This window comes from Xylaria bambusicola (assembly GCF_022495145.1).
Source record: "Xylaria bambusicola strain CBS 139988 unplaced genomic scaffold F5B22scaffold_2, whole genome shotgun sequence".
NCBI lineage: Eukaryota > Fungi > Ascomycota > Sordariomycetes > Xylariales > Xylariaceae > Xylaria > Xylaria bambusicola.
The window spans coordinates 2,062,318-2,129,240 of record NW_025953555.1 but is presented as its reverse complement, the minus strand read 5'-3'; the positions used below and the strand labels follow the sequence as shown (position 1 = coordinate 2,129,240).

The window sequence follows — 66,923 nt, the reverse complement described above, 5'->3', positions numbered from 1 at the left end:
TCGACATATGCGTCTCGAACGCCGGAATTTGCGCCTTCGCAGACTTCCTCACGCTGACCCCCGACCTGTTCTCGCGCACCGTGCGCACGAACCTCGACGGCGCATTCTACATAGTGCAAGCCGCGGCGCGGCACATGTCGTCCCAATCGCCGCCGGGGGGCTCTATAATCGGGATAAGCAGTATATCGGCCCTCGTCGGCGGCGGGCAGCAGACGCACTACACGCCCACGAAGGCCGGGGTCACAAGTCTCATGCAATCCTGCGCCGTGGCGTTGGGGAAGCACGGGATACGGTGTAATGCGCTCTTACCGGGGACTATTAAGACGCAGTTGAACGAGGAGGACTTGAATGATGACGGCAAGAGGGCGTATATGGAAGGGAGGATCCCGCTGGGCAGGACGGGGGTCCCGGGGGATCTGGCGGGCCCTGCGGTGTTTCTTGCGTGCGAGGAGTTGAGTGGCTATGTCACTGGTGCGCAGTTGCTTGTTGATGGGGGTTTGTTTGTGAATTTGCAGTGAAAGGGGGATTGCAATTGGGCCAAGAAAACCGCATATATCTAAGCAAGGCGTTCGCGAATCAATTGATCACAGCCAATTAATGATATGCTATGACACATGCCAGACAAAAAAGATACGAAAACGTAGATCTAATTTGAAAATTTATTTTATTCATCTATTTGCACATCCAAATATTCTATTAAAAAGAAATCCCGCGTCAAACGCGGTACAGTATTCCCAGTAAAATCCTCAACATGCCTATTCCATAATTTATAACTCCAACTGACTTTGAGAATCCCGTAGTGGTGAAAAAGGCAAGAGTGATATCCTTCACCATGCTAATAAATGACTGAATCGATAACATGCAAGTATGGTAAGAGGTCGGTAGATAGGGAGATAGATAGAGAGAAAGGTAGAGAGGTAGGTAGTGAGGTAGTTTAGGTTGGCGATTGATGATGAAAATCCCCGATCAAGATCCCCGTTTATAACATAGTCTATGTCTATTGGGGTCTAAGGAAAGTTGTGAAGTAAAACTCGAGTGGTATCATATTAAAAATGAAGGATGGAAGAAAGGAATGATGTCGTGATCTCGTCAGAAGATTATGTAAATGGATGGGTGTTTATTTGAATGGATAGAGCGAATGAACGAACGGGTGACTTAAGCCTCAAACTCAAACTCACGCTCAATGGCAGGGCTGAGAATGTGAACATCATTCATTTTGCCATCGTCGAGAGAAAGCGTGGGCATGTTCGTCAACGAAAGCTTTCGCTGTTTCCGGCGGGTCATTTCCCGCTCGATACCATGGTTCACGGCATCTAGGACGGTGTCGACTGTCACACGGGGTTTGTAAGCCGGTTCGGTACCATCTTGATACACGCCCGTCTTGACGAGGATGCTGTACCAATCGTTCTCGGCACGTTCATTGAATCGGTTAGTGCCTCGGATATCACTCTCGGGCGTGTCGCCCACGAAGTAGACCGTGTTGGGAGGAGAGTTGAGGTTATGCTCGTTCTTGCGCCATCGCTTCAAGAGACGCGTAGCAAACTCAAACGTGCCGACCTGGGGTTTTCCAAAGGCGTGTGTTGTGAGCGTCTTGCCCTTGGTGACCTCCTTAAAGGTGTACTCGACAATACCGCGCAGGGCACCCATGCCAAGACGGACGTTTTCGTGGGCGGCTGACCAAACAACGTCGTTGTGGGAGAAGTAGATTGGTGGACCCTCGTCGAAGGTCTCTGAAAGAGTGCCGACTCGGCCGCCTTTAGACATGGCGAGGTCGATGATGATCTGCAGATCACCAGCCCAATCGCGTGAGTCGGCGAACACGAATATGGCTTCAATGACAACATCGCTGAAGTCACGCTCCTTGGAGTTCTTCAGCTCCTCGGATGTCAACTTGCGGAACGGGGTGGTAGCGGCATTGGCCTTGATGATATCGCCAGGGGTGACAACATCCTTAAATCCGTAGCTCTGGGCAACGGTACGGCACTTTTCACCTTCACCGCCCACTACAAGAACGGTGTTATGCTTGCTGGCCATTTCTGACATGGGAGTATGACCACAGATAAATTGTGCTGGTGAAATTTCTACTTCAAGTTGGCGTGATAGGTCCCCGCATCGTTCGGCTTCGGATTTACCACCACCGTTGGTCAAGAAGATATAGGGGCTGCGAACATGGTGAGCCAAGAGTTCGGGGTAACCAATCAAAATACATTCAGGTCCTACTTACATCTTGACACCATATTTGTTCTTGCCGTTGAGGACCTTCATAGCCTCAATAGCCTCGGGAATTGGACGACCACCTCGGACAAGGACGCCATCGATATCAAAGGCGAAGGCGAAACTATCAGCCACAAGGGGTTCTTTGCCGCCAACAACATGGCCGTTAGCGTCGGGAGGTGTGATAGGAGATTCAACAGCATCGATATCTGGAGATGACGGTGCTGAGGTGCTGGCAGGACTCAATGACGGGGCTGCTTCTGTAACAGAAGGTGATTCCGTATCCGAGTCGCCGAGTACCAACTTCGCCGATAGATCGGTCCGGGCATTTGCAATCTCGTCGGTAAATGTTCCTCGGTGGAAAGAGGGGCCCTTCTGGGACTGGTCCAGTGGGGAAGACATGATGGAAGTGGATTTTGTTATGGGTAAGGAACGAACTCAACACGCGATATAAAAGCAAGAAGATGGAGTTGATGGGTCGGAGTGGGTGTCAGTGGAGGAAGAGTGAACTAGAGAAGAAAAGAAGAGGATCAAGCTGGGGACGGAAAGCTGGGGAAAGCAGATATTTATAATCCAAACGCGCGTAAATTGTCTGTGCCAGGTACGGTACTGTCCGGACTATCGACAATTACCTACGTTCAACGACGTCGATGGTTAGACACATGGGAATGTCTGACTAGTGCGGCGATGCCAAACCCGTCTGTAGCCACCCAGATGGCTACGTGCGAACGGGAATGAAGGTATGGGTGAGAGTGGATTTGGGGATGTGGATAGGTATGGAGGTGGATGTGGATGTGGATGTGGATGTGGATGTGGATGTGGATAATACAGGTGGATATAGTCACCCACTCGATGTAGATCCTACCTCGAGCGACAACAGGTATATGTGTACTTGTACGTAGTAGAATATGTAGGGAGGGAGTGTAAATAGATACCTTTTTGATACTTGTGGCGATGCTGTAGCTTTGCGGTAAGATCTGGTAGAGAGGTTGAATACCGACCTGTCCCATCTACCTGTCGAGCCTATACACCTATGTGTATAACCCGACAAAACAGTCACATTCGGTCTGCAGCAGCATCAATCCCAACCCCGTTATTCTTTTCTTGCTGCCGTGCCTCTGAATTTGGCCGAAGGTGATGTCAGGATACAGGAGGCCAACTGGTATCTTCGATGAAGAGAATTCCACCTCAGCACTAGTGAAACTACTGTAGGTGAGGTAAGTTTGCGTCCCTGTCTTTGGGACTACTATAATGTACTGTAGGTTTAGGCAGGCATGGGCCAACCATAAGAGAGGGTAACCAAGCAAAGAGAGAGCTAACATTCTCTAGTTCGGATTGACGTCCCCGTCATAGACTCATAACCATTAAGCTGATGCGAGCCACTCTCTTAGTCTCTAAATCCAGCATATTTGTCAAGTTGTTGGTTGTGTTGCATTTTCTGCTAGATGCTAGATGGTGCGATGAAGTCAGTGTGGATGAGTGAACAAAGTTCTGAACTCAACTCTCAACAGTATCCAGATCCCTCAGCAGAGAATGTCAGAGCATCGATGATGCACACCAGCCGCCAAGTGAGGGTCCTTCCAGTGTATGTAGAATGATGCCACATCGATACCAGGGCGTGTGGATCAGGGACCATGAACTATACTAATATTGGCTTCGAGAAGACGGGCATAGAGTTTACTGTCGACCGGGGGCATGTTACGATGCTGCCGTGGGCAGTAGAGGTAAGCCTCGGGAAGCCATGTCAGGTACCTATTCGCTGCTATATGGCTATAAGCCGTGCGTTACACAGATCAACAAGAGAAGCAGCCGTGGCCAGATTACTCAGCGGAAGCAACAGAAACGATACACAGGTTTGCGCGCGGGTTGCCGATGCGGTTGATGAAGTGGTGGGACGAGGCGTACCCGAAGGAGTGGTGATCGGGGGCAGCCTGGCGCCGATTGGTCATCGCATTGTCTTGGTCCTGCATGGCGTGTTCCACTCCCCAACGACTGAGCAAGGGCGGCGAGGGCAGTCTGGGCAGACAACGGCGGTAGACGCCGCCAAAAGATGAGATAATCACATGTCGTCTAGGTACACTGTAAGTTCTTGTCTCTTGCCTTTCTGCCTTTAGTTTTTCCTGCTGAGTTACTACCTATGATCCGTTAGAGTGTAGTACAGCAGCCCTACCTATGTAAGTACCTAGGTAGGTACCTACAGTAGTAGCACCAGCCATAACGTAAAAGAGTACCGCATCAGCCACGATCGGGATATCTCCACCATCATTCACGGGAATAGTATCATCTCCATTGTTTTTGTTTTTATTTTTCGTTGTCTGTCCCTTTCCCATACCCGTAATTGACCGCTCGTTTGCTATCACGCTCGTCATACATCTGAACGATAGCTGATGAAGCTGGTAGAGGGTGATGAAGAGGTGACCATGACGACACACTACCCACGTCATCACGCAGGCACATGTCAAAGGGGAGTGGTATAGTAGCGCGTCTATGGTAGCGTGAAGAAAGGCCCTTTCATGTGGAATTCAATAAGCGATAGGCATGGGTGCTAACCTGGTATAGGTGTAGGTATGGGCGGGTACGGCGTACTGTACGTATGTTGTACAGTACGGTGCCCTCTCGAGCCTCTCTCTCGAAGTTTCAGGATTGCCGTGATATGTGCCACGCCAAGATCCTGGCCAGGGTGTCTCGGTTAGGTAGGTATGCTAGGTAGGTGTCCAGTCACACACGAAGGCATATTGGTGGTCGGATAAAGTACCAAAGACAATGGTGATTTCGGGTTGTCGATAGCTGTGTAGAGACTACTGATGGTGTCAGACTACAGATTAACGCGGAATGACGATCCAAGCTCAGGCAGAACCCAGGGACAGACGAAGACGGGATTTGCTGTATCATACCGTACCATGCTACAGTAGATGATACTATACTTGCCTACATGATTCACCGACCGGTTGACCGTAACTGTACAGATACGTCGACGTACAGGTACGTGATGTAGGCAGGCAGGCAGGCGTCGGTGAAGATGTAGACAGCCGCCATACGCCGGCTATTCCTAGACATCTCGAGAACAAGCCGGAACGATGGTGGAGACAAACGACGACAACGGCGCCGCAGCAGTGATACCTAGTCGCTCGGCAGTGTCCCCTGATAGTGCGTGGCAGCCGCAAAAAAATGCACAAGAAAAAAAGTGGCTGCAAGAGTGGCCGCAGAATGACGTCAAATCTACCCCACCCACGGGTTAGTGGGACTTCCCTGATATGTGCTGGCGGCAGTACTGATCATAACAACGGTGGCATAGGTATTGACTGATCGAGTTCGCTATCATGGCTAGGTACTTCATAGGTTGATGGAGGCTGACACTCCCCATGTTCTCTACTGTTTCTGATATGTACAGTACTGTAGGTAGGTGGGAGGTAGGCATTCCTTGGCGTACAGTCTGTGCCACCACTTGGAAGGATATCTGAAAGGATCAAGAGCCCGCGCGAACGGATGAGCTTACTTAGACTGGCTTGGATTATCGGGGACTATCATTTACGCCCTCTGGATTAGGTAACCTCGATCAGACTCGATATATCACCAGTATCTGACCAGTGGTTAGATGGCTGTTATCGAGTGGTAGATCAGGCCAGGAACCTACCAAAATAAAGCTGTCAATAAAGCTGGCAGTGGTCGATCTTAGGTAACACTTTACAAAAAGAGACCTAGGGGCGTGTAGTGAAGATGACCCCTCCTCTGCCCTCCAGAGCCCCTCCCCGTAATGCCTGTAAAGGATGCTAACCCCTCCCTATAACCCCTCCAAACCCCTCCAACACCAAGTCTGACCAAGCCTACCCAAGCCTGCCCAAGCCACTGCGTATACCTGAAGTAGGCATCCGAGATTGTTCAAGCCTCGTCTCCCGGCCCGACATTTTAAGCCTCCATCGCTGTCCCTGAATATCCAACCGACCGCCTCTTGTCTAGGATAAACGGGATCAGCGCAAGCCTCTCATTTTTTGGAATTTTTTTTGTCTTCGTTTTCCTGCCTATCGTTCATCCCGGCTTCTTCTTCTTACAGGCACCCGACTTTTCCTTCGGCCGCATTTCGTTTTCCCATCGGGGCCATTTCGGTCCCCACCTGAACTGCGATGGAGGTATGATAATTCGATGCCTGTCGACCTGTGCTACCATTATGGGTAATAATTATGGATACTCGAATTCCCTAGCTATGCAGTATCGGTATAATAGTAGGCGATGGTGAAATGATCGGCATTATCGTGCCGACTGGTGTTTTGGGGGTGGAGCGAGACGTTGCTTCTATCATAGTACATGACTTTACCTACATAGGTCATGGAATGATGCTATCCATATTTGACTCCCGCAACATCACACCCTACCCGTCTTGCCTAGAGCCAATCAGTTGATTATCGACATACCCTCAATCGCTGTCTAGGGGAGGGGTGGGTGATATTCAGGGCAGCGTTCTCAGGGTCGTGTTCAGGGGAGGCCACAGCGAGGCAGTCTTGGTTGTCCCTTGTTGTCTTGGTGTGGTTCTCGGTGGTTGCGCTTGCAGACGCCCAGACAGCCCGAGGGACAGCCAGCCAAGTCGGCTACGATTTAGCGCAATATCCGTCGGGCAACTCAGGTACATAATGCGAGATCTTTTACCCTAATTGCATCGTGACGGCGTGGTTTTGGTGTGGATTCGCTGCACGTTGACGTCGGTGGTGCCAGGATGAGCTGCACCCTGTAAAAACGATCTTCTCCCACCCTCTCACAACTTGAAATCTGGGCATTCCTCTCGAGCCACATATTTTCTCGCATATCAATATGTCACAGATGGCCTGTGACGAGATAGATAAAGAGAGGGTTTTTCAAAGCAAGAATTTTTACAGAAGACTCTATCTGCTGGATGTTGTCATACTTACATATAATAGACAGACATTTCTCACACTCCCAGTCAGGTATTACTAACACGCTCCGATCGCTCACCCAGAGGAAGTCTCCTAGCGTATGAATGGCAAAAAATAACAAAAATTCGGTTCAAGATCTCTCCCCAGACCGCCCCTAGTATCAATACTAGTGCTGTGCCTTAACCAGGTCAGACCAAGTCAAAGGCTATACACGAATTAGAGCTAAGCAGTTAACGAAAAAGAGGGTCAATATCACGGAAGGCATTGGGCCGTTGATTGAATACCAATCGTCCTGTTGGTCCTCGTTGCAGATACTATTACTTATTTGGTGATGAATACTTTCACAATAGCATCCCTGGCAGCGTAACGTGTCACTGAAACGTTTCATGGACTTACAGTACAATGAATGAATATCTGTAACTATCGAGACTATGTATTCGAACCTCAATGTCGGAGATTTTGCCACATGGGTATTAATCTATTCTTACACTAAATCCACTAAACCCTCTACTTACCAATAGTAATTTCATGTACAGTATGGAGAGTCGAGAGTATCTTCTTCCTCCAAGTGTACTGCCTCAACCGATACATCTCCAATTCACCGGCTACAAGGATTCGTGCATGTTAGTATAGCATCGGCTGACGGTAGACCTCATATCCATGTAGCTAGTAATGCACGACATGCACGTAAGCATGGTTTCTTCGCTACGACTGGCTGCATCTGTCCACCGACAAGACTCTTATCTCCATGCAATACTCAGGCTCGTCAGGTTAATGAAACGTCCGGCTGTGCGGCTGATGTGGCAGGGCTCGGAACCAGCGCTTGGGAACATATGTAGAGACGGAATCATTTGAAAGGGTGTGTGAATACGTCTATCCTACGTAGATATTATGCAGAACATCAGCCCATGCGTGATGATTGCCTTACACCGCTATATGCCCTCTCCGAACAGACAGACGACTCTGGAAGGCATTATCATATGATATTAGTATAGCACGAATGCCGCGATGCTATCAAAAGACGGAACGTTATCTGGACACACATACTCACCATTTACGATACCTTACTGCGACAGGTACGGAATGTACAACCGTTGGGATACATATACATCGATCTAACCAGGACTACGACCCGCTTAAGTGCAGCATCCTCATCCATAGCGTACTGCTTCTCCGGAATCTATTCGAGTGCTCCAACGCTGGATCACCGTGCCGCCGGAACTATGGCAACGTCGAAGGAGAGTGACAGCGCACTGCCCCAGCCGATACTCTAGCTTGTCGTACCGGTGCCATGGCGATTATCTCGTCAAACTATTGTAAATAGTATGCACTGTCCAGCATAGACGGCCGACTTGTCCACTGCCTTGCATTTACTTTCCATGTTAGTAGATAGCGCATCTTTCCAATCCAGTCTGGTTGCTGCACTATCCACAGTCCCCAGATGGAGAAAAAGGAGGCAGCTGGGTCTCTGATCTGGGGTAGAGATTTAGTCTTTACTAGATAATTGGGGCCCCTCGTGTGGTAATGGGGTTCCTTTCGCCCATACGCGATACTTTACTCTCCTGAGCAGATGCATCGAGGACCTGAGATTGGAATCACTATCTAGGGCCCTCACTATACGGTCCGAGTACATTCGTCTGTCGCCGATGTCCGTGTTAGCTCGCGTAATTTGAACGAAATAGAACCGGAGCATTGTGCTCCTACACTACTGAAGGTAGAATATCAAGGCTGTGGGCACTTGGGGTCATAATATTCACCATGGGTTTTTCAAATGTTTCATAATAATTAGCTAGCTTGGAGATTTTGGACGTATGGTGGGAGGTGCAGCTTGAACCATCACTAAGCCTGCTGTTGCCTGGCTACTGTCATTGACTACTATGCTCATTTCAGGGGACCAACTAAGTGGGAATATAAAAGCGCCTGTCCAAATGACTCTTTGATCATTACCGAGCTCTCCAAGAGCAGTGGCCCTGATAGTGAGTTCGAACACGAGTCCGAAAGATTAACCGGCACCCCGGGTAGCGTATAGTAAGTCCGACTCATCATTCTCTGTGACTGATGATATTCCCAGTTTCATCAATCATGCGAGCTGCCAGATTTGGTCCGACCCATATCCCGCGATGGACGTAGTAATGGACGCTCCTCCATCTATAAAGTACGGAATAGCACTAACAGTGTTGCCATTTCCTAGGGGTAGTGACTCAAATTGGGAGGGCGGATATCACCAGTGAAGAAGCCCTTCGCTGCCAGTGCCACCGCTACGTCTTTACAAAGAATTGACCCTGCGAGGGTCGCTGTCCTAGCATTAGCGTCAACTCTAATAGCCGAGTACTTGCTCAGGTCGACGACTATACCGTGCTCGCCTATTGTTGACTGCTGTGTCCTCCGCTCTTGGTGACAAAAGGCACAGAGTACTATATGCCCAACGAATCTACAGAGTGGTATAAATTAGTACGACTCGGACAAAATTGAGGTTGGCTTCAATTAACATACTGTCTTCTGAATGAGAGATGGTGAATACGAAATCTCTGTCAATGTCAGTCCATCTCTTGGATTGTTCCTTAAAGCGGGAGCTGTTCTTGTCGACTAGAATCTCAACGTCTGGTCCTGAGTTCTTTGAAAGATTCCGGAGTAGCTCAGGTGTGACTTGAGGAGCCATGGTTGGTAGACTGCAGGATTGCGGTGCCGTATAGGAAAGATCAGAGATGAAGGAGTAGGTAGCGAACAAAAACCACAGGAGCCTAGTCTACCAACAAGAACAACAATTAGTCAACCATTCCAATCATATTTGTTCTGACATACTCAGCGCCAATGCGACTTTACATGCGGCGAAGCTACCAACACTAATACTTGCATACTGTACAATATGCCAGTGCAAATGTGAGGCCCAGGCGAAGATGATTCAGATTACCTATATTGAATCTATTTGGTGAATACTCCTAAAATATGCGGCACACAATGATACCACGGTTCATCGACCGGCTGTCCGACATCGATCTTGGCCCATGGACCCGTCTCCCGTAGTGTTTGCTCCGTCGGCCGACATAGCTCGCATCCGCCGATGAATCGCGGCCAGAAGATATTGAGAAAGCCTATTGTTTGAAAACATTTCATTAGCAGGTGGTTTAAAAATAGATTATATCTAGACTTGGTGGCGTTATGCCCAGCGGGGAAGATATGTGTCACAACATAGAATTGACGCAAAGACGCCACATGTCTCATGCAGAACATAAACGCATAGATGGACATATATGATGAAATAGAGCAGAAACGGGCGATAGATCGAGACTTACGCTGATATAGCCGCATGTACCAACTATACCGAACCTTGACATGCTCATAAACATACCACCGACCGCCAGGACGCAACAGCTTATACAGTTCGTGGATATTCTCTTGCGGATCGGGAATGCTGCACAGACAGAGCACCGAGACAATGCAATCGACGGATCCAGGTTCGATGTTACCATCCCACTTCTTCCTCCCCGAAGATGAAGAAGATGAAGACAAATCCTCTATACCCACCGGCACAATCTCATATACATCCAGCAGCCCCGCGTCATCGACTGCATGCCAGAGCGCATGGTGATGCTCGGGATTCGGTTCGACGCCATAGACACGCGTGATCTCCTGCCGAGCCGATGCCGCCCTATTCCCGCCTTCCTCCCCTTCCCCTGCCGCACCCTCTCCCGCACCACGCAAATGGCGATTCGAAAAAATATCCACCCAAAGGCCACTGCCCGCCCCAATCTCAATCACAACACCGCCTATCCCAGGTCCCGTCGGGACATCCACCACACGGCCCCCGGTAGTACGGCCATCGAGCAGCGGGAGAACGCGCACCTTGGCGCCGTCACGCACACCGGGTCCCGCGACAGACCAGAACTGTCCGAACCAAGCCTCGCGGAACCGCGATGGCGAGAAAAGGACAATGCGCAGGGCCGAGAGAAATGACTCTGTGCGGAAGATATGGGATATAGTGGATGGGATGAAAGTCGCCGAGAGCTTTAGGAAGAGCCATGGGTCTACGAGGCCCAGAAGGGCTTCGCTTGTGCGAGTGAGGAGAGGGTCTGACATTTTAGTGTCTCCTTTTATTCAATTCCCGAGAGACAGATATCTACCTAGGCAAGACGACAAGAAAGGGGGAGGGGGTGTATATAAGAGATGTGAGTTGGGAGGGGGAGAATTTGGGTTGATGTCGAGGCTTGGCAACCGTTAGGGCATGGGGAATTTCAAAGCATGTCCAGCCACGAAGAATGTGAGGCAATCAGCAAATACGAGAAGAGATGAAAGGAGAATAGGTGTGAATGGGGCAAGAAGATATAAAATCGTAGCCTACATGGGCACTTATAAAGAAAAAGACCCTGATATGCATTACATAATCGGCCGCCGGCGGAAGGGCAGCACCAATCTACGTTCGCTGGACGGACTCGGCGTTTATCCCGAAGTTGCGCGGCGACGATAAGTTAGTGAGTGACTCAACCAAATTGATAAAATATGACTACCTATCTAAGTACCTACTCGTACTTCATCATGAGACCGCCGAGTAGTCTTGTGTGACTATGGCGTATCCTAGACGTTCTATTTGAAGTGCGTGTTATGGAAGGAGGACTGACTGACCGCAGATATCCCCGTGGTAGGCAAGTCGTGCCGTGGCCTAAATGGCTCCGCATCCTAATACCACCGAGACGCGTACGAAGCCCCAGGGATTCTAGAGCCCTTTCGAGCTATATCAACTCCACATATATTTCGCGAATGCTAGTTGTCATGGATATCTACTCATATTTCATCTGTAAGGGCATACATATATGGTGGAATCATTGCCTAGCAAAGGGGGGCAAGGGGAAACGTAAGTTTGCAATTCATATTGGATTATTATATCCTTTCTATCATTTTATCTACTATGTCACATTCATAACTCATCATGTATAGAGGTCACTATCGGCTCATCCGGTCGACCACTGTCTTTATGCAGGTCTACGCCGACCTTTCCCCTCCATTTCTGCCAAACGGACCAGAATTCCTTCTCCATGCCTGACTCCATCTGATCGGGGAGGACTATGACATATTGGACGTATAGCTTGCCGAACTCGTACTTGTGGTACACTGAATCCCCCTCCTCGCTCCATATCGGCATTCCCTCGCCCTGGATGGTATCAATATGACCGGGTTGTACGACGTCGCCGCGTTTTCGCCCGAGTCTCACAACGTGGCCATCCAAGTGGGTAAGATTACGAGTCCAGTCACCCATCCAAGCCTCGCGTAATGACAGGACTTCTGTCCAGAACAGATCATCACCTTTCCGTCGGAAGAACGTGCCGTCGACGTGATCTGGATTTTCATTCTCCATATCGGGCTCTTTCTCGGTAAGGGTCACTATCAGGTCGCCAGCAACATAGTCTGGACTGGCGTCCGCTTCGTTTTCGTATACAATCTTGCTGTCCCTAGGTGCTCCTCGTCCCACGTTGAGCGTGACCGTCGTGGGCTTGCGAACAACTCGGTTGCCCTGACAGACTGGACATTTGTGCTTGATCGACTTGCCCCGTCCACCGCAGGCGTCGCATTGTGTCTGGACCTGTTGGAACATGCCTGGGGCTAGTTGGTGCTTGATGATGCGGACGCCATGGCCATGGCAGTGGGGACACGTGTCGACAACACCATCAGCAGAGCCAGTACCGTCGCACTCCTCGCAGATCTGTTGCTTGTCCCACTGGAACTCGGTCTCGCGGCCGTTGTAGAAGTCCCGAAGAGCAAGTCCAATCTTGACCTCGATGTTGTGACCACGAGGCTGGCCCCGCTGATAATGGCCGCCACCTCCGAAGAACCGACTGAATAGGTCGAATGGGTCGTGGTGGCCGCCGCCTCCCTGCTGGCGCTGTTTTAACCCTTCGTGTCCATATCTGTCGTAGATCTTGCGCGACTCGGGATCGATGAGGGCTTCGTAGGCTTCGGAAACCTCGACAAACTTGTCTTGCGCCGTGTTGTCGCCGCTGCAAGGAGATGTTAGAATTTGGCCAACGAACAGCTAGGACGTAGGCGATATGGTATAAGAAACGTACGGGTTCTTGTCTGGGTGGAATTTCTTGCTCAGTTTCCGGTATGCCGACTTGATCTGCTTGTCATTTGCATTGCGATCTAAGCCCAGGACCTAGACTCGGACAACAGGGATTAGCGCAACTGGCTCGTTGAAACAAGAGCATATGAAAAAGGCAAAAGGACAAAAAGGACGATTTGTAGTTTTACCTTGTAATAATCTTCAGCACATAATATGACCTGCACAAATAGACAGAGCAGCAGAAAAGCCGCCCCGCGAAGGAGCATAGTGGTTTAACTAATATCCTTGGAAGCTGTGACTTTGAAGGTTGGAGGTAATAGAGTTTTTGTTGTTAGGGAATTAAGTGAACGGATGTTTGCGAACACAACACAGATCTGAACAGCGTGTCGTCAACTGTTACAGATGAATCCCAATGGAAATTGCTGCTACATTGGTTCTTCACAAATAAGACAGGTAATGGGAATATGATATTGGTTCATACCCAGACAGGCACTGTTAGCTGAACCAGAAGAACACCATGTCAACGTGTTAAAATGTACAATGCTTGCTGTACCCAGCCCGAGCTCCAGGATTAGCATGCAGGCGATAAGATAAGAGATTGGCTAGTGCTCTGGTTACTGGTCACTGGCCAGGGATATGCTCTATCTTGGCAGCTTTTGTGGCTCTTGATTGGCTATCACCCACTGAGACATACTGAAGCGGGCATCTCTGTGCTGTGCTCGGCACGCTAACCTGGCCCACTTAATCAAGTAACCTCAGTACATGTCCGTGCTATGGACTTTTTAGTTCTGGTAGCCAGGCTCCACCTATCTCTACATGTAGGTATCCATCTAAACATCGACGACGTTACGATTGATACTAAAGAACTGCGCGAAACGGTCCCTGAATTTGTCTGGAATGGATGTTATCGCGCCAGTTTTTGAGTTGATCGGGAGTAGTCTTTCTAGTTGGCACCTATACTTGCATACATCGCAGTCATGAGCAAACGGTATGCTTTCGTCCCTATGGACGATGATGAAGTTGGCCCGCAGAAAGTCGAAACAAAATCAAAGTCGAAATCTCGCCGACGTGAAGAGCGCGACCATGACCGTGACCGCGACCGCGATCGATCACATCGCCATCGCCATCGAAGCCCTAGCCGAAGTCGAAGCCGGGATCGTAATCGCTCGCCGCGCCGAGACAGAGACAGAGACAGAGACAGTCATAAGAAAAAGTCCAAGTCAATACGGAGACATGGCGAAGGCGACTATGACGACCGCTGGGGCGATGAGGAACCCGAACCCACACCTTCTGGGGACGAACAAGCGGATGAACCCGAGTTCAAAGAGTCTGCGCCGAAAAGGGTGAAACTAAGTCATGATGACAGAGCTGAAGATGAAGATGGCGCAGACTCCGACGCCGCCAAGGATAGGGCTGAAAGAGAAGCATTCTCGCGACGGCTGAAAGAACGCGACCAGGGCAAATCCAAGAAGGAGGGTAAGGCCGAGACGGAACGCCAACGTTTGGCCGATGAAATAGCCGCCAATCGAGCCGCAATGCCCGACCTACGAGAGCGGTCCCGACAGGACTACCTGAAAAAGCGGGAAACGGAACGATTAGCATTGTTGCGCAAGCAGGTAGCTGAGGAAACGGCGGAACTACGGAGCGGTGTGCGTCTTTCAGAAAAGGAGAAGGCCGAATTCGCAAAGAACCGCGAAATCCTTCGGCTTGCTGAAGAGCGCTTACGGATCGATGATCACCGAGATGGCTACTACATGCCCGAAGATTACATCACGGAGAAGGGAAAGATTGACAAGAAAAGAAAAGAAGACGCCTTATACAAGCGCTATGTCGAAAGAGATGAGTACGGACAGGAGAAGTTCGTCACGGAACATGACGAATGGGAGCGAGAACAGACCCAAAAGGCAAAAGCCCAAATCAACAGAGCCGAGCGTGAGTACGAGGGTGATTATGCCCCCGTTCTCGATCCCGAGCAGTACATACAGTGGAACTTGGGTTCAACCCTGGCTGGCGAAGGCAAGCAGTTGACTCAAGAGCAACGGTTTCTTGAGGCGCAAATCGAAGCGGCAGAAAAGGCGGCCTTGTCAATACAAGAAACGAGGAAGTCCCTCCCAATATACAAATACAGGGAGGAGTTCCTTTCCGCCATGGAGCAATACCAAATCCTGGTTCTTGTCGGTGAGACGGGTAGTGGTAAAACCACACAACTACCTCAATACTTGCATGAAGCGGGTTACACAAAGGGCGGTCTAAAGGTTGGTTGCACGCAGCCAAGGCGAGTTGCTGCTATGAGTGTAGCAGCTCGTGTAGCTGAGGAGATGGGAGTCAAGCTTGGCAATGAGGTCGGCTATTCGATACGATTTGAAGACAATACGAGCGACAAGACTATAGTGAAGTACATGACTGACGGCATGTTGCTACGAGAGTTTATGACAGATCCCGAACTTTCTGGATACTCGGCTCTTATGGTGGACGAGGCTCACGAGAGAGGAGTGAACACGGACATTTTGTTAGCCTTGGTGAAGGATCTGGCAAGAGAACGGCCAGAAATGAAAGTTCTCATCTCCTCGGCGACAATGAACGCCGAGAAATTCGCAAAGTACTTTGATGACGCTCCCATCTTCAATATACCGGGTCGGCGATACCCCGTTGATATCTACTACACGCCAGCACCCGAGGCGAATTACTTAACAGCGGCAATCACGACTATATTTCAGATTCACACAACCCAAGGCAAAGGGGATATATTGGTATTCTTAACTGGTCAGGACGAGATCGAAGCTGCCGAACAGCAACTCACTGATACTGCTCGAAAGCTTGGAAACAGGGTAAAGGAGCTCATCATTTGCCCTGTATATGCCAATCTCCCTTCAGATCTGCAGGCCAAGATCTTTGAACCTACACCAGCAAACGCCCGCAAAGTCGTGCTCGCCACGAACATTGCGGAAACAAGTTTAACAATCGATGGTATCACCTACGTTATCGACCCTGGCTATGTCAAGGAGAACATTTATAACCCAGCTACTGGCATGTCGAACCTAGTCGTGGTTCCTTGCTCACGAGCCTCTGCAAATCAACGCAGTGGTCGTGCAGGACGTGTGGGCCCTGGAAAATGTTTCCGACTTTATACCAGATATGCTTATATGAATGAGATGGACGAATCGACGACCCCCGAGATCCAACGCACGAATCTCAACTCTGTCGTGCTGTCCCTGAAAAGTCTTGGCATAAACCAGCTCCTTGAGTTTGAGTTCCTAGACCCTCCGCCGACTGAATCTCTGATTAGCGCATTAAACCAGCTCTTCGCACTGCAGGCGTTAAACCACAAAGGAGATCTCACGAAGGTCGGTCGCCAGATGGCCGAATTTCCCACGGACCCCATGCTTGCCAAATCCGTGCTGGCCGCCGATAAATTCAAGTGTGTCGATGAAGTCCTGTCTATTGTCGCCGTACTTAGTGAAGCTTCTGCGCTGTTCTTCCGGCCCAAGGATAAGAAGATTCATGCAGACAGTGCGCGCAATCGATTCACCGTCAAGGATGGAGGCGATCATATAACTCTGCTGAATATCTGGAACCAGTGGGTCGACAGTGATTTTTCCCCAATCTGGGCGAAGGAGAATTTCCTACAACAGCGCTCCCTGACCCGCGCGCGAGACGTCCGAGACCAACTCGCCAAGCTATGCGAGCGCGTCGAGGTAGCCCCATCGTCTTGTGGCGCTTCCAATCTAGAACCCATCCAAAAGGCCCTAACAGCCGGCTTCTTCCCCAACGCGGCACGACTACAGCGCGGCGGCGACAGCTACCGTACACTCAAGAACAACACCACCGTCTATATCCATCCTAGCTCCGTCCTCATGAAATCAGACCCGCCCGAGAAGACGCTCATCTACTACGAGCTGGTGCTGACGAATAAAGAGTATATGAGGAGTTGTATGCCCATCCGTCCGCAGTGGCTGAATGAAGTGGCACCGCACTTCCATAAGATGAAGGACTTGGAGCAGATAGAGGATAAGAAGACTTCTAGGAACGTTGGGAGGTAGATGAAATGGATTGTTGAAAAGGTGTTATGTTATATCTGCGGGGATCTTTATTAAGTGTGAAGAGATAGGCATGTATTTTGTATATGGAAGGGATAAGAAATAGCTTCAGCCAAATGCCAATGATAAGACCTACAGCATCTATTTCTTGAATCTGATCCCTTGATATGTGTATATATACTATTGTATACCTATCTACCTACCTAGTAGATACATGGTGATTGGTACTGAGCAGGTATGTAAAGCCATCCTCGCTCGTCCAAATCATCACGTGATTGACGACAAAAGTCACACGCGGCTTTAAGTCCCGAGTTAGGAAAGAGTGCCGCGGTGGAAGAAGGATTGCTGTGCCTGTCCCGTCTGTCATGTCTATCAAGTGCTCAAGGGAGGGAGGTAGCTCTTTGCTTTATATGGCAGGTAGGTAGGTAGGTAGTGTAAGTAGACAGAAAGGCAATATTTTATGTAGGTGAGTTTGCGCGGGTCTGTATACATATATCTTGGGTATGGGAGTTGCACTACAGACTACAATGTTATATAATAGGAAACGCACAGAGGGACAGACAGGGACAGAGACAGAGAAACACACACATGTATAGCAGCGTTATGTCGCCTGTCTGTATGCCTTGCAAGTAAGTACACCAAGTATATGATGGAAAGACTAGGTAATAAAAACAGGTGTGTTGCACGTCGTATGTTGTCGTGTACGTACGTACGTACTTAAGTATGCCACGCTACCTACCCTAGGTAGGTATATTCTATGCGAACTGTACAGCTCGATTGACAAGACCCTTCATGGTATCTAAGCATTTAACGTTACTACAACATGTCGTACTTACGTACGTATTACCCATGAAAGAAATTTCCATTTGCGAGCTGAGAAGGAGTTGATTACCTACCTAGGTTATCCCATTACTCAAGTGGCCGAAAACAAGGCCGAAGTAATCACGTTGTTGGGTGGTATGTAGTAGGAATGGTGTAGGTAACAATCCATTCCATCGACCCGAACCACGTTTTGAAGAGGAGTGTTGTTTTTTCCTTCATTTTTCCTTCTACTTCTACTTATGCTTCGTCCTAGCTTATTCTTGCCTTGACTTGTCTGTCTGTCTGCTTATTTCCCTACCTAACAATATACCGTTCGTTATACATAAGTAAGAAAAAAAGGCCCTACTTCTGTGCTCCGCCCCCGGGAAATCAGGCCCGGTCGGCCTTCTTTCCTCTCCTCTCCTCTCCTTGGGGGCCGAAACATAGGTAGGTAGCAAGCTTATTATTGTTTAGGTAGCGTAGGTTACCGTGCCGTAAGTACACTTAGCCTAGAGGGCCCCACGACCGAAACGCGGATCCTTCCGTCCCGAAGAGCGGAAATGCGGTAGTGTAGGCAGGCTATATAGTACGTAAGTAAGGAAGTAAGTAAGGCATGGTATCTCACGCTGGATCTCGACTTTTATACTCAATTCTCGATCCTTTAGACCAGGTAGTGTGCACATGTTCTACTGCGGGAAGGGGGATGGATGCTGTTATGCGCGCGTAAGTGCCCCGGCCCTGGTCATCCGAGATTGTTGGAGTATTCAGAGCCGCTTGCACGTGGAAAGCATGTGCAATGTATGTATGTTATGTATGAGACGTATGTGATGCTGTGGTGTACGGTACTATATGTATGTAGTATCTCGTGTCAAGGGACCGTTTGATTCACGTTCGTAGTGCAAGGCAAAGTACTCCATCCGTATGTAACGGTCGTATTATTTACCTTTTCTTTCTTTCTTGCTATTATTATACCATCTACACTACAGTAGGTAGGGATGGGGTACCTAGTAGTGTAGGTAGTAGATATGTAACCTCGCAATTTCTACGTCTCATCTTATTGGGACTAGGTATACCTATACCTATATTGCAGCGTCGTAGTGTCAATGGAAAGAAAGCGGGATCCCTACTGTAGTATAGGTAATGTGAGTGTGAGTGTGATATCTACCTACACGTGTATTATAGAGGTACAGGTAGGTAGGTAGGTAAAAGCATAGGTACCTAGGTAGGAATAATAATGATAAAAAAAAGTGGTGATGGAGGATGTGATGATCTAGAGGTTTGTTGAGCCGGTAAGCAAGCAAGTGGAGTGGGAGATACGCGGCGGCTCTCATCGTACAGTCTTTCTGTCTCACATATTTAGACGACGACGGGGCTGATGGTACGGTAAGGTTGTATACATTGGTCATGGGTGAGTGAGCAGAGCGAAGCGACTGAGGAAAATGTTGCTGCAGATGTTGAAGGTATTTTGCCTGATCGTTTCGTCTTGTCTTGTCTTGCCTTGCCTCGCCTTGACTTTCCTTTGCTACATATTAACCTAGATGCAGGGTAGGTAGGTGAGGCAGGCAAGCAGACAGACAGAATGGCGGCGACTGGGGTCGGGGCTGACCATCGATCTCTTCCACTGCTGATGAATGAATAGATTGATGGTTCTCTCGTGGCGGTATGTATGTAAGAGGTAGTATAGTCTATCTATGTACGTTACTGTGTAGGACATGATGCATTTGTCCGGATAGTGTGCCTTGTAGTCTGTCTGCTTGTCGGTAGTCTGTCGGTAGGTAGTTGTGAGGTATGGATCATGGTGGACTATAGGCTGCTGCAACCTTGATCCGCTAAACTTCTTCAAACTCGACTCTCATTCGACTCTCCGGCATATAAAGAGGGAAAGGATCCTCTACCTACCTATGTACTTACCTTCTTGGAGGGATGGAAAGCAAGATGTAAGTAAGTGCTTCGTAAGCCCATGAGTTCGATGTACCGGCACGCTACTATTGAGTCACACTACAGCTTACTTACAGAGGTACCGTAGTACACTATTGTGCGCTAATAATAAATAAATACCTTAGGTAGGTAGTAATGGTTACCGCCGTTTCGCGTGGTTATGTAGGACCACAGGGCGTTTTTTTTTTTTTTTACTTTTTTTTGCTATTAACTAGGTTCTTTTCAAGGTTGATTATCGTACGTAAGATGGTTATTATCGCACAACATAGGCATATAGAAATTGTGGAGGATAATAGGGCTTTTTGCAATCCTTTTCTACTACCTAGGTACGCTCAAGGCGGTGATGAATGTGATACCTATCTTAAGTACCGTATGCCGGCAGCTTCCATCGCTGGGACGGTACATGCATTCCACATCATACCTACCGGTACTACAGTTATACACATCCCCTGCCTCCAGTGTGCAGTTATCGTCAACGTTACACAATTTCGACGCCTTTGGATGTTCGCTCATCCTTCTAGGTTAGGGGTTGGCAAGAGAGAAAGGAAGAGAAAACGTGGTTCATTCTTGTGTTCCCCCTCCTCGAGACGTTTCATTGGTGCATGTGCATAATACTATAGGTATTGGAATCATCCCAATGTGACCTCCTACTTACTGTATGGTATTAGGTACACACATAGGTAGATAGATAGTGATGCGTTTTGTAAGGTAAGGGAAATGACAGTAGCAAAGGAATTCCAAAGGGGAGACAGATAACCGGGCTCGCGTGGCATTCCTGCTATGAAGGAAGCACAATCTGCCGAGACTTGTCTCCTATAGAAACGTTTTCTTCAAGGTTTCTTGTCTCACAGCTTGCCCGTTTGCCTGTCAGTGGTAGGCTCATGTCACCCTGCAACATGCACACAACAGCCTGTCAGCGTGGTTTCTGACTACCTACATCCATTCCTATCTGCAAGCCATATGGGAGACGTGTTGAATTGGCCTCTTTTTCTTCGTACCATTCCCAGACGGTAGAGTTGCTTCGTGGATTCTACTTCCTAATCCTCCTTTCTGATCATGTTTCTGATCATGTAGCCATCAAGGTGGTGATGGAGTAGGAGGGTAGTGTCGGCTACAATATACGATATGTTGATATGGGTGATGTGGTAGACACTAGAAGCGTAGGTAGGTAGGTAAGCAGCTGTAAATGTATATAGTGCAGGGTATAACCACAACTTTTTGGCCTCGACCTTTTTCTATCTCCCGGATGGTGGAGCAAAGGCATGTAAGTAAGCTGACATGAATCCAACTACGGTGCCGTACTGACAGCTTACCTACTTACCTACCTACACATGTAGGTGCATAGGTAGGTATGTAAGTAGGTAAGTAGGTATGTATGTATGTTAGTAGTGTTCAGTTAATTGATTGATCGAGATGTTGTCCATCGCGCGTTATCGGATCTAGCTTAAGTACACCCTCCCCGCGAGAAGTGCCAATGAAATCACGCAATAGGATCAACCACGTTTTTTCTGCTCGAGCAAGATCTAGGTAGCTAAACTTAGTGGGCGGGCGGGATAACCCATGTCCACTGCCGTCTGTGCAAATGCGTACTGTTATGTTTGAGTCTACCTATTAAACCAGGGATCCCAGATCCAGGTATATACAGGTATATGTGTATGTAGTGTGGTACTTTTGTATCTACCTGGCGTAGGTGATACACAACGGGATTCGAAATACCGTACCTACTGCAATGCAAGTGTTGTGCGAGTGGTGTAGGCAAGTAAAGTATCTAGGTAGTGTGTGTAGTAGGTACTAGGTAGGCATAACGAACGCCACATGATGCATCAACCGCTATAAGGGGTTTTGTGTATCGTGAAGGATTTGCCTAGTCTCCAGATGCATCCCGCAGAATCTGTGGCTGACGATGAATTTTAGTATTAGAATCCCAAAAATGCAGTGTAGCCATGATGTATCTGTCATGATAAGATTTGTAGTCGGTCAGTCGCCCTCCTTGAGCATGACCTTAGCTCTCCGTTCTACTCTCTGGTATCTGTCTGCCTACCTACCTCCCAATAGGTATAAGTAATATGGACAAGTGTGAATGTAATGGAGCCTTTGACCGATATGATACGTGATACTCAGGCAGGGAAAGCGACGCATGGCTCGGGTGAAATGGTGCGGCGCTGACAGGACGAGAACCTTGAAGATCAGCACGTTCGTTCTTCCTGTCTCCGCATCATGCTAATTCCTGGGGCGGAGAGAAGGGAGGGACTGGGGAGGGTGGGATAGGTAGTCACAGCTTTCCACCGAGTACATAAGAGACGATGCTACGTCAGGGTAGTACTTATGTATGCAACTTGGGGGTCATGGTTGATCATCAGGCATTCTTTCTCCTTTGTCTTGTCTCTTCACCCCTCCTCTCGCTTTATCGGATCCGTCCGTCTTTTTCACGTGTAATACCGCCGATAATGTTGCTGGGACAGGTAGCCAGTCAGTCCTGTCGGTCATGTTGATCAGTTCACCGAGCCTCCTACTACCTACAAAGTAGGTAGGTAGGCAGGTATCGTGCCCATAACAGAAGAGCCTACTATAGGTAGGCAGGCAAGTAAGCGTTACGACAGCTTAGACACGACGTCCAGCCTTCCCTCGCCTAAGCACGATTCAGGGGGCGTTTACGGAAATGTCAATGTCAAACAGATGACGTCTATCTTGGAGTATACCCACTGCTATATGAGTAGGTAGGATACGGTCCGTGTTTGTTATATAAGTAGCATCTCGTGCAGAGCCTCGAAACCATGCAGCCATGCAACCATGCAACCATGCAACGACCCGTATCATTTGGATTAGGTATTGTTATCGGACTTGTGTGCCCTCGGAGTCGGAGTCTACTTAAAGAATGTGAGGCGTGGGAGAGGTCAGCTGCTGGCGGTCGGGTTAGCTCGGGCAGAGCTCGGGTCTCGGAACTCAAGCTTGGTTCAATCAGAATCTCACTCGCGCATACTTAAGTACATACAGTAGTAGAGTTACCGGTAGGACCCTTACTTACACTATAAGCTGCGCCTTCGTCCTAGCAGTGCTTCTTTCGTGGGATCATTCTTCTTGGTAATAGATGTATGTATATTGTATACTTCGCGGGTATTTAGCGCAATACCCACTCACGCTTCTCTTGAGGCTCTTGCCAACATCAAAAGATGCGCACGTTAATTGGTGCATGCTATATAAGCTTGCACTTACTGGCATGGACAAGGCATACAAGCAGGTGCACTCGTAAGAACCAAATGTAGCTTACCCGCCCTGTCCAAGTCACCTGTGCGTCGATGTTGATGTTAGGTAATGCATAGACATCGTAAGAGCGCACTGATCGAGTGATGTTGACTGGTGATTTGTGCGCATAGCATCGGCAGTGTGTGAGTGAGCTTGACGTGATCGTCTCTACATAGTATGAGGACAGTTTTGGAATTCGTTTATAGAATAAAATCAGCCAGCCTTATATTGCTCAGTCACTGCAAGGCTGATAAGACGCAGGTCAACCAAGCAGTGCTTGCTCGCTCGGTAAAGCTAACGTACACTCGGCTGCCGCCCGACGTTCATGACATCGCATCGGAGTCTGGGAGCCGGGTCTGCCTGGGGGCAGACAGGCGATGATGTCGGCTTTGAACAATGCATTTACAGGGATGGTAGGTCTTACTAAGTACATCTCATGGCAGTACTGAGTCTGACTGAGGTATGTGACTCAGTTTGCCAAGATCTGTGCATGTATTTCATGCCGAGTCCTGTGCAGCAGCGGCGGACGGGAGAGAGACAGGGAGACTCGCTCGACCCACGGCGTCTGCACCATGTACTTTTTACCATTTCATGTTGCCGCAGACAAGGCAGAACAGAACACCAGACAAGGTGTTGTACTTGACATGGCAGCTTAGGTAGTGATTTCCAAGCTGTCGTCATAGACTCATACATAGTAGGTACCTAGTGTCTTGTCTGTCTGTCTTACTGAAACATTCCATATCACCTACCGGTATCACCTGCGCAAACATACCTGGGTAGGTACTTAGCTCTATACTTAGTATTCCTTTCACACCGGCCTCAACTTTTTGACCGTGATCTGGTCGCTGGTCAATTTGTTTGCCAATCTTGGCCTCTGAAACATTGGCCGAACTGTTAGGAGCGCTGCTAGCGGACTGACTGATCTCTGGTTGGCTGGCTTTGAAGCGAGAATGAATGCCATGTGTTCTTTGCACTATGTCCTAAGGTAGGTAGTGTACGGTACTTCAAACGTGCTTACTAAGGAGTACAAGTAAATATATGTATGTGCCCTACGGTATGCAAATGACATCCTTCGATGTTGGCAGTATCTAACGTACCTACTATGTAAGTACCTAGTTAGCTTATCCCACAATTTACACTATCGACTTTAAATGGGGGCCGATGTGCAGTTTTGTAATGCGATCTATGATACATGTAACCTATGTATAGGACTCAAGTGGCAATGCCCACTTCTGTTGTACTCCGTATATATAGGCATCTATCGACGTCTCCCTCCAGCGTTGCCCATATAATTGATTGTTAAATAGGTAGGCTCGACAGGTATCGCTTTGGTAGTAGATCTGGTAGAGTCAGCTTCCCATCTTCCGCAAAGGTCGCATTGACGGCCTAATCTCGTTAGGTTGGGTTGTTAGGAGTGCCGAATGTGCACTTAGTGGTGTGCTTAAAATAACTCTCAAGCATGCGGGGCTGCCCTGGGTACAGTACCTACTCTACAGTGCTGTACCTAGTGTATGCAGGGAGCTGCCTACCAGGTGGATAGTGCATGTAAGTACTACCTACATAGGTACCTATACATGTAGGTAGCCTGTCTTAGGAGTGGTAGGTACCGGTGTCTGGTGTAGGAGTATTTCTGGATCTGCATCCAAGTACCTCTTCTAGTGGTATAGGTAGCTAGAAGCCACTATCTCAATAACTAAGCTACCTGCCGGCATACATACCTAGGTACTTTGTACATACTTCACCTGGGTATTACGGTAATCTGTAGTACACTTCGTACACTCACCCTGGAGTACTTGATGAGATACATCATGTTATACGGCTGCAACACCTGAAGACCCACTGAGCAACCAACTACAGCATGTAAACTTACCGAGCTGGGTACCTAAGCCTTACCTAAGGTATGGTACCTATTTTATCACCTCACGAGGTACCCCACCCCTCCGCTGCGCCCAGTGCTACCCCTTGAGAGCTTCCTCTTTTCGCTAATCGCTTGCTCATCCTACCGGGCGCTATTCCTACCAGTGTTCGACTTTTCTCAGAATAAGTGCTAGGCAAAGACAAGCTTAGGTCTGCTCTGCTTCAGCTTGGTTGGAATACGTACGGGTCCGCTAGGTAATTAAAGCAGACCCTTTTCCTGGCCAATCCAATCGGATGAACCTTCTCGTTTCTCAACAGCAACACCTCGGTATCTTGACCGAGAGAGCAAGATAGAGTCGGGAGTGATGGACAGACTGACGGGCTTGTGAGGGGACCTTAGGTACTTTACCTACCTGAACTGACCTGGGTACTGCCTGGGTAGCACCACACCATACCTAGGTATATCGCCCGGTATCGTTTTTATCTCGCGGGTCTTTAGGGTCTGTCTCGGGGCTACCAATTCGATCTGACCTCCCCTAAACCCACCAGCCACCCCAGCTATCAACCTACCTACATACTTACATAGCCTAGGTACCTACCCGTACACGTACAGACCCAGATACCCAGATACCCAGCTTTCCATCACCTCCAGCTTACCTACACTACACACCATCTCCCCATCTACCTAATCCAACTCAAAATCTACCTATTATTATTCTTATTATTCTTACTATTACTTATCCCAATAACCCAACTTGAATTCCCCCCTAGCCCTCGGCCTTATCCTGCCTGTGCTTCTGCACGTTTGCTGTTCGCTGCCTGTCAGCTATCGCTCTAAGCTTTAGCTTTAGCTCTAGCTCTAGCGCCAGCGCCAGTCTCTTTGTCGTAGCCTTGCCTTACCTTGCCTTACCTGTTGGGTCTGGGTATCCCAACTTCGACTCCTCCGATTTCATCGTTAGCACGTTTTTCTCTTTCGTGTGAGACCTTGAACCTTGTCGCTTTCCCGTCCGATCCAACCGAGGCGTCCTCGCTACGTTGTAATATCTCGGCGCCCATTCTCTTCATAGCCACAAAGGAAAGCGCCTTCGAGAACTACCACCACCACTTCACCACTGTAGACAATTAAATTCGGCCGAACCAAAGCCATCTCAACTCAAAAACCTTCTCCCCGCTCCACACAGACAGACGATCGGACGAAGCCCTCTTCCGCTAAACCCCTAAAGTTAATTCCACGAGCCTGCCCGCGCGCCAACCCGCGAGCCGATCGGGCTGTACCCAGAAAATGTGTTTTGGCAGCAGGAAGACGGACGAGGCCGGCGATGCTCGCTCGCGCGAGCTCGACAAGGTCATCAAACAAGATGAGAAGCGCATGGCAAAAGAAGTTAAACTCCTTCTCCTCGGTGTGTATTTTGTGTATCTTTCCCCGTGGTTCCCGAACAAGAACCTCTCGACCCTCATTGTCCCACGTCGTACAAGCCGCATCATCTAACCACGTATCCTTTCGCTCAGGTGCCGGAGAATCGGGCAAGTCTACCGTTCTCAAACAGATGAAATTGATATACGCCCAAGGTTTCAGTAAAACGGAGAAACTAGAATGGAAGCCGGTTGTGCTAATTAATGTCATCCAATCGTTGCGGCTCATCTTCGATGCTATGGAAGATTATGCAATTGAATTTGAACGAAAGGAAAACGAGGTGAGTCCTTAACCCGAGCAGTCATGGTGGCATGCCATGCCATGTCTTTGATAGTAGTCATCTAGTGCTATTCTTCAGAAGAAGCCTTGTCGTTGTCGTTATTTCCGTCGTCGTTATTCCCGTCATCGGCACACACAGCTGACTAGTCTGTCACAATCAATAGAAAAACAAAGTGCTAGTTCTTGTCGATGTAGAGATAGGGCCCGAGGATCCCTTACCACAAGATTACCTCGAGCCCATCAGATCCCTTTGGGCTGATGCTGGCGTTCAAAAGGCCATCCTTAAGGGCAACGAATATGCTCTTCACGACAATATTGCATAGTACGTACTCCATCGCTTAATCCTTTATTAGGCGCCGGTTTTGTTGCTGACGTACCCCAAAGTTTCTGTGACGATGTAGATCGTCTGTGGGATAAGAACTATATACCGACCGATCAAGACCTCTTGCGAACTCGTTTAAGAACAACTGGCATCACCGAGACTGTTTTCGATCTAGGACAATTGACATACCGGATGTTCGACGTTGGTGGACAAAGATCTGAGCGAAAGAAGTGGATTCATTGCTTCGAGAACGTCAACTGCTTGCTGTTTTTGGTTGCTATCAGTGGCTACGATCAATGTCTTGTCGAAGACAAGGATGGTGTAAGTTAGAACATCTATCGCTCTACCTGTTCTTCCGTATCTGGTCCAAGTTCAATCCAGACCATTGACGCTTGGCACACAGAACCAAATGAACGAAGCTCTGATGTTGTGGGAATCGATTGCGAACTCGCACTGGTTCGCCAAGTCGGCGCTTATTCTCTTCCTAAACAAGATGGATCTCTTTAGAGAGAAATTGACATCAAGCCCCATCACGTCCTATGGCTTCACCGATTACCGCGGCCCTCCCGATGACCACAAGCAGGCGAGCAAGTACTTCATGGACAAATTCAAGGCCTTGAACCGGAACCCCGAGAAGGAGATCTATGGACACTTCACCAATGCCACCGACACGAACTTGCTGAAGATTACCATGACATCCGTACAGGACATGATTATACAACGGAACCTGAAACAGTTGATCCTGTGAGTCACCTGGTTCGAAACACCCCGACAGTACCTAGTGTCATTTGCATTTTCCATCCCGCATCCGCACCCGCCCCAGGTATGATGACGCGCTGTCGCGGCCCCCGTGCCTTCGTCGTTCGGGTTGTCCGTAGTCGCGTCTGCTTGTTCGCGGGATTTTGCGATTTTTTGCCCAGCACCACCGTTCCCACGAGTACGAGTACCTACGGCTGAACTTTCTGGAGCATATAGTATCACCTAAAGGATTGTGTCACCATCACGTCTACCCAGACGTTTATTAGCCGAATGTATACTTTGCACCCGAGCTTGATTGGAGACGACGGTGCACCACCGCCTGGGGCCCCCGTATACGCGCATTCGGAGAGACGAGACGGAAGGACTTTTTCACCACTACCACCACGCCACTCCCATGTCTGTAATGTGTATCATGAAGAACCCAACGAAGGACGAAAAATTCACGGTATTGAGATGTTTGAGATGAAGAAAGAAGATGGGAGGAATTAGGAAGAGGGGGAGAAGGAGGATGAGAGGGAGGGATGCGGGGGTTTGCAGAAGTATCATATACCAGAGCGCCGGAGTCGCTCGCCAACGCCACAGTAGCGTTTTTGCCGTCGAGCCCGTCGATCCGTCGATCCCGTCGCCCACCGAAGGCATCGCCGCGTAGGGGGTTTCCCGACGACCATTGCTGGCATTTGGGCGAGTTTGGATCTTTGATTGATTTTTATATTTTTCTCCTTTTTACTATCTCGATACGTCACGGCGATTTTGCTTATGAACGGTGGATACCTATACTAAACTTTTTGATTTTGGCTTGAGCAGCGAACTTGGAAAGTGAGAAAGAAAGGAGGGGGGGCCGATATTCAGAGAAAGAGGCTGGAAAAGGCGGGAGGCATTGTAGGCTCTCTTTCGGGGGCTTGCCGCAAGGTTATTATTGCAAAGCCGTCGTCACTCGGCCGCATGTTATATATACTATATATGAACTCCCATGCCCTCAATAGATAATATTGGAGCTTGTGCTCTGGAACCCCCGGGACGGAATTCTTGCTTGGATTTACGATTCGTTGCGTATATTCATGACGATATATGTATCATGACTACCTACTTACGAATAGGTATGTACATTGTATGCAGGTACTCACTCACCCACTCGCCCAGGTGATTAGGAGAAGTTGATCTCTGTTGATCTCTTTCCCTTTGGATTGATTAACCCAATCACTCACTTACGTACCTACAATGTACACATGTTTAGATTCTGTGAAATCCCATATATATTACGAAGGTTATTCCGACTTGGATCCAGGGTTCTACTTGAATGAATGTTGCTTTTGCTTGGCTTGGCTTTGGGGTTCGAATTTGGAGATGAGCGTGAACTGAGCGGGAGTGGCTGCGAGTTGCGGGGTTAGGCTTAGCGGAGCAGGTGCCTACCTATCAGGTACGGTAGTGAGTGTGTGAGTGAGTGAGTGACCTGGCAACAGCAATGTGTAAACACATGCAAGTGCCAGCAGGCAGGTACATCAGATCCCATCTGAAGATCCCAACCCTCTGTGCCTAATGTAAGTATGTAGGCATGTAAGGTAGCCGGGTACCGCTATTTGTTCATGGTAGACATCAACAACAGAACCATCTCTTTCTGTTTAATTGCTTGTTTTCTCCCCCATTCTACTTTATGGGCATGCTTTGACGGGCATGCTTAGATACCTTAGTTATATTTCTGTGCTGGCCGACGGGTATATCTGATATAAGGTAGGTACCAAGAGTACGGTGCACTAAGTCAATATTGAACATTGCTGAGGGTACTTACTTATTGTTTGCCTTTATTTTACTGACGTCTCTCAAGATTAGTCGGCTTCAATTGCCTTGTCCCGAGTCACCTTGGTACTAAGCTAGGGCAACTCGGACAGTGAGCGAAAGGACCGGACTATCTACATTCTGCATTCTGCATTCCAAACGCGTGACAAGGAATATCGCATTTAGCCGAACGCCAGCCAGCGCTGTTACTGGAAGTTATCTGGGTCTGGTCTGGTTTGCACTGCGGGGTTTGATCGTCCGTCGACAGCTTGGAGTAGGCAGTTAGTTGTGCTGGCCGGTGTTGTCGTATTGTCTTGATGAACTCAAGGCTTCGAACTGGTTTTCCCTATTTGGGACGATATATTTAAGGTTGGATACGCGTGATTCGTCCTCATCTTGGTGAGTCCCGTTGCTTTGATACTTTCTCATCAGTGCTTGCTGCTGATATCCCTTCCAGATCTCTCCGTTATTCAGTCAGACCTAATAGGTATATGCGAATTTCCATAGCCAATCTTCGCAATGTCACGAGAAAAGACTCCTGAGCCCGTCTCAAGCCCTCCTCGGGCTCGGGGCATGAAGCAGCGGTTTCCTATCCTCCAGAAAAAACGTGGCAAGGCTCTTGTCGTGTTCCTCGCCATTTTACCTTTATTTGGCCTCTTGGGTCTGCTCGCTCTTCGCAATCGGCATCATGGTTCTGGCAATGGTGGTGCAGCGGGCAATGAGGGTAATCATATAACTAATGATACGTTCTTTTACGGCCAATCCGACCCTGTCTACCCATCTCGTAAGTGTGTTCTCCGATGATATACTCATATGAACTACTTCACGATCCGTGAATACAGGAGAATTACATACGGGATTCTGAACTGACATCAATACATAGCGCCAATAACAGGTACAGGAGCATGGGCCAATGCATACGACAAGGCAGTCAAGTTTGTTGACCAGCTCACTATGCAAGAAAAGGTATGACAGTGCATTCATCCACAGTGTTCAGTGGTGGTGGTTGAATCGTGTTAACGTACGACACAGGCATCCTTGGCTTCTGGCGTCACCTCATCTACAGGAACTACAGGTACACTAAACGGCTGCTCTGGAAACATTGGTGCTATTGATCGTATGAACTTTACGGGTCTATGTCTTACAGATGCTGGTCAAGGTGTTCGGGCCACTGATTTTGTCAGCGGTTTCCCAAGTGGCATTCACGTTGGCGCTAGCTGGAATAAAGCACTCACCCGCCGCCGGGCAGAGAGCATGGGCTTAGAATTCCGAGTGAAAGGAGCAAACATTGCCCTTGGTCCAGTTGTAGGACCTCTTGGCCGCATAGTCCGTAGTGGTCGAAATTGGGAGGGTTTCTCAGTCGACCCGTATCTCTGTGGTGCACTCGCCGCACTAACGGTAGAAGGAATTCAATCTCAAGGTGTCATTACTAGCACAAAGGTATGTGTACATACTTGGACTCATGCTGGACCAACTTACTGATTCACCTGGCAAAGCATTTCATCGGAAATGAACAAGAATCATACCGTAGCCCTACAGAAGGTCATGTCGAAGCTATCTCATCCAACATTGACGACAAAACAATGCATGAACTATACCTCTGGTAAGATATATGAAGTATGAAATGCTCAATGTCCCTACAGACTTACTGACCAAACGATAGGCCCTTCCAAGACGCCGTGCATGCAGGAACTGGCAACATCATGTGCTCGTACAACCGAGTCAACAATTCTTATGGCTGCGCCAACAGCAAAACGCAGAATGGACTTTTGAAGACCGAGCTTGGGTTTCAAGGCGCAGTTACCTCCGATTGGGGAGCACTTCACGCGGGAGTTGCCACCTCTCTAGCTGGCATGGACATGGTAATGCCAAACTCAGACCTCTGGGGCAATGAACTCGTCAAAGCAGTCGGAAACGGCTCAATCCCCGAGAGTCGTTTGAACGATATGGCGACGAGGGTTATTGCGTCTTGGTATCAAATGAAACAGGACCAAGATTTCCCAGAGCCTGGCGTTGGTATCGCATCTGACCTTACAAAACCACACCGAATTATCGATGCCCGGAACATTTCATCACGAAAAGTCTTGCTAGATGGTGCTGTTGAAGGCCATGTCCTTCTCAAGAACATCAATAGAGCTCTTCCACTGAAGGAGCCGAAAATGCTCTCAATATTCGGATACTCGGCTCGAAGCCCTGATCAGTGGAATTATGCATTAGGTCTTGGGGCCTGGACTTTTGGAGGTGAATCGGCCTATGAGGGACGGGATGTCATTGCTGGCTTCGCTGGCGTAGTCGATTCTGATTTCACGCAGATCGCTCCCAATGGGACACTTTTCAGCGGCGGAGGATCAGGATCCGTGACTCCTGCCTCGGTTATCGCCCCTTTTGATGCTCTGGCCCAACGAGCATATGACGATGGCACCGCTCTCATGTGGGATTTCTACAGTCCTGATCCAGATGTTGTCAGTGGATCCGATGCCTGTCTTGTGATAGTGAATGCCTTCGCCTCGGAGGGATTTGACCGACCCGGAATCCGCGATGATTTCACAGACGGGCTCATCCGCCACGTGGCTGACAGATGCAATAACACAATTGTCATTTTCCACAACGCCGGTATCCGATTGGTAGATCAATGGGTTGATCATCCGAACGTCACAGCTCTTATATTCGCTCACTTACCAGGAGAGGCATCCGGTCGAGCCCTCGTATCCCTCCTCTACGGCGAGACGAATCCCTCGGGCAAGCTGCCATACACGGTAGCAAGGAATGAATCAGATTACGAACATCTATTATCCCCCGACCTTCCCGAGGGAAGATTTGAAAAGTTCCCGCAATCCAACTTCTCTGAAGAAGGCGTGTATATCGACTACCGCCACTTCGACGCGAAGAACATCACGCCACGCTACGAGTTCGGCTTCGGACTCTCGTACACTACCTTCAACTTCTCCGAGCTGAGTATCACCATGAACCGCGAGACCAACACAGACGCGTTCCCCACGGGACCTATCCGCGAGGGAGGGCAGGTCGATCTCTGGGACGTCGTGGCCACCGTAAACGCCACAATCACCAACACGGGATCCGTCGACGGCGCCGAGGTCGCGCAGCTGTACGTCGGTATCCCCGGGGCACCAGTGCGACAGCTGCGCGGCTTCGAGAAGCCTTTCCTCAACGCGTCTACCTCGGCGACGGTGAGCTTTGGCTTGACTCGTCGCGACCTGAGCGTCTGGGATGTTCTAGCGCAGAAGTGGGCGCTGCAGCGCGGGAGTTATAAGGTTTATGTCGGCCCGAGTAGTCGGGTGTTGCCGCTGCGCGGTGAATTGACTATCTGACACACATGCACATACACGCATACATACATACGCACGCACGCATATGCACACGCATGCGGCTAAAGAAAATGATGGAAAGGAGGAATTGAGTTCGTGTCTGCGGTAATGGGAGTAAGGGAGAGTGCTCGAGTGGGGGTATACGTATATATGCCTTAGAGGGGGGATCTTTGTTTAATCGGATAGATACCCTTCTTGTTTTGCCGTAACTACCTACATCTTTTGTCGGTACTGCATGGAATGGAATGGAATGGCGTTACTGGTTGTTTAGATTGAGATGAGAATTGCTTCGGGAGTACTACGATAAGATAATTAAAATGTTGTATTTCTCTTCATTTGACCGTCTACTGTTCGCGCCGAGGAAGTACATGCAGGATGTACTCTATGTATGTATGTATCTAGGGTATCGCCTGGACCCTACGAGCATTGCACTAATCTAGCTCATTCACAGCCAGCTTAGATCTCGATTTGGTGTTCGTTCGTGGGTAGGTAGTAAGCAAGCAATCCAGTTTCCGTGAATAGATACCCTTGATATTCCTCTATGGTCAAGCGTCTTCATTTTCGAACAGCATAAATCCTCAACTCAGCTGACATCGCAGAATCGGACTGAATATGGACGAATTATTTATTCTGAAACGTATATGCTAGTGTACTGTTGTCGGGCATCCGTCCACTCCTTCCATCGGCTTCGGATCCCGAGATCGTACTTAAGTACAGAGGTAGTTAGCGCAGGGAGGTAGGCTATTTGCACTACCCAAGTACGTATGCTAGATTAGATTAGGTATCTAGAATGTTCAAATGAGAGCTATAAGTAGATCAGACTAACTATACTAACTTTAGTTGTTCTTGGTAAGTAAGTAGGTGAATGTTGCTTTCACCTGCCCTATCGAATCCCAGTGGGACGATCGATCAGTCTCGCCCCCTCATATCACGAAGAAGTGTTTATTATTAGAGTAGTTTCTATTCGCCCACGCTGTATACTTATATATCCTTACTTACATGCATAGTATGAATCTAAGGATGCGCACTCACGTGTACTTCCATATTCTACAGTACGCAGTAGGTAAGGGATCCCCACGCGATCCCCGAGTTCAAATCCATCTCATGGTCTGATGTAGGTATCCTTGTCCTGGAAGTAAGTAAGTAAGTGGATAGGTAGCACAGAGGTAGGTGGCAGAAAACCCCGAGTGAGCCTCTTCTTTCCTTCCTTGGGACGTTACTGGAGGTATTGATTGACGCTAGGAGATTTCTAAACGAAGAGCGCGCAGTACCTACTTACTTGGCGAGATTTAGTCACGATGATGCTGGATGGGAGAATTCGATGGATATACGTACGTATATTACAGTAGGTATACCTACCTACCTAACCTAGTGACTGACTCATAAGTAGCTCTGCGTAATGGAAAATATGGTATGATGGTGTAGGTGGTATCGTATGGTGGGCTCTGTGGAAGTGTGTGTAGATTGGTCGATTATCTAAAGTAGTGTACACGCATCTAAGTATCTCATCTTGAAACCTCGAGAGAGAAAACACGCGACCGTTGAATATCTGTAAACCCTGAAAATACCTAACCTACCTACAGTACATACTCTATCCTATGGTATATGTATGTATATGCTGTTGTACCAGTAGAAGTACAGTAGGTAGGTGGGCAGAATGATTCACATCAGTTTGTCTGGGTCGAGAGACAAGATACCGTAGCGTAGAACAACCCCTTGTCTTGCTTCAAGGTTGTCATTCATTGTATCTCCCCACTTTTGGCATCTTTTTTTTCGTTTCCCAATTCTGCCCATCAGGATGCCATCACTATTGCTTCCATGCATCTCCGACTTGCTAGACCAGGTGAGTCGGCCCAGAACGAGAGCAAAATACAGTACAGTACAGAGTACCTACACCAGGTGGTGCTCGGCACAAAGTCCAATCACATCACAAAATATCCATATGATTTATAAGTCACATAAGTCACATTGATTCACTTGGCGACGCGATTCTCGAATCAAAAGTACGTCTTTCATTGGGTGGGTGGGATAAAGGGTATTATGCCTCGTTGGCTACCGATCCCAACCGACATCCACTCACCAGCCAAGCCGGGGTCCTCCTCGTTCTTATTATTCATGTTAACTGGGCACCTACCTACCTATTTTCCAGTATCTACATAGTAGGTAGTATCGCATGAATTATCCTGGACCCATGCAAGTCTGGCAGAGCTTAGCTACCTGGAGCTCATACAGTACCTACCTACCTAGGTACCTAGTGTAGCTCTACTGTAAAGAGTCACTGAAGACCCCCTCCCTCATCGTCATCAGCTGTTGCATACAAAGTACAAAGTAGTAGTATGGCCACCCGACAGAGACTTACATCAAAGCTTCTTCTATTCTACCTTCGCCCGAGTTCTACCGTTCCGCGACAAATGCACAATTCGCATGCTAAATGACGTTTCTCTCCATCATCATCATCATCATCATCATCATCAATCCATCTGGAGCTGCCAGTCTAGGATCAACCAGTTCCTGCGCCCTCCGTGTCTAGAAATTCAATTTGTCATACCCTTCACGACTTGGCTTTCAACAGTTTGTTTGATCCATCTTTTTGCCCGGTTGTCCCAGGTACGGGTACCACTCACTCACACACACTCTCTCTCTCTCTTACTGCCCACCCGCCCGGCTTACATAGCTCCCGAGTGGGAGAGACCCAAGAAGACCCAGTTTGTCGCGAAGTACCACATACCGGTACCTACTCCTCCCTTACAGAGATAATCCGGGGGGAGGGTCGACGGGGGACATCAAATGTCTCCTCTTCTCTTCTTTTACCCGCCTCGTCAGTGTCGCCACCACGGCATCTAGCCAGCTTGGAAAATCAATCTTGTCCAACACTATTCGCCATCGCAAATCGACGTAGACATTTGTTCATTTGTTCGTGCCCTGCCTGTCAGACGCTCTCCTGGGCAAAGCTTTTGACTTGCTATATTGAGACAGACCACTTTGTCATCAGCTTGCTTAACTCCAGCGGTGGGTCAATCTGCGCCAAACCAGTCCTGCAGCTCACCATCTCTTTATTGGCATTGGTGGCACACCGTCTAGACTGTGCTGGTGCTGGTGCTGTGCTGTGCTGTGTCGTATAGCTAAGCTGTAAGCAAGGCTGTCAGTGTCAGGCCTGCCTTGACCTTCAGACCTTGTTTACATTTAATAATCTCAATCGTCGCCGTTCAAACACATCTCACCTATCGGAAACATACCGCTGGATCCTCTCCACAGAACCGTTCCCCCGAAGTCCTAGCCTTTGCCGCTAGTCTTTCCCATTCCTTACTTAATCCCCTAAAATAAAACTCCCTCCTATACTTGCCGTCGTCGTCTCGGGCTTGGCTTCAGCCTAAGCCACCTTCTGTCTGTTCCTGCGCAAGCAAAATGCAGACAGGAGACATCATGATGGGCTATTCGCCCGTATCTGAGTCGACCACCGTGTCCGTGTCTTCACCTAGTCGTTCGCCTGTGCCACGACCGCTTCAAAATGGTCGGTCGGGTGGCTCGATCAGCAGTAGTGATGCCACAATGACTGATGCACACTACAACCAGGAGATCCAGGCCCCACGGGCTTGTGAGAAGTGCAGGGCGTCCAAGAGGAAATGTGACAAGAAATTACCATCTTGTGACAGGTGTAGGAGGTAAGCTGGTTCTGTTGATTATCACTCTCCGCCATCCGCGATATCCCTCGCGCGATCAGAATCATATGCTATGTCATCCGCCTTTTTTCGTCGAGTCCCCCACTTACTTCTTTCCCTGTCTTTCATCATCTATAAACGACGATGGCCCGTATTGCTATTCCAATCGGTCGCCTCGCCCGCAAGATGCTTGATCTTATACCATCCGTCTGTGCTAATTCCCACCCATAGGTTGAATGCAAAGTGCCATTACATCCAGGATCCAAATTTCAATAATGTAAACCCCAATGGTGGTGCACAGGTCGTCTTCCTACAGCAATCTCACTCCCTTGCGAGTGACATTCTCTTCCGTGGTGCTGAACCCCTTGAAGGTATTTCTGCTGCCCAGATTTTATCTCTGGTATCGTTAGACACGCCTGCAGGAGGATCACAGCATGACTACCGTCATTCTGTATCACTATATTTCAATTTCATCCACCCCTGGTATGGAGTTGTCCATCCGACTCTGTTCTATAGGCAATTACCAAGCATGCTGGGGTCGGGCGACTCTCGCTCTCCTCCAGATATGGAATCTTCGCCGTTCTCGCATGGTACGGTGGACCATCAAGTCGCGGGACCGAAAAGTCAGTCGGATCATACTGGAAGTCCGGAATTAGCCTCCAAGGAGTTCGCTCTTCTCGTTGTTCTCATGAACCTCACTATTCGCATGCGTCTCACCGATGCTGGCGAGCAGCACATGTTTGATGAGACATATCGAACAGTCAAGCGCATACTTGCTTTGCTGCTCATGGTTTGCGCCGATGGCCCCCATCCGACGGTTGAGCTTGTCCAATGTGGCGCATTGATGGCCTTGTACGAATATGGCCACGGCGAGATAGAGACGGCATATCAGACGCTGAGTCAGGTTGCGCCGGTGGCCCGAGTTCTAGGAATCTCCGCCACACAGAAGGGAGATAGCGGGATTGATGATGTGCCACTGACTCTAGAAGAGGAGCAACGGAATTGTCTGTGGTGGGGGTTGTTCATTCTTGAACAGTAAGTTTATGCTTATGTTGATGAATAAATCCGTTGAAGTTTGGCTATGCTTAACATTAGAGCATCAATCTAAATCCTGAACTGGGTCTACTCAATGCTAATCTAATATGCATTTGCTAATTATGGCCAGATTCATTCTTCAGGACGATGCTATGAGACACCTACCGTTTGTCTTCGAGAGTCCAAGTCGGACGACTTTACTTCCTGAATCACAAACCATGGCGACACCTCTTCTCCCGTCATCACTAACGCCCAGGCCGACACTCCCAAGTTCTCGCCTATTAACCACCGAGGTAGCAGTCGGATCACAGAAACTGGGCTCCTTCCAATTATCAGCCAAGGCGGCTAGCATATTTCATAGAGCCCTATATATCGATAAGGAGAGGCGGAAGCGGCCGACCGAGAAACCTCTCGTGAGCGCATTCACTGAGCTTGATAATGAGATTAGGATTGCGACAAAGAGTCTTCTAGAGCAAAGCCTCGACTGGGAGACGAAGCTCGACTGTTTTGCTATGCTTATAGGGTACGTCTAACATTACCTACAAGTCTTTCCTATGACACCTTATCTGGTTGACCTGGCTGGGATACATACATCATTATGCGCGACGAATCGTCCATTCTTACTAATGTGTCACTGCAGCGCCCTTTTCGTTCTATATACCCCGTTTCTCGCTCTTCTAGAGCGAAGTAACCCCGCAGCCATCGAGTCAGACCCGGAGCTGACGTTCGCGCTTACGGCACTCCGATTCGCCTGCAAAATGTCTACCGAGATATCGTGCAAGATCAACACAGACTTTGACTCTCCTTCGCGATCGCCAGCTGTTCTATGCGCACCTGCTGGCGCATCCTGCTATAGGGTAATCCTCGCTTATACATGCATCTCCCGTATCTTTCCAGAGGAGCACGATGCTTGTCAAAAGGCTATTACCGAGAAGTTTGAAAGTCTTTGGTTGTTCAGTTTTCGATGGGGATTTGCAGGTACGTCTAAATGATTGATTTGATCAACTTGTTGATATTCTACGTGATAGATTGCGCTAACTGCAAGACCTATAGAGAAAATGATGAGGCAGCTCGAATATAGGACAGGGAGTAAGTAGTTCCCGGATTTTATGCCATTACTAGTTCCATCCGGCTAGGGATACAGGAAAGAACAAGAATCCGCCCATTCATTTGGCCTATATTTCGAGGTGTGTTTACTAACTTCTTTTCTCCATAGTCAACCGAAAGCATTATCTGAAAAACACAACCATCTACCCACCGGCACTGGGGTTGGGGTATGAATATTCTCAGCAATCTTAGAGAAATGTTCAGGACTTTAGTCCCTTCAATCCACAATGCCGCCTTTCAAGTCCAACTATCTCTATCGGAATATGGAACTGGGAATTCCCAGTAGAGTCGTCCGGTGAACTGATTGCCGTGTCTTAAGGAAGGCTGTACGGCTCGCCATTTGCAATGGACATGTCTGTAGCCAAACTGTCCCGCTTCCATCATCTAAGGAGGCTATGCGCATGGATTGAGGGGTATTCTTCACTACTAAACTCACGCAAACATAGTCCAGAGGCCGCATGTCAGCGACAATCGTGACCTATAAGTACTGAACACGAGGGGAAGAGTGAGGCGATGGCCACCTATGTCCAGAGACAGTATTGATCTCAGACTTATCTAAATTCGGCACGCCTATCTTATCTTGCCAGCCTTTTCTCTCCGAGGAAATACAGCGCCTACTCCTATGATTCATCTCCCGCTCTAACTTCCGTGCTCGAGACGTCTAGTCAAAATCGAAGTATCGATACAAGCCGAGTCGATGAACCAAGGCTTTGACGCAGCCCACGTTTTCCGAGAATGAAATTTTATTAGGATCAGAACGGGCAGGGCCGCCTTACAACGGGCACGAACATATTCTAAGCAGCAATTCACATCACCGCCGAAGACTAATAGGGAGATAAATGAGTACAACACTTATGGTCGCACGACATGGTATACACGACATGTGAGACGGAGCAAGACGATGCCTAGCGCACAGTACAGTACAGTATTATGCAGGCAAGGTTGCTTGAACATGGATTGGCACACATCGATCCGTGCATAACATATCTACCTACCTACCCACCTACCCACCCAAAACAACATATCACCACCTGGTGTGATCCCCAAAAAAGGAAACAGAACAGAATAGTCAGAGGGATCAAGGAGGAGGAAATATAATCAAGACCCAGTTGCTTGGTTAACTCTTTGATTATTGGATAGGGCACGGCACGACACGGTGGATCTAACGAGACATACGACGACAACGAAGAAGTACAAAACGACCGATGAAAAAAAAAAAAAAAAAAAAAAAGAGGGGGAGAAAGGTGATGATGATGATGATAATGGAGACGAAGGAGAAGGAGAAAAGGGAGATGATGAGATGAGGTAGAAGGGGCGGAAAGGCAAAAAAAGCGAATAGTGGTGTAATATAAGACTCTATGAAGGAGAGCTAGTTGTATTTCATCCCCTCCCTTCCAGTATATCGTTGTTTCTTCTAGTATATACCAATCAATACCTACCTACAATACGCATGCATGCACATAATCAGTCACCTTAACCAGACTAAGTCAACTACCAGTAAGTAAAGCATACGTTCCAATTCTCCTATCAAAATCTTGGCTCAAAAGAAAAGCTCTAATTATTTATTTTTCCCTTTCTTTCTTAATTCATTCATAATCCCATCCTCTTTTCTCCTAATAAATGCCCCCATTCCCATGCCATTTATTGCAGCGCCTTCTTCGCAAACGTAGGCAAGACGAAGCTTGCCCTGTGGATATCCGCATTATAGTATCGACAGAGTTTGTCCTCCTCCTCTTTGCTCCACGAGCGCAGCGGCTCGCGCACGTTCCGCCCGGCTTCCTTGCAGCACACCATGAATCCGATTTGGCCCGAGGGATACGTCGGGATGGTCGTGTACGCGTACTCCGCGACGGCGAAGACTTCACCGCAGTCTTTCTTGAGCTTCGTGATGAGAGGGAGGTGGAGCCATTGGTTCTCGGCTGTGAAAGGAGAATACGTTAGTTGAAATTTCTATTTTCTGGTTGGAAAATAACGTGGGGGGCGGTTATATCGCTGCGAAGGACGGGGACAATACGATTAATATCGTATCGCATAAATAAGAAGAGAAAGAGTGATGGAGTTGGGCATGTATAGAAGAAAAGGGAGGGGGGTAAAAGAAGGAAAAAGGGGGTGGGGGAGGTTTTTTTCAAAAGGGCAAGACCGTAGTTTTCCTCCTTCGTCGGGCGGACTAGCCAGGATTCAAAAAAAATAGAGGCAGAAAAAAAAGGGTAAAAATAAGGAGGACGGAAAAAGGTGGTATGTATAGAGGCGGAAAGGGAGGACCTGTTTTCTAGTTTCAGCTGTCGAGACACCACTAAATAACAACTTTTCTGTATTTTTACCATCTTCCCCCCTTTCACACCTCTTGTGAAACAACTTTTTTTTCTTTTTTTTATAAAGGGAAACTTACAACCTTGTGTAGTGATGACGCCACCAGGACGCAGGGCGTCGTGCAGGAGCTGGAAGTACGACTTTTGGAAGAGGGACTCGGCGGGTCCGTCCGGGTCCGACGAGTCGGTGATGATGACGTCGAAGGCGTTCTTGTACTCGTCGAGGAACTTGAAGCCGTCGCCGACGTGGACTTTCACCTTGGGGTGGTTGAAGCCTTCGGACATGCCGGGGAGGTATTCCTTGGAGAGACGAATGACGGCCTAATTTATTAATGAAAGAAAGTGAGTGAGTGAGTTCCCTTTTGTTATGATAATTTCATAATCATAGTCCTTACTCATCATATACACGATGCGATGAGTGACGATTGAATCGAGGAGGAACGATAGGAAGGAAGTCTTAGAAGAACAGAACTCACCTCGTCGATATCGCAAAGAATAGCCTCCTCAACGCACTCATGCTTGACAACCTCACGGAGCACACCACCATCACCACCACCGATGACGAGGACCTTCTTGGGGTCGGGGTGGGAGTTCATGGCGAGATGAGTGATCATCTCCTGATAGGAGAACTCGTCACGCTCGGTGCACTGGATGACGTTGTCTAGGACCAGGACGGTGCCGTAGTCGGTGGACTTGAAGATCAAGACGTCTTGGTACTTGCTCTTCTCGTGATGCAGGACCTTTTCGACCTTGAGGGTCATGGCCTGGCCTAACAATTCCTTTTCATCAGACGACTCCCTCTCTTCCCATGATAATTAAGAACTATGGAGGAGGAGGAGGGTGTTGGATCCCAGCAGTCATATGCCCCTTCGATTCATGATGGGGGGATGGGTTGCCTATCGTGTCAACTCACCAGGCCACATATGGGAGATTTCCCTGAACCAGCCATCTATTCAAATTTCAATGTTAGTATATTCAAGCTTGGAAGCAAGTAACTATGATGCTATCACTCGTCTTCGATAGCAGCAGAGGTAAGTAGGAGATAGCTAGTGACGAAAAACAGGCAGATGGTATCCAGCAACAATATGGAATGGGGATCCTTCAACAATTCACAAGATGGGAAATATGCAGAGATATAAGAGCAGAAAGACGAGGTGCATATCCATAACCTCGAATCCATGATAGCAATTGAACGGACAACCGTCTTCACAAATAAAGATAAACCACCAAGGTGGCATGTGATGGGATGGGATGGTACATGACTGCCCTGGCCTCAATATGACGTGGGGTAAAAAGAGTCCCCCGCCAGCCAGCCAGTTCAATGAGGGGCAAATCGAACGAAAACGATAACGATAGCAAGCAAGAAAAAAAAAACACACGACACAACACAACACAACAACAATGACATGACATGACATACCCTTGATGGTCTCGTGCGTAATCTCAGACGACATATTGATGGTCAACGGGGCGTTGTAGCGCGTAGTATACCGACGACGACGACACACAGCAAGCTGTCTAGTGATTGACGATGAGATGGGGGGGAGTAGTAGTGTAGGAAGAAGACAGCGTCTGGACAGCACCATTAATATCATGAAGATTAGAATACCTATTTTTTTTTTTCTCTTCTCAGCCCACCCACTACGCGACGGGAGAGGGGGAGGGGCAACCATTAGTGCCTACCTCATGTACGTACCCTACCTACTTAGTTAAGGTTACTTTTAACTGGCAGGCACTACCTGCCTACCTAATCAAAATCGACGATGGAAAATTTTTAGACAAGATTTCAAAGGTGGGTAACAACCTTTGAAATTCAGCCCGCCACAGCAGGTAATAGTAACAGCAGGCTGCATCTACCTAAGGCGCCTAAGACAGGAAGGGGAGTCACAAGTAGAGTAGGCAGTAAATCCAGTAACCAGATCCAGGCAGTAACAGGGACCAGCTCATGAAGCTGCGCGTGCCCAATCATGCATCGTCTGCCCAACCAATTAATCAATCTCCATCGTACAGTAGTAGTTATGACTTCTCACAAAGCTTCAAATACTGTGTTATGTTCCAATGGGCAAAGCGTCGTACGCATATTATTGTTTCCACGAACAACATCGTGCCCATGGCAGACAGGCTATAATGAATAAACAACGCAAAATTCCCATCAATGATGAGAGTAGACAGATCCTACCAACACCCACCCCAGTTTTCAATGCAAAAACAACAAAACGCCCCTGCCGAAAATCATTCCTGTCTTTATGCTCAGGTAGTAGTAATAGTAGTAGTAGTAGTAGTAGTAGTAGTAGTAGGAGCCCCCCCCGCTCGACAGAATGAATTGGGATGAATGCCCTGTCCTTGTACAAATACAGAATACGCGGGAGAAAAAAAAAATCATCTCCCCATATAAACATCCACTCACTCAGTGCACTGACTTTTAATCCCCTCACTCACTCATCCACAATTCCCTGGACAAAAATATGCGAGTCTATCACTTCTTGTTGGCAGCTTTGTTAGCCTCCAACACATCTGCCAGCTGAACTGCGAGATCCGCCGTCTTTACTTGCAAGACCCACGTCTCGAGGCCCGAGCCACTGTCGTTGGCAGTCGCAAAGTTGACCGTCTTGGCCTTGGGCTTGTAGTCCATGTCGGGGAGCACCGCCTTGTTCAGCGCGATGTGGCCTCGGGGCTCGGCGCGGAGCAGCATGCGCACGGCCCCCGTCGACTTGTTCTTGAGCACCCGGAGAGGCCCCACGCCCTGCGTCGACCACGGCGACTTCTTCTCCTCGTCCTCGTCCCCCTTTGGCACCGGCACGTATTTGATGGCCTTGGCCCGCACCTCGTGGACAATCGCCTCGTCCTCCTCGCCCGGCCCACCCTCGGTGAGTGAGATCTGTTCATGGGGCGCCTCTTCCCCGTCCTCCTGCTGCGCCTGAGGCTCGGGTGTCCCGTTCACGGGTGTCGTCCCCATGCTGGACGGTGCCGGAAACGGCGAATCTGCACGCTGATTAGTTTTTTCGGTGCTTTGGCCCGCGACGCAGAAATGGCCTGAGAATCGGCTTACTGGCACGTGTAGATCCATCACCGCTGGGTTGTAGGTGGCTGGACGCGTTCATCAGTCCTGCTGGCTTCGGGAACAACGGCCCCTGGCTATTATTCTGGCCACCCGTGGACTGCCCAAAAGTGAAGCTCGCGGACCCGTTCGGCTTGGCCAGGTTTCCAAATATGCCACCGCCCTGGGAAGACGGCGCTGTCGCTTGGGGCGTCGATGACGACTGTTGACCCAAGCCGAACGTGAAACTGGCCGATGGCGTGCTTGCAGTCGTGTTTCCTCCAAACAGCGGCGCCGAGGGCTGCGAATTAGATTGTGATGTCGCAAAGGGGTTGTTGATTGTTTGCTTTTCGCCACCTGCAGAGAAGGTAAAGCCCGAGGCCGGCGAGCTCTGACCAAACGTGAAGGTACTACTTGCACTGGGCGCCGGACTTCCAAACTGGAATCCAACCTGTTTTGAGTTCGGCTGGGAGCTTGAAGCGCCGAACGAGACAGCCGGGCTGGCCGTAGAACCGGCGCCAAATGTCATTGATGTGGATTGTGTGTTTGGTTGAGACCCAAAGCTGAATATCGAGTTGTTCGCCGTTGTCGAACTGTTGCCAAGATTGCCCGAGGCAGACTGGGAAGGTTCTGCTGAAGGCTTTGCCCCAAACAAACTTGGAGAGGCTGCTGGCTTGGCAGGTTCTTCTGGTGCTTTGGTTCCGAATAAGCTTGAAGAAACCGCCGGCTTAGCACGCTCCTCTTGTGGTTTGGCTCCGAATAATGTTGCAGAGGATGTAGCTGGAGCAGAGGCCGCTGGCGTACCAAAAATCGATGGGGTGGCTGTTGACGGTGCAAGAGGCTTATTTGGTAGAACTGATCCCGCCTTTTCCTTGTTGCTATCAATTGCTACTTGTGGCTTTTCACTGCTGGAAGTCTGCTCTGTCGAAGGTTGCGTCTTCGGCTGATCAAAGATGGATTTAGTACCGTTGGAGGTGGCACCATTTGTCTTCTCGGCGCCGAACAGTGGGTTGGAGCCACGACTGAAGAGGCTCGTTGATCCTTCTACCTTAGGTTCAGCTGCGCTTTTTGCACTCTTTGCAATGAATGCCTGGTCGAAAATGCTCGGCGTCTTGTTCTCAGTGCTGGGAGCACTGGAAGCATCTTTGTTATCCTTCTGATCTTTCTGGTCGCTCTCCTTTTTCTCATCCTTCGGAGCTCCAAAAAGTGGATTTGAGCCACGACTGAAGAGACTAGTTGATCCTTCCACTTTGGGCTCAGCTGCGCTTTTCGCACTCTTCTCAATAAATGACTTATCGAAAATGCTTGGTGTCTTTTCTTTGACAGCGGGGGTAGCGGCAGCAGGCTTGGCTACAGAAGGCTTGGCGTCCGCTGTGCTGCCAAATAGTTTGGTTTCGGAGGGAGTAGAGGCACTTGTGGCAGGCTTGTCAAAGATGCTGACAGCTTGCTTCTTAGTAGCGGTATCTTCTTGAGAGGTCTGTTCCTCGCTTCCAAATACTCGCTTGGCTGCCGGTTTAGTAGCAGTTGAGCCAAAGATGCTAGTAGATGTTGGAGTCTCATCGCCTCCAAATGACCTTTTGGCTGTTGGTGTAGGAGTGACACCAAATAAACCAGTAGATGTAGCAGCTTCATTGCCGCTAGATGATGGTTTGGCAGCCGAATTAGTAGGAGTAACACCAAAGAGACCAGAAGAACCAGCAGTAGGCTTCTGTGAAGAGAAAATAGAAGGTGATTCCGATGATTGGGGTTTTGTGGTTGAAGCCGAGAACAAACTTGGCTGACTACTAGTTGCAAAGATGGAGGCCGGTTTCTTAGACTCTGACGAACCAGTCTCCGCATTAGATTCAATGTCTTTAGTGGCTGGTTTTGACACATCAGGTGTAGCTTGCCCAAATGATATTGGGGTGGTTGCAGGGTTAAAGGTGAAATCGCCTGGTTTTTTAGCTGGTGTTATTGAGCTTTCTTTCTTTTCATTCAAACCAGAGTCCGCCCGAACAGGTTGGCCATTAGCACCCATTTGGACTCGCCCAAATAAGCCACCCTTCGCAGGCGGGTCAACAGGTTTGGACAGATCGCTAAAAACATTGGTAGTGTTGGCAGTCTTGTTGCTGGCGCCAAAGAGCGAGCCGTTTTGTACAGGGGGAGTACTTGTACCGGTGCTAACAGCAGCACTCGCACCCTGTTCTTCAGAATCCTGCTCAGGTTCAGAGTCTGTCTCATTTCCGTCCGCATCTTCTTGCTCGTCCTCACTGCTGCCAGTGGAGCTTCCTGATAAGTAGCTGAAGATGTTTCCGGTATTGGCAGTTGGTGTTGCCCCGTTCTGGGGACCCGCAAGCACCGAGCCAGCAGGGGTACCGGTATTGTTTGTCTTTGCAGGACTAGCAAACAGGCTACCGCTTGATGGCGCGAATGGGTTCCCCTTCGTGGCGAATTTCCATTCCTTCGTATCGTTTGACTTCAAGATACCAAAGACTGCTGAGGACTGAGAAGCAGCCTGTTTCGAGGGAGTAGCTCCGCCGTTCTGTGTCTTATTGAGAATGCTGGCAAATAATGACGTTGCCGAAGAAGGGGTGGATTTCTGCTGTTTGTTGGGTTTGTTCTCATCCAACTCCTCTGTCTCTTCTGCTTTGCGCTTACTCTTGAAGGGTGCAAGCTTCGCGTGATTGGGGTTCTCAGCTTCTTGGGCAAGGTTGCGACGCTTATTTTGGTTGGTGGTTGAAGTCGTTAAGGCATTTCTCTCGGACGTGAACTCTCCTTCCGCTTTTCGTTTTGTTGACTTCGCAGGGCTTGCTCTCGCAGTCCCTTCATCTCCTCCCTCTGCGGACAGACCCTGAGCTGCTCTCCATTTGTTCAACACTTCATTGGACGGTTTACAGCTCTTAAACTCGTAGAGACCATAACGCAACATTATTAGACTGCGGCTCTTTTCATATTCCTTGGCGAAATTTAGAATATTCAGCTTCCAGTCTTTCTTGGTGAAGATTTCATCGGCAGCATATTTGAGTCTGCGCAAATCGAGAATGCAAAAGAACTGGCGACGCTGAAGCTCGTCAAAGTGTGGCGGGCATTTGTGAGCGAGGAATTGATCAGCATATATAGAGCCAGTGCGAGTTGGGTCATCTGGGATTGCCTTCGCCAGAGCTTGACCAGTAAGATCGGGGTCAGGATCGGGTATTTTCAACTTGAAATGTTCCGAGGAACCAGCGTTAGACATGCCAGCAGACACGCTCTTCCGTGGAGCAAACTTGCGCACGCCGGCATTTGGGCGGGTTGCTTCGGCAGGAAGATCTGGGGCAAACTCGGTAGTGCGCTGCGAACGCGGGGTGGAGGTACGGAAGAGGTCGCGCGCGATGGTCGATGCCTTTGTAGATTTAGATGACGGATTAGGGGAGCGGACAGGTGATGGTCTGCTGGTAGGGACGAGGGAAGATCGGAACTTGCTCGCGGAGCTGGAACGAAAAGGTGACGAGCCCAGTTGGCCTGGGGGTGGGCGCGGCTTATAGGGGGTGCTATTGAAATTCATTGTGAACTAGATTAAGGTGAGGTTGATGGAAACGGTAGCCGTATAGGCGATGGTATTCTAGTCGCGGGTTATGTGTGCGTGAGCGTGAAAGGGATGAAGCGATGATGCGACGATGGTGGGCGCGTCGGGGTTAGAATGGCGACGGCCAAGTATATGGTTGGAGGAGTCAAGGGAGGGACAGAATGGGATGAAAACAACGGAAGTTTACAGGCTGGAAGAATGCCCGAAAGGCACACTTCGAGTAGAGACAAATAGTCGACAGATGAAGGAGACTCAGAGGATATAGTGCACGCGTTGTCAGATGAGTCGGAGAGTCTCGATGGACTAGGGCAAAGACAATCAATCGACAGCTTCGCTAGGTTGCTTGCTGCCAACTTCGATGGATGGCGGATAGATGGACGGGCAGTATTTTTTAGGCCGTCATCAAAGGGAAGAAAAGCGTGACGGGGATCAGCTTGGGTACCCGTCGGGTGGGTCCAAGTTTGCTCCAAGAGGAGAGAACAGCTGTCAGAATCTACTCAACATGGCACTGCCAGCTGGTCAGGTACTCCGATACCTCCAATGGCAGTGGAGAATCGACGCCAGGGATGAGGCTCAATGACGCGTGGGGAAGTCTTCAAAACAAAGAGACCAAGGCGAACGAAGGCACGTCTTTTCAAGCCTTGCTCTAATTGCTCGTGGTCTGCCTAGCGTATTCACCTGGTTAGGTAATCCATATGTACATAGATACCTCTACCTATCACATCTATCTACACATACTTACAAAGCACGTGATGGATGCCTGTCTCCTATCTGCAGAACTGCGTCTTTGACGACCACTTCAGAATCCCATGTTTTTGAATTGAAGGAAAATCCGGTATGTGTATGTGGTGAAAATGGATCCCAAGCCATAAGCATGCGAAAAGCGAAAGGCATTATGTTATCGGGCGGCCGTAGAGCTGGACTGTAGTCGGGGACTGATACTTTGCATCGTGCTAGCCTCACCTACTTGGGTAGATTCAGCTCTCTCTTTGGCTAGAATTACTATCTACTACATAAACCACCTTTCGTGTCCAGTTATGCTTCCATACTGGCGATAGCAAAGATATAGAAGCGTGTGTGTCTCATTGAATAGGTAAATAATTATAGCTCTTTTCCAACATCATGGGGCGCCAAGACATCGTAGCGTGCGTGAGGTGCAGCGGCCCCCAGCCAACGATTAGTCAGTTACCATACAAAACCAATGAAGCCGGTTGGAGGGCTTCCATCGTTCAAATGGTTATTACCCTGACGATGATGCATCACAATGTTGTTGCCCAGGGGCGATTGGTCAACTAGGAAGACAGCTACAAGAGAAAACGTGGTATCATGTATACAGCATATGACTAAGTAAATTATACACAGCACAGATTGGTAGAGTTCTGCCAACCGGGCCCATTTCTATCCATTTCGCCCCGGGGAATTTGAACAATGGAAACCTTCCATGCATGTCTATAGCTTGGCCTTGGTCTGAGCCTTCTTCAGTACGGGGTCGAGCTTGGTGGCCTTCATCACGTCGCCCTTGATCTTCAGCTTCCCAGACATGAACAATCGTTGAGCATTGGCCTTTCCAGCAACGAGTTTACCGAAGTCGTCGTCTGAAAGCGCAAGCGTCACTACAGGTTGCAGATGGGTTAGCCTGAGCGCATATCATCTGTCGAAAAACACAGGACAGTCTCACCGTCAGGCTTCTCTCCCGTGCCAGTGCCCACAGCACCCTTCTGCTTTAGGTCGATATGCCAGCTCTCTGTCTCACCAGCCTTGTTCTTCAGTGTGAAGGCATAGAGGCCGCTGCCTTTCTTGATGGCATCTTTTCGGTCGGCTTCGCTGGCGGTGAGGGCGCTGTTGATGGCATCGAAGGCTGCCGAGGCGGGGAACTTGGCTGTCGTCGTCGCGTTAGTCCTCAGTCGATGCGCTGCGCTGTCCCGCACCGCGCCGCTTCGCTTTTGGGCTGGGGGATTTCAGGATGGAAACTCACGATTGGCGAAACCCATTTTGACAAAGGTGACAGAGGTGTTTGTAGATAGCTGTAGCGCAGGTTAATTTATGGGGTACGGTAAGTTGGAAGAGATCCGGGGATGTGTTCGTCAGTGCGAAAGGAGGTCTGGGGGTTCTTGTATGTTGGTATGATGTTGGTATTATGACCCACGACTAGGTTGTTCGGCTCGAGGTGTCCAAGCTTCGAAGGGATGACGCTCGCGCACATGTGAATTGAACCTCGGCCATTACCCAAAGCGTTCACGTGTAGTGGACCAAGCACCAATGCGCGAAGACTTAGCGCTCCAGTTGCCATGGCCAGCGCTTTGTTAAGTATCTGTCACTGGCTGTCAGTGCTATGGCGTTGGGATTGATCGCAAGCTAGGCTAGTTTCAGCGGTACTAGCCGTTCCACACAAATTAGAGCCAAATCTAAGTACCGCTGATGCTGTCTCTCATACCTAATGCAGTCATGTGCTCAAGTTTACATACAAAGTAAGTAGATGCTGTGGTATGGCCAATCCGGTGCCGTAGATAGGTAGTATGCAGCTGAGAGTATTCAGCCAAGTCACAAATTGCTACAATACTATGTGTTTCCTGTTGCAAGCTCCTTGTGACCTGATTGTGACGTGTACTATGTAATCTGGTAGGTGAGATAGAAGGTGATCCGGGTGAGGTTGCGTAAGCCAAGACTATTCAACATGTTATCAGCCAAGCGGTGTTTTCTCCGTACTTATGTCGTGTTAATCACGGTGCCTTATCTCTTACAGGTATTTAGCCCATATGCTGTGTTCGGTAGGTAAGTGTCCTTGGATATTATTAGATGGGTGTCTTCCCGTCTCTCGGAGTTTAGGAGTTGATAGACAATCGACCCTGCATGTACCCAGCATAGTAGTTGATGTCGATAATGGGGCCCGTCCCGAGTCAATTCCCGTATGATTTCTCCAAGACCGGTAGATGATCGGTTCACATGTAAGTGGGCGGGGAGCGGAGAGCAGGCACCTACCTATATCGATGTCTCACACCTTGTCTGCACCTTGTCTGCACCTTTTCAGACACCTTACCTCCAACGTGTAATCATCATCTACAACCTAACCTGGCCACTGCTCTGCAGTTACCGTCGCATGCTAGGAGGCACGGAGTTTGATCTCCCGACCACTACCTGACCAGAATGACGAAGAATAGATAGATGGTTGGCACAACGGCATTCGAGTGGAATGTCAGTAAGCGAATGTTATCGCCGCTTACTTCCGACCAGACCGACTGCTCTTCTAGGGAAACGCTCTCACTGCACATGCACACACACCACCATTTACCATCTCCTCGGATTTGTTCATCGTGGTTCGAGTTTTGATTACAATCAGAGCATTTTCAAAAATTCTAGGCTCTAGAATACCACCTACCTTCTTCACATCTATGACCTGGCTCTGTGTTGCTGCCCAAGCGTTGGTAAGTCAGCTCAGCACACCACTACCACACTACTACCATTCATCATTTCCCCCATCATTTTCTTGATCGTTTTATTCCTTCGGTGTCTTTTTCAAATCCCAGGCTTGTTCAAGTCTCAATTTGGGTTACTTCCACTCCCGCCACGGCGGTTTTCCTTCGTCAAGAGATTCCTGCGAAATAGTCCGAGAATAGTCATATGTTGCGATGAGCAATCGAATAACTACAAAGTATGTCGGAGATACGGCATTACCCCACCATCAATCACTCTCTACCTACCTACCTCATACCCAGATCACGTAGGTACAAATGGAATGTGGTACCTAGCCGATGCGTTCGATGGCGTTCGATTACATCGATGCGTTCGTTTGTGCGCTCGGGATGCTCACGGCTTACTGCTGCGGTTCGCTTGACCACCATCCTTAAGTGGTTACTCTCGCCCAGGTCTGACGCAACAAGATTAAACGAAATCCCTGGGGAATGGCTTGGTTGGTCGTCAGCAAACCAGTGATATTTCGAGGACATGCTGCAAGTTACAGCTACACACATACAGGTCAACCGTCAGCTAGCCAGCCAGCCAGCCACCTTTGGTTACATACGAGTCAGCCCGTCCATTCCATTCACCATTCACCATTTACCATCTATCTGTATATACCTGACTGGTTGGTATGTCGTTGCCGAGATACCGCCTGTGCCATCATACACGCCGGTTGTGACAGGGCTCGGCAACCCATTCGCGTTGGCCGGTGTATATGTGCCAATATGTGCTGTGTGTACCCATATGTGATGCTTATAGGTCTGGTTCATGTCTGCTCAGTAGGTATGCTATATACTAGGTCGCCTATATGATCTATGATCCTAGGATATACCTTCTTACCTAGATACCTAAGCGCGCGCCGTGTTCCTTGTGCTCTGTCTCTCTCACACGACCGTCGGTGTGCCAGAATATGAACTAACCTAGATGGTATGAGTTACGCCCCAAGACCATCAACCCCCCATGTCCCATGTTCCCAACTGCAACAAGCTCCCATTTCTTTTTTTTCCGTTCCCTTTGGGGTCTACATGTACTCTAGGAGTCTAGGTAGGGCGCGGTCTTTCGGGATTTGGTCGCTCGCGCGCCATGCCAACAAATCAAAAAGGCCACCATGTTGACCCTTGTCATTGGCTGGGGAAAATGCACACCTCCTCTTTTCTTGAGTGACGCTGTTCGCCCCATCGTTCCTCTTTACATCGATTTGATGAACAGAAGCCGGACATGGTAAGCAGCAGCACATAGCTCCCATTGCTTCCATTGCCCCTTTGGTCGATAAATCCACAAGCCCGTCGCGATGAATGAGTCCCATCGTGGCAGTTTCTAGAACTGGTTAAACATCATCCATCAAGAGTCCCCCCGTCCTCACATCCTTATTGTATTATTAGCGCGCCCCTCCTCGAATAACTGCTGCGATTCCGCCGCCGGTGGGGTCTTCCGTTCAGCCTCGTCATCCCCATATTCAACCAAATACTTACTCAGAATGCAAGGCTCAAGGCTATAGTGCTAGCCCTGCGACTGATTATATCCTAAGCTTACGCCGCCACGCCGACTGTACTGTAGTATTTATTATTGAAGAATCATGGAAACCGTAAGACGAACACAGGGCTGCTGGACTTGCAAGAGTAAGTAAGCAAGCTGTTCTGATTATAAAGTAGACCCACTCACCGTCATGTGTTCTCAAAAGGACGGAAAATAGGCTGTGATCGTGGATATCCAGCCTGTAACAACTGCCTTCGAACGGGCAGAGAATGTCTGGGCTACGGGATCCGTCTCGCCTGGCCGGATCAGCCGGACGGCCGACGTAGAGGAAGTCGAATTCCAGACCAAGCACTTCACAGCAGTCCACACATCCCTCTCGACTATGGGAAACAGTTCCTGAATATGACTTATGATGACCTCATGCATAGCGGGAAGGGGCTGATGGTGCTCAACGAACTTTTACTTCTGCGCAGTCAACCGCGACCGATCAGGAGCATCCCGCTGCTGCCGAAAATTCATGAAAGAGAGTCGCATCTTCTGAGCTATTGTATGAACACACTTCAAACAATCCTACCCCGCCCTCCCCCCATCATTTGCATCGCTCTAATCTGCTCTGTAGACCATGATAAACTTTCACGAATGATTTCGACCATCAACGTCAATAATGGATTCCGAGATGATTTAATCCCCATGGCTCTCTCTAGCGACGGAAAAGCATCTCACGGTCTTCGGAACGCCATATTGGCCGTTTCCGCTTTCCACTTATGGGGGCCTGAGCATGCCTTCTCTTACAAAGCTGAAGCGATCAGGTCGTTGTCGTCCTCGCTGTCAACAGAATCATTCGGTACTACGGAAACGCAGCTGGCGACGTCGATGATGCTTTGTGTGTACAATGTAGGATCTCACCTTGTAACAACCTAGTCTCCATAGGCTGACCGTTGAAAGGTGTTTGATGAAACTGAAGGTAACTGGAGCCTGCATTTATATGGGGCTCAGAAAATCCTTCATCAGCTGGCTAGTATACATGGTGGACATCTAGCCTACAGATTTCTCTACACTTGGTTCTTATACCACGAAGTTCTTGGTGGCTTCAGCCAACCTCTCAAACAGTGGCCTAACGGCCCTGCATCCCTCCGTCTTCTGCGAGACACTCGTTTTGACACCTCGATGGTACAGCGACAAAGGCCCCTACTCAAGAAATTCTGAAACTAACCGCTTTTACAGATTATTGGTTCTTTAGGATGCTCCGTTGAAGTCATGGAGATCATCAGCTGCGTGAATATGTGGCGCGCCATGGAACTTCAAGGCTATGATGTGGCAATGCCGGGTCAAGAAAAGCCCAACAAGGCGACTGAATACAAAGCACTGGAGAACAGAATATTCGTATTAACCCAGAGGTTGGATCCAAGACATGAGGAACACCTATCACGACACGATCGCATCAGGACTCTAGCTACAGCCGAGCTCTACCGGATTGCCACATATCTCTATCTTCATAGAATTGGCAGTACTGAAACGTCTCAGGACACTAAATCACTATACATACATCAAGCCTTGCAGATCCTCGGTAGTCTGGAAGTCTGCACAAGTCCGTGGCCCTTGTTTGTCATCGCCTGCGAGACCGAAAACGACGACCAGCGAATCAGCATACTACGAACCCTAGACCGCATGGATGTGGAAAGACATATTGGAAACGTCTTCGTTTTGAGACATATCATCGAATCATTCTGGAAACAGCAAGATCTCCAGGCAGACTCGGGTAAAGCTGGAACCCTAAAGTGGTGGGATACCATTGATCTGAACCTAAGCGCACCCTGGTTCATCTAAAGGGATGGTTGGGAACCGTAAACATAGGCAACACCGTTCACACGGCCACCTGTAATTACGGTCTTGCTTTCTTTTCCTTGAGCAACACATAGCCAGCTCATTTCTTCATCTCTGTCACATGTTTGTCCACTGTTGGGTTTACCAGAAGACTCAGCAAGTCTGGTCGGGCATAATGCCCAACCACGTCGATGAACGCCTTCGGGTAATCAATGTCGCGCAGGTTCACATCGGCAGTCAAGATTCCCTCCTCGCCATCACCTATTGGTGAACACAAAGGCTTCCCATCAGGTCCGAATATCATTGAGAAACCACCGCCAGGCTAATAATAATATTGCGACATTAGCCTCGATTTTTTGGACGGTGGCGAGAGGGGGAAAATCTTACAGTTTTGGTAACAGGGTTACCAACGAGATTGGTTTTCTCCAGGCTCTTCTCTGTGAGGATTTGCGACGCGACCAAAACGAAGCACTGGCCTTCGATTGCCATGAACTGCGACGCTCGGTAGCTCGCCTCTCCAGTCTCGTGGTAGAGCCAAGCAATCTTCTTGGGATCTGGCATCTCAAATTCCGGCGGCCAACTGCCGAGCCCGATTAGTTTTGTCATCGGCATAAAATATGACGCGAAGAGAACGAGGTCTTACCTCGCCACGTGGATCTGTACTCCCTGCGAGTACTCATAGTATCGAAGCAGTGGCTGTAGGTGCTCCCAGCAATTCAATGCTCCGATCTTGCCGAATTGCGACGGTACTACGCACTTGAGGGATTCGGCCTGTCCCTCCCCCCAAATCGTACGCTCTATATGGGTTGGCTTGATCTTGCGACGATGATGGACAATCTCCCCTTCGGGCGAGATGAACGATTGTGCCATGTACAGACTTGCCCCGTCCCTTTCACTATATCCGAGGACCACAAACATCCCTGCTTCCTTGACAGCAGCCTGGATACGCCTCATCTGGGGTGAATCCCGCGCCATAGAATTGGCCATATAGTCATGAATGATGTGCGTATTCTCAATGACACTGGAGGTCCACATGGACCTAGACGAGAGACAAAAGTCGGCGTTAGCTTGCAGACACCGAGGTGATAACCCCGTTCCCTCTCACTCACCATGGATAACCCGGAATCCAGACTTCGGGGAACCCAAGGACCTGTACCCCGGTTGTACTAGCATCCTTAATCAGTGATATAGTCTTATCGACACTTCCATCGAGGTCAAGCCAGACGGGCTCTGCTTGGACTGCTCCGACGCGAACCATTGTGGTCGAGTTGGTGGGATGTGATATCATAGGGTATGATAGAGTATAAGCGAGATAGTGTTGGATCTGCTTCAGATGCAACCCTCACAAAAGCCCCGAGGGGGGGTTCTCATGTCCACAACTATATATACTCATAACACCAAGGGGCTCGGTGTGTCTCGATGCGGGGTTTTCCCACGAGCAAGATGAGCGGTCGAATGTTTTTGGCTCATCCTATTTCTAATGTGATTCATATCTACCTAGGTAGCCTACTCCTACTTAGCTTAGCCAGCCATAGAATTCAATCCATGTATTGGTGTGTGTGCGCCGCATCCCCGCGTCCATCCCATCCGTCCCCGCAAATGCAAATGCACAATGCAAACCCCATTTTATGGGCAAGCCGTGTCGTATCACATTGAACCCGGGGTAGCTTCGTGTCTCTCCCTCTCCCTCCCTCTCTCGTGGTACCGGGCTTTGTCGTGAACGAGTCACTTACATAAAATCGTTCGATTCCAGAGCTATCAGGATTAGGCATAGCCATGCCTTCCCCCGGGCCCTAAATGTCCCAAAATGGGATAAACGAAGGACCTTGCGATCGCAGAGTCTTTCCCTTTTTTTTTTTTTTTTCTCTCTCTCGCTTTTACTTTTCAAGCTTGACAAAGCAAAGGGATATGGTTTATCCTAGTTCGCATGAACAATAGCAAATCCCTAGATTTCTCCTCACGTCTGTGGTCTGGTATTGCTCGGCACTCGGTCTCTATGCTTAATTATCTATGTAAGGTATGTATGTATGTATGTAATTGCCGGGACAAGGCCAGGCCGGGGTTTGAATGCTTTTTTTTTTTTTTTTTTTTTTTTTTTTTTTTTTTGGCACGTTGTCTTAATACAACGTTGTTTTGGTTGCCCTCCAACTTGCCCTTCTCAAGTCCACTGGTTTCGTATAATCTTCATTTCAATTCGTTCTCTCGTTCTTTGATGCAGTGCAACGTCGCCGCACATATACAGTACGTCAGCCAGCCTGTAGCTGCAGAAGCGAGAGGGAGAGGGAGATCGAGACAAGCACGTCCTCGTGCAGGTTTGGTCAATTGGACCAATGGTCTCTGCGGCCTTATCTCGAGCAAACCATACAACCATACTTAAGTAGATCTTTGAGGCGGGGCCGAATCCTGTGATGAGAACGTGTTAGATCATGCAGTCATTACTCTATGCATTTGATTGGGTCAAGCTGTCGGAAGTGATGGTGCGGCAGCAACGGCAACGCGTAACAGGATGTTGGTAAGACTTGTGCTATTGTCCCTTACAGTACTCTGTACATCTACTTTTTGTATCGCGCCCCTTGTCTCACTTGTTCATGTATGTATGTTGTATGTTGCATAATTCTATGCACCAGGTCATGCCCCGCGATCCCTCTTTGCACTAGAACGGGCCTGGATCGTTTGCTACATACACTACTGGAATGCACGTCACACATGGAAGTGTATAGTCAGTGGGGAATGTGATAGGTATATCAAATGGAAGCCGGAAAGGCATTTCGTTTTGTTTTGTTTCGTTCTGTTTGTCCATCCGATTATACGAAAAAGAAAGCAAAGAGGCGGTGAAATTGAGCAGGATTCTGAACAGGACATGGATCGAACTTAAGGTAGGCTATCGCTACTTAGCTGTGCTTAGGTAGATAACCAGCGCTGTAGTGGTGACCCGTCCCCTCTGAGTCCCTCCGAGGTAGCATGAATATCTTATTCGCAGAGTCTCAGACAGTCAGCGCGATTGTACTGTGTGTGAGCAGCAATTGTACAACCTGCCGGACGACATGACATGATAAACAAGGGCCAAGCCAAGACGTCGTCAGATGGGGCTGTCAATCGTGGTTGGCTGGATGCTCCAGATAATCGGTGAGGTAGATAAATCAATCCACCTGTATCCCAGGTAGGTAAGTAGTTATATGCAGACTATTGATCGACATTTCGGGATACCTAGTGATGAGCCTCCCTCCGATAAGACCAACTGCATACGGAATTTGGATTTCGACCTCTTTTAAAGGATCATCTGTCCCTTGAACTCCCTCTTTCAGCAGGCATTATTAATAACCCATGGTAGGTAGGTGGCACCGTGGTCAGCCCAAGCTTCTTCATTCATTCGACGCCGAATTACTGCGTTTGGCCAATATGGTGTCGCTAAGAAGATCATCGTCGGCCGGTACGGCAGGCGAAGGCCGTCTGCGACCTCGGCTATCGCGGTTGACGATGGTCGCATTGACATTTGCGATCCTCAAGTTAGTCACACATAACGTCACTGATAAACTTCGATGATTCTTGCTCCCCGTGATACTAATCGGCTTTGTTTGTCTCAGCACTTGGATTGCTCTCGCTGGCTCGATTGGCCTCGTACTTCCCTCAGGCGGCTCCGTTTCCTTCCTGTATGGTTTCATCTTCTGCGTTTTGTGCAATTTCGCACTGGCAGCTAGTCTCGGGGAGCTTGCCGCTATATGGCCGACGGCGGGAGGGCAGTATCACTTTGTATACGCTCTGTGTACAGAGAAATGGAGGAAATCCATGGTACGGTCTCATCATATCAACTTGACGTTTTAGGTCCGTGGGGTGACTAATGTTTGCTCCTTAGAGCTTTTGGGTCGGATGGACCAACATTGCCGGCTGGCTCACGCTGGTGACAACGGAGGGGTTCTTCTGTGGTGAGAGTGGTGCCAGAAAGTTTCCCATGTTAGTTGGCTGATGATAAATGCAGCGCAGTTTATACAAGCAGCAGCCGTCATCGCATCAGGAGGAACATATCAGATCAAGCAGTGGGCGACGTATCTCATTTTCCTTGCCGTCCTCACCTTCACGACTGGGGCGAATATCTGGGGAAATAGGATCCTAGGCCGTTGGAATGATGCCGCTCTATACTGGTCCTTACTAGCTGTCGTTGTCATTAGCATCGTCCTCTTGGCAACGTCAGACAAGAACGACGCCCGCTTCGTATTCACGAGTTTTCAGAATGAGACAGGCTGGTCGGATGGGTTGGCTTGGATCTTGGGATTGCTACAATCCGCGCTGTCTCTTATCGGATTCGACGCCGTCCTCCACATGACGGAAGAGATGCCCAACCCAGCAATTGATGCCCCCCGAGCAATGATCTATGCCATAGCCGTGGGCGGGGTGACGTGAGTTTAGGCGCGGACGGGATGGACGTATGATGTTGGCACAGCTAACTCGGCATTAGCGGAACTGCCTTCATCCTGGCCATCCTCTTCTGCATCACGGATCCCGAGACCGTGCTGAGTACGGCGACGAACATGCCAATTGCCGAGCTCATCTTTCAGGCGACTGGTAGCCGTGCTGGTGCGACGGTGTTAACGCTTGCGCTCGCGGTTTGCTTTGTTAATGGTACCAATGGGTGCATTACAAGCACTAGCAGACTGTGAGTGGTCCCAAGCGTCGATTTATTTTCGATCTATTGGCTTTCAAGAGAATTGATGAAGGTTCCCTTTCGACAACAATTATCGGTCAGGGAGCTTCCCACGACCCGGTGTCATAGTAACTGGTGTTAGAGGTGGGAATAACTAACCCTGATGGTTGCAGATTGTACGCAATGGCTAGAGATAAAGGGGTTGTGTACCACAGCTAGTAAGTCAGCCATCGATCGCTCTCAGACAGTTATTATACCCGTGCTAATACTGACCTCTCGCCTAGTTTCGCACATATCACACCTGGTCTCGATGTGCCAGTTCGAACAATAATGCTCACATTCGTGTTCAATGCGCTCTTCGGACTACTCTACCTGGGGCCGTCGGTCGCGTTTGGTGCCTATGTCTCCAGCTGCACAATCTTCCTCAACGTGTCCTACGTATTCCCCGTAGTGGTATTGCTAATCCGCGGCCGCGGCGTCCTCAAACAGTGGCAGTCGGAGCATACATATTTCGCACTCGGTAAAGGTGGCTGGGTTATTAACTGGGTCGCATCTATCTTCGTCATTGTTACGTCTGTCGTAGGTTTATTCTATACACTGATATCGGCATACGCGAGGTACTCACTCTTGATGTATAGTTCTTTACATTCCCCGGGACGCTTCCTGTGTCAAGCAATAATATGAGTAAAGGCCCTTCCTCCCGAGGTGACATAAGAAGCGTCATTTGCTAATCTGAACAGATTATGTTACTGCCGTGATAGGTATCTTCCTTGTTCTGATCGGAGGCTATTGGATTGCGTACGGCAAGACATTCGAAGGACCGGTGAGCAGCCATGAAAACTATTGATGTCTTGGTCGCACGCACTAACGATGGTATCAATTATAGAAATTTGACGTGATTATGGGCCATTCCTATATGGATGAAGCTGCACCCATCCCGGGGAATGATGGCTCTTCTATGGGCTCTGGCGAGAAAGCTCATAAAGCCGTGTAACAACGGCGCCGAGAGAAACTTTTTCTTACTACACCATCCCGCTAGATTCGGTCATCGTGCCTCCCTCCGCTGGTGCTTGGGCTGCCTTCTCCAACGCCAGCTCTAGTACACCAATCCTACACGGAAAGTTCTTGTTTAGATTATCATGTTGTTTTGATTGGCGTTCATACCGGAAAACACGATGCTGTGGGATCTCGCGGCCCCTTTAATTCATTCAGACTGGAGGTAATCACAGGAAGCGATGGAGTCAACTTGAAAGAATCCTTTCGCTCATCGCTTAAATATCTCGTTCTCAAATACGATAGGTAGGGGTAGATTGTATTGCGCTCATAGAATAATAGAGAAATATCTAATTTATTTTTTTATCTATATCTCGGGTTCCTCGCCGATACCGACTCTGCTCTTCACTAGAAGCTTAATTAAGCCGATTGTGGCCGGTACCTAGATACGAACATGTTCGGTCCAGATCGGAAAGGAATCCGATGGGAAGGAGATTAAGATGTGGCTGAGGATTGAAAGATGCACCGCCACAACAGGAAACCCGAACAACCCCGAGATCCGTAACAAGCCGGCCTGCTTTTCAAGTTAATCAGCGAAACCCAGTAGATTTTTGGCCGTAGTAACGCAGCGGTAGCGCGACAGGCTGTTCCCGGCGACAAAACCCCGTCACGGTTGACTCAATCTAAACTGTATTTCTAAGCAGAAGCGAGGTGTGGGTGGGCGTTGCCGGCAGCGGCTTGTCGAATCGCTCCTAGCGCCCCACGCGCCGCATCGACGAGACCGGCCATGAAAATCTCGAAGCTAGGGAAAATAAATTCGAGAGTAAATCTTCGGTGCTGTCTACTGTTGTCTACTGCTATCTGCGATATCTCTCGTGTAGGTGACAGAGTGTACATGGCTTGTGAGGTCTTCTGTTCATCCGATACTCCAAACTTAAGTTACACCATTCGACTCACCCAATCCTCGAACCTGGTGCTTCTCCACTCACGGGCGGAATAGCGCCATACCGATGGTAGAATCCTGACATTCGGAACGGTGCCATTTACCTTTATTTTTATAGCCAGGTTCTTATAAAGAAAACACGGGACGTGGGGTTTTCCCAGGTTGTAAAGGCATTCTCCAACAGTGAGTGGCAGCAGGGAGAGATTGCGTGCTTGGTCTAATACTGACTGCATGACCAAGCCCCCTCTTCAGCACGCTTACCAACACCTCTCATTCGCAGCGATGTCCCTGAAACCCTGAATCGTCGTGGGGGTTCATCGATTCGGTGCCAGGAGTTCTTGGAGAGCCTCTAAAGGTAAACCGGAGTGACGAGTAACTATCAATCAGGTGAAACCGGCATCAGCCGCTTCTAGTGACCGTCAAGGCTATAAGGTTACAGCTCGGGGTCTTCTCTCTATCTACTCTATCGGCACACCGAGACAGGTCATTGATTTTCCACATTCCCGTATTTTCCGGGCCCGGGGCAGCCATAGGAGCAATAAGCATTGTGGTTGGCTAGAGACACCTTGATACAATTCACGTAACACGTCTGGAAGCATCGAGCAAACAAATTTTTGTGCTCCCTGTTTCTATTTAAGAGAACAGCTTGAAGATCATATTGCCAAAGGCGGCTATATCACCTCATCCACTTCTCTGCTAGACATTTGACTAGTTTACCCATCTTTTATTGTCCCGGATGGGCCTCTTGTACGTTGACTGACTGTCGAGGATGGATGAGCCCCATCACTATTCTCCGTTCTTTCGCTGATCGCATCTTATAGAGCTTTGGGAACTGCCCTTGATTGGCCAGATGCGCAGAAGCGTGCGCAACAAGTCAGAGAATGGGGTATCAAGGTAGTACTACCATGCCAGTGACGGCTCGCCAGTTGGAAGGACCTAAGACTGACTGAGGGGTAGCAATTGCTCGAGATCTGGAATAAGGCAAAGCACAAGGAGCGAGATGCCATGCTCTGGGGCGATGAGGTGATCGACGCCATGCTCCTTTCGGGCTGAGCCGCACGTCTAACTCGTTCTCTGATAGGTCGAATACCTTGTTGTCCGATATTCAAAGGAGGAACCGAGTGTACTCCTTTCTCTCCGGCAAGCCGACATTTTGAAGGCATTAGCTGCGGACGAGGAGCTGGCCAACAAGGGCGGCGGTGTTCCCGATCTGCAAGATGTCAAAACGAAGAGCTCGAATCCTCTGCCTGTGTTTCACCCCGAATTTGGGAGATTCATGCTAGAAGCCACTCCAGGCAAGCCTTGGGGTATTGGCTTCAAGGAATTGTTAGACGTGGAGTCTGATATGAAGATGAGGTAGCCCTTGCCTTACACGAGTATGCATTGGCGTTGAATGCTGACTAGAGCTCAGGAGAAAGATCGCTAAGGAGCATATGGAAAGTGAGGAATACCCTATCACACTTACGACTTTCCCACGTCTTGGTGTACCTGGAGTATTCACCGATCCTTATTATCCCCCCTCGGGACCTAAGCTACGGTCTCAGTTCGTCCCAGATGAGATAGCCAATCCTCACATACGTTTTCCCACCCTCGCTGCTAATATTAGATGGCGCCGAGGAAAAAAGGTACAAGTGAATGTTCCCGTTTTTCATGACGAGAAAACACCAAACCCCTGGAAAGATCCTACGGTCAATTATGACCTTCACAACTGGCCGGAAGATGGTGATGTAAGGAATGGAGCAGCGCCAGATAACTTCATCCACATGGATGCTATGGTGTTTGGTATGGGAAGCTGTTGCTTGCAAATCACATTCCAAGCGAAGAACATCACCGAGGGTAGGAAGATGTATGATCAACTCAGCCCCCTTGGCCCCATCATGCTAGCATTAACGGCCGCCACACCAATATATAAAGGTTTCCTGGCAGATACAGATGTCCGCTGGAATCAAATCAGCCGGGCTGTTGATGATCGGACTGCTGAAGAGCTGGGAGAAAAAGTGAGTAGACCTGGGACACAATTTCCCGAGACTTATCAGCTAACTTTTCACCAGCCCCTGAAAGAAAGTCGATGGCAAATTCCCAAATCTCGCTACGCATCAAATTCCACTTATATAAGTACCGACTCACGCCTCCGGCCTGAGTACTTTGACCCTAATCTCATCATTGATGAGTCTATCAAGGCTCAACTTCTTGAAGGTGGCATGGATGACTTGCTAGCCACTCACTTTGCGCACCTCTTCATTCGGGATCCTATTGTCATCTTCAATGAAGATCTGGAGGAGCTCGATCTTACGAAAGCCGATCACTTTGAGAACTTGCAAAGCACCAACTGGCAGCACATGCGCTTCAAGCCCCCGCCGGCAGGGTCGGACATCGGCTGGCGTGTCGAGTTTCGACCCATGGAGATCCAAATTACGGATTTTGAGAACGCCGCGTTTTCCGTCTTCATGGTACTCATCACCCGCGCGATCCTGAGCTTTGACCTGAACTTTTATATCCCCATCGTCAAGGTTGATGAGAACATGGAGACAGCACATGCGCGAAACGCCGTGCTTGAAAAGAAATTCTACTTCAGGAAAAACCCGTTCCCTAACCGAACACCTCGCAGCGCCGTGGGGTCAAATGAGAATTCTCCGACTGCTAGCCGGCCAGCGACCCCCGTTAGCCCTGTTGAGGACGAATACGCGCTGATGACGGTCGATGAGGTGATCAACGGGTCCAAGTCCGAGGAGCACGACTTCCCCGGCCTCATCCCCATTGTCGAGAGTTACCTCGACTCCGTCAATGTGGACGTGCAGACACGCTGTGAGTTATCCACGTATTTGGACCTCATCCGTAAGCGTGCGAGCGGCGAGCTGTGGACGGCCGCGAAATGGATCCGCCACTTTGTCGCCACACATCCTGCGTATAAATGCGACAGTGTGGTTGACGATGAGATCCAAAAGGGGCTGGTGAGCGCCGTGATAGACATCGGAGAGCGTGAGCAGGCTGGCCGGGGCTGGAAGGGTCTCAACGTCCCCGACTTAGCGAAACTCCTCGACCAATTCAGGGGAGGATGCGGGAGCAACGGCGTGAAGCGGTCATCGGATGAGATAAGCTGATTTACCTACCAACGCGGTGTTACCCCGTAACATCCCTTGTGGCGTTCCGCTAGCCCGGGATATTCACGGTACATCCAGGGGACATTGACGGTTTCCAAGTTGCTTTTTTAAACTCTTTTAGCTTTCGTTGTCCCGGCATTTTCACATTTCATTTCATTGTTTTGTATTCAACCTAATGCACTGGTGGTATTTATTAAATCACTAGGACAGGGCTTGATGCAACCCCGTAGAGTCCCGTATTCAGCGATTAGACATCATCAACGATATTATAGATGCGCTACAGCAGACAGCGTTGTACCTCAGAAGAACATTCATCCTATTTACCATCTTACTTTATCGTTGCTCGAACCGGTAGTCTAGTGACGTGACCATTGTAGTGTTCGTCAATGTACCGTAGACCCAGACTACGAGGCCTTGGACGAGTCCTGGGTCACGAATTCGCTCTCAAGAAACTCTTTCTAGGTGGCGCGCTCCTTCAATATTAAATGTATGTTGGCCACAAGCATCAGTAAGCACTGCCTCATCAATAAAAGTCGAGATAACTGATCAATCAACTCCGACTTTCCGCCGAGCCATATACCCGGGCTCAAGCCTTCTTCCCTTCATGCATTAATCAGTCGATGGCGGCTTTAAGAGACTCAGCTGGACTTTCTATACTCTTCCCCGCCGTGGGCGTAGTGAACAGTCTGTCACTTGTGGCTTGGGATGCGAGCCCTCGGGTTACCGTAACAGTCAGTATGGGTAAAGCCACGTTGAGTAGGTACAGTAGGTATATACTGTATCAATCCTAAGCGCCTGTTAACGCACTGCATGCGTGCGCTAATGTCACCGTGCGCATCGTATCATCTGCTTTGAAGCTGGAGATCCTACCATACGATATCGTCAGATGTAGCCTACGGAAATTCCGCCACGAAAGGTATCATGTAGCGAGAAATCACTTTAAAACTCATGCTATGAATTTTGCTAAGCCCGTACCTTTTCATTCGTGATATAGCATAATGATTATACTAGATAAAAATCGGAAAAGATGGATACTCGAAGACATGGTCTTGGTACAGGGCTACCTTTGATAACCCGTAAGCATTTATAAGTACCGAAAACGAGTTCCGTTTTGAACTTGCGCAAGCTATATTTATCCCCCTTCGCCGTTGAAGCTGATTGTTAGGTCGTTGAAATAATTAGTTATACATCCTCGTATATACTTTCCTCCTTACTTCGTACTTGCAAGCACTGGGCTGCATTTCAGCCCACCATCAAACTTAGGAAGTGTTTGCGAGGGAGCGAATAGGTCCGACTATCTATCAACTCACGCGAAGCTAGGATAAACGAAACGATCAACCTATCAAGTCGTAGATGGTATAGATGAAATGTACATACACCGTGCCATCGACCATACACTGGACTTGTTCTGAACAGACATCACATTCATCTTGCATATGCAGGGATGTAAATCGGCAGGCAGGCACAGGCACAAGAGATTTTATGAGCCTATAGTAGGACGCCATTCATCCTCCGTCTCAAAGAACCTGAGGGCACGGTACGCCATCGCATGACCCCCAACATGATCGATCGCAAGCTTCCCCGGCGGCACAGCGCCCATCCAGGATGGCGGGACGAGGGTAATTTACGCATACTCGATGCGGTACTTCTCGGGGACCGTATGTCGAGTACGTAGTACTGTATGAACAACCTTGATGGCGTAAAGGGTACATAGGTGTATATTCTCGTGACACCGCCATGTCACCGAACCTACCTACCATAATTAACGACTTGGCGGTTATCATGACATAGGTGGTGGGCCGTTTGAATGATGGGCGGGACCAGCCGTTCGGGAGAAGCAAAATAGAAAGTCTCGAGACTAGAAGAACAAACGGAATAGTATACTCGAGCTGAAAATACTATGTACTTGGAATCGTTCGCGCGGAAATAGTGTAGGTAAACGGTGGTTCGATCCACAGGTTAGGTGTACCAGTCGCCAGGTGTACGGAATAGAAGACAGACCCTCTCCTAACCATTTGTGGTAGAAGCAGAAACGCCACGCATTAGCTAGCATAACCACTACCTACCTATACCTACTTCGTATGATAATGACGACTTATTTCTACACATATACGAACACTATTCACTGTAGGCTGTTTGCTATGTATATGAGATAAGACATGTTCTCATCTTAGACATGGGGAGAAAGGGACATTGGAGGTAAGTTCCAGCAAAGTAGACAGTAAAAGTCTCCCTCTCGGTCCCGGAATCAAAGACATGCGTTCCAGAGTCACACATATTCATGCGCAAAGATCGATCTTGCAGCGTGGTGGAAAGGACAATCACCAGGGAGGCGTATCTTAGTAGATTCGCGCCTCACTGTGTAAGACTCACGTGTGATTGATGTGAGTATACGTGTACTTGAAGTGCACAGACGGCACGGTGATAAGGATGGTGATGAGATAGGTACGGTAGGCCGGAAGGATTCCGGTGTTCTTGCTTTCATTCTCGCAACACCACACCACACACACCACACTTACATATTAATAGAGTAGCGAGAAATACTTTTCTTTTTTTTCATCCTCCTCTTGGTATCTCTCCTCTACGTACTATAGTAGCTTATCTTTAATTCTCCCCCGTTTTCAAGTCACGTCGCCACCCACCACTTACAGGACCTGACAAACGTTAGCATACGCACTATTAATGACATCTCATGAGGAATCTTATATGTAGAGTGTGGTGGTATGCTGTACTTAGATATTCCGGATGCAACGGAATAATGATGGATACTATAAGCGACATGACGAGCATTGATACGCCCGGTCTCGATCTACGATGCTACCTATTATACTCCGTAGTACCTGATCTATACAATGCCGAGTGTCTTATACTCTCCCTGTTAGAAATGAAGAAAAGC

At 48.9% G+C, this 66,923-nt stretch overlaps 15 protein-coding genes across 15 annotated transcripts in view; 8 read left to right on the top strand and 7 right to left on the bottom strand.

The window, feature by feature from the left end:
- F5B22DRAFT_174439 (3-oxoacyl-reductase) overlaps positions 1-627 on the top strand; it is a 1,195-nt gene extending 568 nt beyond the window's left edge. Inside the window, exon 1 of the mRNA XM_047969350.1 lies at positions 1-627. This exon is cut by the window's left edge and continues 568 nt beyond it. Coding sequence (XP_047836069.1) covers positions 1-518 — 518 coding nt within the window. The 3' untranslated portion in view covers positions 519-627.
- A 1-nt stretch (position 628) lies between these two features.
- On the bottom strand, positions 629-2,734 carry F5B22DRAFT_174500 (HAD-like domain-containing protein). Its single transcript, XM_047969352.1, has 2 exons — positions 2,225-2,734; positions 629-2,161 (listed from the first exon to the last, which is right to left on the bottom strand). Exons 1-2 carry the CDS (start codon positions 2,614-2,616, stop codon positions 1,156-1,158), a joined length of 1,398 nt encoding a protein of 465 aa, XP_047836068.1. The 5' UTR covers positions 2,617-2,734; the 3' UTR covers positions 629-1,155.
- Positions 2,735-9,287: 6,553 nt separating this feature from the next.
- F5B22DRAFT_641845 (uncharacterized protein) lies at positions 9,288-9,759 on the bottom strand (the record flags this gene model as incomplete). The annotated part of the gene is made up of 2 exons (XM_047978044.1): positions 9,288-9,514; positions 9,594-9,759. The coding sequence occupies 2 exons, from the start codon at positions 9,757-9,759 to the stop codon at positions 9,288-9,290; spliced, it is 393 nt and encodes a 130-aa protein (XP_047836067.1).
- A 263-nt stretch (positions 9,760-10,022) lies between these two features.
- On the bottom strand, positions 10,023-11,177 carry F5B22DRAFT_641844 (S-adenosyl-L-methionine-dependent methyltransferase; the record flags this gene model as incomplete). The annotated part of the gene is made up of 2 exons (XM_047978043.1): positions 10,023-10,192; positions 10,394-11,177. The coding sequence occupies 2 exons, from the start codon at positions 11,175-11,177 to the stop codon at positions 10,023-10,025; spliced, it is 954 nt and encodes a 317-aa protein (XP_047836066.1).
- Positions 11,178-11,950: 773 nt separating this feature from the next.
- F5B22DRAFT_587215 (DnaJ domain-containing protein) lies at positions 11,951-13,745 on the bottom strand. Its single transcript, XM_047973589.1, has 3 exons — positions 13,344-13,745; positions 13,160-13,248; positions 11,951-13,090 (listed from the first exon to the last, which is right to left on the bottom strand). Exons 1-3 carry the CDS (start codon positions 13,419-13,421, stop codon positions 12,013-12,015), a joined length of 1,245 nt encoding a protein of 414 aa, XP_047836065.1. The 5' UTR covers positions 13,422-13,745; the 3' UTR covers positions 11,951-12,012.
- A 387-nt stretch (positions 13,746-14,132) lies between these two features.
- Positions 14,133-17,195, top strand: F5B22DRAFT_633128 (P-loop containing nucleoside triphosphate hydrolase protein; the record flags this gene model as incomplete). Its single annotated transcript, XM_047976797.1, has 13 exons — positions 14,133-15,348; positions 15,385-15,402; positions 15,436-15,647; positions 15,681-15,710; positions 15,744-15,789; positions 15,826-16,007; positions 16,038-16,358; positions 16,392-16,405; positions 16,442-16,573; positions 16,613-16,627; positions 16,667-16,736; positions 16,770-17,085; positions 17,119-17,195. The coding sequence occupies 13 exons, from the start codon at positions 14,133-14,135 to the stop codon at positions 17,193-17,195; spliced, it is 2,649 nt and encodes an 882-aa protein (XP_047836064.1).
- Positions 17,196-26,313: 9,118 nt separating this feature from the next.
- Positions 26,314-27,794, top strand: F5B22DRAFT_633127 (G protein alpha subunit; the record flags this gene model as incomplete). Its single annotated transcript, XM_047976796.1, has 5 exons — positions 26,314-26,431; positions 26,541-26,725; positions 26,889-27,046; positions 27,109-27,367; positions 27,450-27,794. The coding sequence occupies 5 exons, from the start codon at positions 26,314-26,316 to the stop codon at positions 27,792-27,794; spliced, it is 1,065 nt and encodes a 354-aa protein (XP_047836063.1).
- Positions 27,795-30,097: 2,303 nt separating this feature from the next.
- On the top strand, positions 30,098-32,907 carry F5B22DRAFT_641840 (beta-glucosidase M; the record flags this gene model as incomplete). Its single annotated transcript, XM_047978042.1, has 5 exons — positions 30,098-30,362; positions 30,462-30,544; positions 30,611-31,018; positions 31,075-31,181; positions 31,242-32,907. 5 exons carry the CDS (start codon positions 30,098-30,100, stop codon positions 32,905-32,907), a joined length of 2,529 nt encoding a protein of 842 aa, XP_047836062.1.
- A 3,402-nt stretch (positions 32,908-36,309) lies between these two features.
- On the top strand, positions 36,310-39,573 carry F5B22DRAFT_655813 (uncharacterized protein; the record flags this gene model as incomplete). Its single annotated transcript, XM_047979913.1, has 6 exons — positions 36,310-36,566; positions 36,795-37,598; positions 37,729-38,121; positions 38,239-38,576; positions 38,652-38,687; positions 38,815-39,573. 6 exons carry the CDS (start codon positions 36,310-36,312, stop codon positions 38,895-38,897), a joined length of 1,911 nt encoding a protein of 636 aa, XP_047836061.1. The 3' UTR covers positions 38,898-39,573.
- Positions 39,574-40,029: 456 nt separating this feature from the next.
- Positions 40,030-42,457, bottom strand: F5B22DRAFT_587194 (spermine synthase). Its single transcript, XM_047973588.1, has 4 exons — positions 41,928-42,457; positions 41,491-41,783; positions 41,098-41,335; positions 40,030-40,624 (listed from the first exon to the last, which is right to left on the bottom strand). Exons 1-4 carry the CDS (start codon positions 41,935-41,937, stop codon positions 40,347-40,349), a joined length of 819 nt encoding a protein of 272 aa, XP_047836060.1. The 5' UTR covers positions 41,938-42,457; the 3' UTR covers positions 40,030-40,346.
- A 6,510-nt stretch (positions 42,458-48,967) lies between these two features.
- F5B22DRAFT_173139 (SCP2 sterol-binding domain-containing protein) lies at positions 48,968-50,229 on the bottom strand. Its single transcript, XM_047969347.1, has 5 exons — positions 50,061-50,229; positions 49,742-49,970; positions 49,571-49,619; positions 49,274-49,474; positions 48,968-49,208 (listed from the first exon to the last, which is right to left on the bottom strand). Exons 2-5 carry the CDS (start codon positions 49,883-49,885, stop codon positions 49,045-49,047), a joined length of 558 nt encoding a protein of 185 aa, XP_047836059.1. The 5' UTR covers positions 49,886-49,970; positions 50,061-50,229; the 3' UTR covers positions 48,968-49,044.
- A 2,398-nt stretch (positions 50,230-52,627) lies between these two features.
- Positions 52,628-54,672, top strand: F5B22DRAFT_655801 (fungal-specific transcription factor domain-containing protein; the record flags this gene model as incomplete). Its single annotated transcript, XM_047979912.1, has 5 exons — positions 52,628-52,670; positions 52,733-53,074; positions 53,147-53,421; positions 53,473-53,697; positions 53,752-54,672. The coding sequence occupies 5 exons, from the start codon at positions 52,628-52,630 to the stop codon at positions 54,352-54,354; spliced, it is 1,488 nt and encodes a 495-aa protein (XP_047836058.1). The 3' UTR covers positions 54,355-54,672.
- On the bottom strand, positions 54,452-55,609 carry F5B22DRAFT_641834 (putative nitrilase; the record flags this gene model as incomplete). Its single annotated transcript, XM_047978041.1, has 4 exons — positions 54,452-54,673; positions 54,739-54,931; positions 54,995-55,390; positions 55,461-55,609. 4 exons carry the CDS (start codon positions 55,607-55,609, stop codon positions 54,452-54,454), a joined length of 960 nt encoding a protein of 319 aa, XP_047836057.1.
- A 2,211-nt stretch (positions 55,610-57,820) lies between these two features.
- On the top strand, positions 57,821-60,355 carry F5B22DRAFT_587148 (amino acid/polyamine transporter I). The gene is made up of 8 exons (XM_047973587.1): positions 57,821-58,140; positions 58,205-58,274; positions 58,328-58,745; positions 58,805-59,002; positions 59,164-59,208; positions 59,275-59,569; positions 59,629-59,674; positions 59,731-60,355. The coding sequence occupies exons 1-8, from the start codon at positions 58,138-58,140 to the stop codon at positions 59,835-59,837; spliced, it is 1,182 nt and encodes a 393-aa protein (XP_047836056.1). The 5' UTR covers positions 57,821-58,137; the 3' UTR covers positions 59,838-60,355.
- A 1,027-nt stretch (positions 60,356-61,382) lies between these two features.
- F5B22DRAFT_173633 (glutamate-cysteine ligase) lies at positions 61,383-64,337 on the top strand. Its single transcript, XM_047969348.1, has 6 exons — positions 61,383-61,673; positions 61,748-61,820; positions 61,884-61,949; positions 62,008-62,282; positions 62,338-62,923; positions 62,978-64,337. The coding sequence occupies exons 1-6, from the start codon at positions 61,663-61,665 to the stop codon at positions 64,025-64,027; spliced, it is 2,061 nt and encodes a 686-aa protein (XP_047836055.1). The 5' UTR covers positions 61,383-61,662; the 3' UTR covers positions 64,028-64,337.
- The last annotated feature ends 2,586 nt before the right edge of the window (positions 64,338-66,923 follow it).

Bases quoted from the DNA above. Each gene is read 5' to 3' on its own strand.
- F5B22DRAFT_174500 (XM_047969352.1), bottom strand. From the start codon at position 2,616: ATGTCTTCCCCACTGGACCAGTCCCAGAAGGGCCCCTCTTTCCACCGA. The intron at 2,162-2,224 runs GTAAGTAGGACC...CCATGTTCGCAG, and splicing joins AACAAATATGGTGTCAAGAT to CCCCTATATCTTCTTGACCA.
- F5B22DRAFT_587215 (XM_047973589.1), bottom strand. From the start codon at position 13,421: ATGCTCCTTCGCGGGGCGGCTTTTCTGCTGCTCTGTCTATTTGTGCAG. The intron at 13,249-13,343 runs GTAAAACTACAA...GTCCGAGTCTAG, and splicing joins GTGCTGAAGATTATTACAAG to GTCCTGGGCTTAGATCGCAA. The intron at 13,091-13,159 runs GTACGTTTCTTA...ATCTCCTTGCAG, and splicing joins TTCCACCCAGACAAGAACCC to CGGCGACAACACGGCGCAAG.
- F5B22DRAFT_587194 (XM_047973588.1), bottom strand. The intron at 41,336-41,490 runs GTGAGTTCTGTT...TTAATAAATTAG, and splicing joins TTCTTTGCGATATCGACGAG to GCCGTCATTCGTCTCTCCAA. The intron at 40,625-41,097 runs GTTGTAAGTTTC...CTCCTTTCACAG, and splicing joins TGGCGTCATCACTACACAAG to CCGAGAACCAATGGCTCCAC.
- F5B22DRAFT_173139 (XM_047969347.1), bottom strand. From the start codon at position 49,885: ATGGCAACTGGAGCGCTAAGTCTTCGCGCATTGGTGCTTGGTCCACTA. The intron at 49,620-49,741 runs GTGGGTCATAAT...CCTGCGCTACAG, and splicing joins TCGAGCCGAACAACCTAGTC to CTATCTACAAACACCTCTGT. The intron at 49,475-49,570 runs GTGAGTTTCCAT...CGACGACGACAG, and splicing joins CAAAATGGGTTTCGCCAATC to CCAAGTTCCCCGCCTCGGCA.
- F5B22DRAFT_587148 (XM_047973587.1), top strand. The intron at 58,746-58,804 runs GTGAGTTTAGGC...ACTCGGCATTAG, and splicing joins ATAGCCGTGGGCGGGGTGAC to CGGAACTGCCTTCATCCTGG. The intron at 59,003-59,163 runs GTGAGTGGTCCC...TGATGGTTGCAG, and splicing joins ATTACAAGCACTAGCAGACT to ATTGTACGCAATGGCTAGAG.
- F5B22DRAFT_173633 (XM_047969348.1), top strand. The intron at 61,821-61,883 runs GTAGTACTACCA...ACTGAGGGGTAG, and splicing joins TCAGAGAATGGGGTATCAAG to CAATTGCTCGAGATCTGGAA. The intron at 62,924-62,977 runs GTGAGTAGACCT...ACTTTTCACCAG, and splicing joins CTGAAGAGCTGGGAGAAAAA to CCCCTGAAAGAAAGTCGATG.